Source organism: Aquarana catesbeiana, linkage group LG03, assembly GCF_042186555.1.
Source record: "Aquarana catesbeiana isolate 2022-GZ linkage group LG03, ASM4218655v1, whole genome shotgun sequence".
Taxonomy (NCBI): domain Eukaryota; kingdom Metazoa; phylum Chordata; class Amphibia; order Anura; family Ranidae; genus Aquarana; species Aquarana catesbeiana.
In genome coordinates, this window is record NC_133326.1 from 613,845,586 (window position 1) to 613,917,674 (window position 72,089).

At 42.8% G+C, this 72,089-nt stretch overlaps 2 protein-coding genes and 4 non-coding genes across 6 annotated transcripts in view; 3 read left to right on the forward strand and 3 right to left on the reverse strand.

Moving 5' to 3' along the window:
• Window positions 1-9,917: 9,917 nt before the first annotated feature.
• On the reverse strand, window positions 9,918-10,014 carry LOC141135778 (small nucleolar RNA U13). Its single transcript, XR_012243632.1, has one exon. It is a non-coding gene; the product is annotated as a small nucleolar RNA U13 (small nucleolar RNA).
• A 2,247-nt stretch (window positions 10,015-12,261) lies between these two features.
• Window positions 12,262-12,359, forward strand: LOC141135779 (small nucleolar RNA U13). The gene has a single exon (XR_012243633.1). It is a non-coding gene; the product is annotated as a small nucleolar RNA U13 (small nucleolar RNA).
• A 13,573-nt stretch (window positions 12,360-25,932) lies between these two features.
• LOC141135780 (small nucleolar RNA U13) lies at window positions 25,933-26,029 on the forward strand. Its single transcript, XR_012243634.1, has one exon. It is a non-coding gene; the product is annotated as a small nucleolar RNA U13 (small nucleolar RNA).
• Window positions 26,030-31,839: 5,810 nt separating this feature from the next.
• On the reverse strand, window positions 31,840-31,937 carry LOC141135777 (small nucleolar RNA U13). The gene has a single exon (XR_012243631.1). It is a non-coding gene; the product is annotated as a small nucleolar RNA U13 (small nucleolar RNA).
• Window positions 31,938-32,313: 376 nt separating this feature from the next.
• Window positions 32,314-60,240, forward strand: MAK16 (MAK16 homolog). Its single transcript, XM_073622251.1, is given in 10 exon segments — window positions 32,314-32,471; window positions 36,038-36,087; window positions 38,270-38,379; window positions 38,601-38,665; window positions 41,546-41,701; window positions 52,017-52,067; window positions 53,839-53,913; window positions 56,455-56,568; window positions 57,345-57,410; window positions 59,974-60,240. Coding segments are annotated over 10 exon segments (912 nt in total). The 5' UTR covers window positions 32,314-32,456; the 3' UTR covers window positions 60,184-60,240.
• Window positions 60,241-70,040: 9,800 nt separating this feature from the next.
• TTI2 (TELO2 interacting protein 2) overlaps window positions 70,041-72,089 on the reverse strand; it is a 17,475-nt gene continuing 15,426 nt past the window's right edge. Inside the window, exons 6-7 of the mRNA XM_073622252.1 lie at window positions 71,287-71,449; window positions 70,041-70,180 (exon numbers count right to left, since the gene is read on the reverse strand). Of these exons, the coding sequence (XP_073478353.1) occupies window positions 70,094-70,180; window positions 71,287-71,449 (250 nt within the window). The 3' untranslated portion in view covers window positions 70,041-70,093. The remainder of the gene's footprint in view (window positions 70,181-71,286; window positions 71,450-72,089) is intronic.

Here is a 72,089-nt window from a genome sequence, read left to right on the forward strand (position 1 = left end):
GTACATTTTTCAAGGATTAGACAGAGCTGTACCAGCAATGGGAAGGAACAAGCTAAAATGTTATGCGAAAGATTTAATGAAAAAAAATATATCATTTTAATCTGGTTACGGAAGCAACAAAGAAAGCAGGAAAACTGGCACACGAAGATTGCCAAAACAGAAACAAAATGTATCAAATGAAACAACAAAAACGGAGAGAACTACATTAGATTACTAACTAATGCACAACATTGACAAATTAGAACCATGCCAAACAAGTTTTTTTATATTTTAGAACAAGATCAATAACATCTAGTGCAGCCTTTTTTTTTTTTTTTTTTTCTTTCCCCTCAAAAATCTACAGGTATCAAGGAATCCCTACTAAAGTAATTATATCTACAGCTTATGGTATATTAGTGAGATCAGTAAGTTGTAGATACAATTACAAAAAGAGGAATTTCAAACTCAGACATCTTTTTTTTAACACCTCGCTCAACCCCCCTCAATAATAATTTAAAAAGATAGAAAATTATTAAACAAATGCATACAGTAAACATTGTAATGGACATTTATATTGGTGGTTAGTGGAGAAAAGCCCTTCTCATTTGTGGTCTTCGGTGGGATAGTACTTATCTTGCAAATGTGGTTGTGGAAAAGTGTAAAGGTTCCCCTTTACAATGGTAGTCAGTAGAATGTGTTTCCCTTTACATCGCTGGTTAGTAGGTGAAGTTACCCATTATATTTGTGGGCAGTAGAAGACATTACCCATTACATTGGTGGTCAGTAGGAGAGGTTTACCTTTACGTTAGTGGGAGAGATTATCTGTTACACTGGTGCACAGTAGAGCTTCCCCTTTACAATGGTGGTCAGTAGGCAAGGTTTCCCTTTTCGTTGGTGGTGAGTATGAGAGGTTGCCCATTATATTGGTAGAAAAAGTTCCTCCTTACAATGGTGGTCAGTAGAAGAGGCTGACCTTTACACTGGTGGTCAGTAGGAGATGTTCTCCTTTACAATTGTGGTCAGTACAGAAGTTGCCCCTTTACATCTTTACTTTGGTGGTCAGTAGGAGAGGTTCTCTTTTACAATGGTGGTCAGTAAAGGAGGTACCCATTTACATGCTTACTTTGGTGGTCAGTAGGAGAGGTCCCTCTTTATATAGGTGGTTATAAGAAGAGTTTACCGATTACATTGATTGTCAGTAGGGGAGGTTCCCCTTTACATTGATGGTCAGTAGAAGAGGTTATCCATTACAATGGTGGTCAGTAGGAGAGGTTTACCTTTACATTGGGAGTCAGTAAGGAAGGTTACCAATTACATTGGTGGTCAGTAGGAGACATTCACCTTTACATTGAGGGTCAGTAGAAGATATTTAACTTTACATTGGGAATCAGTAAAGGAGGTTACCCTTAACATTGATGGTCAGTAGGAGAGGTCACCCTTTACATTGATGGTCAGTAGGAGAGGTCACCCTTTACATTGATGGTCAGTAGGAGAGGTCACCCTTTACATTGATGGTCAGTAGAAGAGGTCACCCTTTACATTGATGGTCAGTAGAAGAGGCAGCCATTTACATTGGTGTTCAGAGTAACTCACCTCACCCTTCCACCACACCCTGGTTGAGAAAGACATCTCTAGAAAAGGAAATTATATTGCACCAAGTAAAATTAGGAATAAAGGTTAAATTCTATTAAAAAATGGAAAAGTAGGAAGTTACATGCTACATGATGCCCGCATATAGTTTTCAGCACCCCTGCTCTGCCTAAATCCCAGGCCCTTGATCAGGTAAAGCGTTAGAACTTCCTGATTGTTGAAGATTGCTTGACCCCTTCCACACATTTCTACTAGCTGGTAAAGCAGTCCATCACATTAATAGTCCAGCAGAAATGCATAAGGCACAGAGCGTTCAAAGAAACCAGGAGATGCCAGAGTTTTGCCCAGTCAGAGTGGCCTGCCCTGGAATAGCAGGGGAACTAAATACTATTTGTAGGCCTGCATTTTAGATAGGTTGACAGCTATTTTTGTTAATTTTAAAGAGTAAGTCCACTTTCATTGGGCAAAAAACAACCCCCTATGGAAGATCAATGTACATTAGGGGGATTTTAAAAAACTTTGTTGCAGATTCCTACCTGTTTCTGTTCTGAAGAAATAGCTGTTTGTTTCATAATGTTCTTTGCAGACTGAATGTGAATGGGAGAGACTGGTTCAATATAGTCACCTGGTGCATTCTCAGTGTTCCCATGGGAAAAGATGCATGGTCTGCATCCCTTTAGCTGTTGGGGAGTATCTCATCAAAACTGAAATGCCTCTTGCAGGGGAGTGTAAAAGTTGACATTTCTGATAACATTTCTGGGGGCATTATGACAACGCTGTAACAGAACACATCCAGGTTATCGTATTGCAGTGAATAATTTTACAGTGCTGCAGATTAAAAACAAAGGTACGTTATAATAACATTAAATTACAACATGACTTGTGTAGCAATTGTGTATGCTATATTATTTTTTTATTTGCTATATTTTTTCTCCCTTGAACGTGGACTTTAAGCAGTCTTTAGCTGTGACGCTATTGTCTAGTAAGTCTTGCTATTGCTATTGCAGTCAACAGACATGAGTCGGTTATGCTGTTTTTGGCCAAGTGTTAGAAATCTGTTAGGCCTGCTTTAATACTTTGCAAATTGTGTTTATATAAGGCCATATTTTATTCACTTAGGCATTAAAATAATTTGTGTCAATATTACTGACTGTATACTCTAAACTGAACAGGGGGCCCTCTAGCCTTCGCTTCTTCTGCAGTATTAAATTAAATTCCGTGTAAACTCTGTCAAACATTCAGCCTCATTCAGATTGTTTGTTTGGTTTATTATTTAATACTATTATAAAATGGCTTTTTAGCATTCTTTGTTGGTTTCCCCGGCTGCTGTGTTCTTTTTGCAATATTTAAGGTTATGTCATGTTCAGATTAATGCACCTCTTGAGCATTTTTCCTAATTCTCTCTACTCTCTATACTATATAATAAAATTATCACTACACGTTAGGTATTTTTATCAGAGCATAGGAATTGTACAATCAATCAGTTTTACATCCAGCAGTAAATATAATATGATGGGAATGTATTGTGCTGCCACCCAGTGGTGTAACTTTAGCCATAGCAGCTCATGAAGCTGCTATGGGGCTAGCAACAAGGGGTGCCCGTTCCATTGCGATAAAATAATAATACAAAAGATTACTCACATTCTAAAATTATTATACTACTACTATAATTACTATTAATACTAAAATTGCCTATCTGTTATCTGCAGCTTTGTCAGTCTGCCATTAAAGGTCATTTGGTTGGCCATTGGGCTGCCTATAGTCAGTCCAATAGACAACTGAGGGAGCATAACCAGCAGGCTGACAACCTCAGTTCTAATTGTGAAGAAGTAGCTTTGTGTTGTCAGCCTGCAACAGTAAAGCCTTGTACACACGATCGGATTTTACGCTGACAAAACCTCGGACTTTTGTCTGAAGGCGTGTGCCTGGATTTTGTCTTGCATACAAACGGCAAAGAATTGTCGGTCAACAAACACAAACGTAGTGATGTACTATGTGGTTTTGCAGCTTTTTAGCGCCACCCTTTGGGCTCCTTCTGCTAACTTCGTGTTAGTAGAAGTTTGGTGAGTGTTGATTCGCACTTTTCATTTCACGCTTTTCATTTAGCGCTTTTCAGTTCACGCTTTTCATTTTGTGCTTTTCAGTTTGTTTCTGAACGGCCGTTCATCAACCAGACATGTTGCAGAATCGGAGGAGATAACGTGTTATTTATTATTGGCCTTGGAGTTATTGCTTTGACCCAAGTCCAGTCCAGCAACAGGTGGAGGAGTTCTTGGACCAGAAATTGGTTGCTTTATTAATCATGACCAATTATGTCATATGCCTTTGCTGTGGGAGCTCCAGGAGAATAATCCGGATGATTTTCGGAATTATCTCCGGATGACGGAGCCCTGCTTTCACCAACTCTTGGCATTGCTGACCCCCTATATTAAGAAGCAGGACACATGCATGAGGCTTTTATTTTATTTTTTGGTTGAATAATAATGATTTGATTTGTTATATTTTCTATATTTTTGGATGCATAGAATGCACTTTTTGGTTAAGTTCTATTGGCAGGTAGCATGTCTAATTTTATATGTTTTTTTTTTTAATACACAATAAAAAAAAATGTGGAGCCAATACTTGGCTATGTGGTTTACTTCAAATGATAGTTTGGGAGTAGGCAGTTTCATTTAAAAAAATACTATGTAAATTTAACAAGGAACAACAACATAGTTATATCTTTGATCTTAAAAAGTAAGGGATAATGGTGTTGTGGTAACCCCCCCCCCCCAAAAAAAAAAAAAAACAAGCATAATAATATTATTCTTGATATCACTAGAAAATAAAAGCCTTTTAAAATATGTTTGGCAGAACTCCATCAGTATCACCAGCAAAGCAGCTTCATTATTATCCCATTAAAGAAGAAGAGAATTGTGTGCTGCATTTCGAAATTTCATAATTTGCCGCGTCACGAATGTCAATTCTCCATTACGAATGCTAGTTTACAAGACCGACCGCTTCTGGCTCCTCCTTGCTTCCGAGAATGTGTGTGTGTACTTTGGACTTTTGTCTAACGGACTAGTGTACACACGCTCGGAAAATGTGACAACAGACATTTGCCTGCGGAAAATTTTAAAACCAGCCATCCATTTGTCCGTGGAAAATCCGACAACAATTGTCCGATGGAGCGTGCAAACGGTCAGATTTTTCGCCAACAGCCTGTCATCACACAATTCCCATCGGAAAATCCAATCGTGTGTAAGAGGCTTTAGTCCTGGGTTACGAAACTTTGCACCAGATTCACAAATGATTTGGTTTACAAAACGTATACAGTGAGACATGATGCCAAACACAATGATAAAAAGATTTAGGGTTTAGATATACTTTAAGTGGTATCACTGGGTTCTCTACAGGGGGGCACTATATGCTGCCCAGCTATTATACCAGATCCCCAGTAGTTGTAAAGAGAGGTATATTATGTGTACCCAATTCTGAACTGAAGTAGACGTGCATTATTGACCATCTACTTTAGACCAATAATAATTGGTGTATAAATAGGGTTGGTTCCTGACTGGTATTTACCAGACTTACTGGTGAAAATAGGATTGGTGTGAATGTTATCAACAGAAAAGGAATAAGCATGAAGTATAAATAAGGGTGCATTATATCTCCTGAAACTAATAGGGGTCCCATAAAAATTATTCTGTGGGCTCCTGTGGTTTCCACATATTTCCCTACCATCATCCTACAAGACAAAGGATTGAGCTACAAGCCCATGTCCAAATGTCCATGCAGAAAGAATTATCATGTTGGGGGTTCTAATCATATTTGTAATACATCCAACCACACTGCGCAAACCTTGTATAACCGGTCTTTAGGGTTGGGTGCTTGGCTAAACGGTGACGCCATTCAGATCCAAACATAGTGAAAACACAGCACTCCAAGGGAACTTCCAAGATGGCTGGTTACTGAAGTCCCGTATCAGTAGATACAGCAATATCTCAAGGGGATGCAGACCCTTTTTGAAAAATACCAACCATTGCCACAGAAGATCTGAAGAGGACCCTATGTGTCACATGACTGGCCTGAAGACATTTAGATTAGGAAAGTATAAAAAATACAACCGGGGGCTGCTGGATCTGTTGGTTCAGTAATACCATTGTAATTATTTATGGAGACATTCTTAACCTTTCATTTTGGCGGTGCTGTCTTCTAATATTATTTTATTTTATATAACATTCAAAAGGTGTAATGAAGTGAAAAAACTACCCTCCTTTAGTTAGATCCTTAGTATTAAATTAGCTAATGTTATAGCAGATACACATTTCATTTTGCAATTTGTGCAATTTCTAACAGAAAAAAATAACCGAGCGCACACTGGTATCCTGAAACGTGTAGAACTTTTAATATAAATAACATTAAAAACAAACAAGTATTGTAAGTAATGTGCATGCAAATGATTCTAATCATGAACTCTGCATTCAGCGTTTATATATATATACTTCTTGGGAGTATTTTTTCAATAATATTTTTTGGAGTATGATTTTAATGTATTTATATTATTATATATCAAAAGATGCTAATCTATTGTGTGGTTGGGTTATTTTTAAAATGTTTTTACATTTGTGAGTAGGGTTGCACAGATACCTATATCAGTATCGGTGCTGATACAGAGTATTTGCAAGTGTACTCGTATTTGAGCCCATTCAAAATAAATTCAAACCGCACTACGAAGAATCGCATGCAATTTGAACAGGAATGCGGTGCAATTACTGTCTGAATCGCAGGAGGTTTCCGGCACCGCTCCTGTGTGAACCCAGGCTTGTCATACTGTCATAGGCTTGTCATAGTGACTTCAGCCTGGACTGACACAAGAGCAGTACGGGAAATTGCATGTGATTCAGACAGGAATTGCATTTCATTCCAGTTCAAATTGCATGCGATTCTTTGCAGTGTGGTTTGAGCCCATCCATTTTGTATGGGCTCAAATTGCACAACAGAGGTATCAGCACTCAGTATCGGTGACTACCTGACCAAAAGTATCGGTACTTGTACTTGCCGATTAAAAAAATGGTATTGGTGCAACCCTATTTGTGAGTATACAGAGAGAATATATACCTATATGAATTTTTTGTGTTTGATATAAAATATTTTTTATTGTAATTTTCTATGAATTTTGAATATCATGATTACAGGCTGTTGTGCGATTACGAGTTATAAGCCTTTTTACTTACTGTCCCATAGTTATCATAAATTGTCTTTTGAAATTTGCTGCCATCTAGTGGTTATATTTGTTTTAGCATTTCTTGTCATAGATCTTTTGAACACCCTACAGGATTTTGATGATACATTAAAGTGGATGTAAACCCGAAATTTTTTTTTTTTTTTTTTTTTTTTCATATCATACTGTAGAGTATAAGATTTCCTATCATTTGAGCCCAGTCTTGCCACACAGAGTTAATCCATCTCTGAGCAATCCTCTTTTATTGTTCAGTGAGAAAAATCTTGACAAACTGAGAAAAACTTTGTCAAACCCTCCCCCTTGCTGTGAGTGACAGGTGATTTACATATCTCGTGCACTAGCCTAAGACACAGGCATTATTTTTTAATTTCCTCCCCCACTCCTTTCTTCAGCAGCTCTGCAAGGATTGGCTGTTCCACACCTCAGAATGATTTGGCATTCTGAAGTCATGTGGTTACTTTCCTGTCTTTTCACTGGATGTTAGAGATCATAGCAGAAGTTCAGTGTAAGAAATACACAGGAGAAAATGCATATTGACAAGGGGAGTGTAGAGGTGGGCGGGGAGTCTACTGACATCACGACTCCACCCACCGAGCTCCAGACAACAGACCCACCCACAGAATCTGCAGTTTTTTGGGTCTCATAACAGACAGAGGGGAGACATTTGACAGGTAAAGATACATGCAGGAGGCATGTATATCCTTATAGATAACCCCTATGGCAGTAGATTAGAAAGGATGACATTGGGTTTACATCCACTCAAGAAAAATTAGGTCATAGCTGTGAATGGAACCTGTCACAAAGCAAAATACATGCATGAGTAGCTTCCAATCAGGGGCTATGTACTAATTCTAGGGATATGAAAATAGAAGTTGTTGAGAACTATTACACATCAGTGCCAAAGAGCTATTAAGTAGTATTGGATTGAGGTAATGGTAGCTTATCTTGTTTAATTGGTATAGGTTCCCTATAACTAGTTTTGGCCTTTAAAGCAGAGTTCCACCCAAAATTGGAAGTTCCGCTTTAAGCACTCCTTACCCCCTTACATGCCACATTTGGCATGTTGTTTTTTTTGGGGGGGGGGGGGAGCAGGAACCTAGTTTTGACAGATACCTGCTCCCCCTTCCGCTCGGATCACCTAGGCCATTCAAGTGGAAGTTCTCCTCTCCCACTCCCTCCCTCCCTGCAATCTTATGGGACACATCGCAGGTCCCAGAAGATTGCCCAACCAATAGGGAGGTTCTGCGCGACTCGCGCATGCACAGCGCACACCCGGCTCTGAAGCCATAAGCTGTCACAGCAGGTGCCCTCACTTGCAATGCCGGCACCTGGGAGAGACGAGGGAGAGAGCCGAGGGTTCGGGCCGCCGCATTGTTGGATCGTGGGACAGGTGAGTGTGTGTTTATTAAAAGTCAGCAGCTACACTTTTTGTAGCTGCTGACTTTTAATAAACACAAAAACGGCTGAAACTCCACTTTACCTGCAAAGAAGCAAAGGTGAATATATGAGACTCCATTCTCACTTGTGATTAGGGTGGCCGGCAGATTCTTGCAGCTGGAATCACATGCATGTGCAAACATCTGTGGCTGCTCAGCCTGTACAAAGCAATCATAGGCTGACAGGTGCAGCGGCTGTTCGGTCATGTTGTCACGTATCCGCACATCCAGCGTTTACCTGTGATCAGAGACAGATGAATCTGCCAAAACGTGGGACAACCCAACAACAGTAAAACAACTGATACATCACACTACTTCATAAAAATTGTAGTATTACCTGTCATATCTATGGTCAAAATGTAAAATCATATACTCCGTATATTCATATATTTCAGCATTGTATTACAATTATTTCTAGCCTACTCCTATTAATCAGAATGAAATGGTATTATTTATTTAGTATAATAATATTATTTAGTATTATATTATATTATTTGTATTGCTATTACAATTCTGTTGTTATATTATGAAAGTGCATGCTATGACCATAGATTTCTTTTAAATTCACACATAAATTAATAGGACACATGTTAACATAACCAAAGTTTATCTCATTATTATTGCGAAAAAAAACCCCTCGCTATGATTTAGCACAGATCCAGGAGTCCTCTACATTTTCTAAAGAAAATTTCAACTTTCTAGCAAAGTTGATACCATGTCTGTATCTACTGTCCTCCCTCTACTGTGCCTCCCTAAAATTATTGAGACTGCCTTTGCAGATAGAAAGGTAAAGAAGGTGGAATGGTGAACCATATAGCAGCTTTTAGTAGAGCTACCATTTTGGTTATTGAGACTCCCCATCACATTGCTGGACCAAATGGGAAAAACCTAAAATGGGATGGCTGGGCATCAAATTCCTCAATTAGGTTAACATTTGCATAAGGCTTTTTGTGCACTAGCAGCTCCTAAAGTTGAGTTTAGGAGCTTTTGGCGTTTTTTTGCCAGAGCTCCTAAACTCAACTTTATAAAAGCCTATGTGTCAATGTACCACACAGGCTTTTAGCAGAGTTTAGGAGCTGCTGCGGTTAGGTGAGATTCAACCTCCCTCTCCTGAACGCAGAAAAATCACGTTCAGGGCCAGCCATGGGAAAATGCAAAACAGTGCTGCGCTTTCCCACGGTAACTGATGACCAAGTGTACATGAAGCCCAAGAGTGCCTGGATTTGTGGATTCCTGGGACACGTTAGAGGACTACTGATGCTATTAGCAATTTAAAGCTTTACAATTGTGTTGTTAAATGTGCATTTGTTTTATTAGTTGAAAGTTGGTGGGCTTTGTGTATTACTTCTAGATCTGTAAAGTACTCTAGTGTGAAACTTTGACCCTGTGCAGGAGATTCCTGGAATAAAGACCACTCACTGCTGCTCTCTCTACTTGTGTAGGGTGACTGGTCTTGTCTCCGCCCCCTCCTGTACTTTTCTACAGAGAGCCTGTAGTGGGTAAAGCCTGCTGAATCCCTCCTGCACAAACTACATGTCATTATTACTTTACAACCTATTTGGTAAAACAGCAGAGTTACAATCATCAAAGTTTAATTGAAAGCTTTAGCACCTCAGCCTAGCATATAAATCAATCAACATATCCAATATGCTTTTAACTACTGCATTTAGTAAGTGATGTCTTCTCTAGGTCAGAAGGGTGATGTGCTTAGTCATAACAATTAGAGCTGCACATCTCACATAGCCATGTGACTACCCACTCATCACTCTCTAGAACCAGAAGGATCACAGATGGAAATCAGCATTCACAACCCACTTCCAAGGACCCCTGAATCAGAATAGGGAGACACAAAATCATATTCCCATATTGCATTGTGCTATAATAACCACTTAAGGACCAAGCCTATTTCTGATACTTGTTGCTTACAAGTTAAAATCTGTGTTTTTTGCTGGAAAATTACTTAGAACCCCCAAACATTATATATATTTTTTTAGCAAAAAATCTAGAGAATAAAATGGCGGTCATTGTAATATGTCACACAGTATTTGCGCAGCGGTCTTTCAAGTGCAAATTTTCGGGAAAAAATACACCACTGAATTCTAAAAAAAAAAACATTAAAGTTAGCCCAATTTTTTTGTATATTGTGAAAGATGATGTTACGCCGAGTTAATAGATACCTAACATGTTAAAGTTTAAAATTGCGCGCACTCGTGGAATGGCGACAAACTACGATACTTAAAAATCTCCATCAGTGATGCTTTAAAAAATGTTAACGGTTACAAGTTAAAAATTACAGAGGAAGTCTTTTGCTAGAATTATTGCTTTCGCTCTGACGATCGCTGCAATACCTCACATGTGTGATTTGAACACTGTTTACATTTGCGGACGTGACCTACGTATGCGTTTTCTGTGGTGTGCGAACACGCGGGGACAGGGTGCTTTAAAATATTTTTATTTTTCTTATTCATTGTTCCTTTAGGAAAAAAAATCTGATCACTTTTATTGCTGTCACAAGGAATATAAACATCCTTTGTGATAGTAATAAGCAGTGACAGGTACTCTTTAAGGAGGGATCGGGGATCGAGAAGACCCTCGATCACTCCTTTGCACTTAAAAGTATTCAAAAGTTCAAAATCTGCATTTTGGAATACTGACGTCGCTTCCAGGTTTTTACATCAGAGACCCGATCAAAGCCGATTCTGGTTTTGTTCGGGTTTCCAGCCATCCGGTGGAGCAGCAGAAGGCGGCGGGAGGAGGGGGGAACGTCCCCTCCCGCTACTGGTGATAACAGCTGAGCGGCTGCTGAGCCGCATTGGTTGTTATCATTAGAAAGACGACCCCCAGTTCTAAAAACCAGTAGCCTGCAGCAGGCATCACCCCGGTAAAACCACTTCCTCAAAGCGATGTACAGGTTTGTCATTTCGCGGGAAATGGTTAAATGATCTCCAAAATGTGAGGCTATTGGGAACCTTGTTGTGCCACAATGAAAAGCCCAGGAGATGTCTAGAACGAGGGATGCTGCAACTAGAGATGTGCAGATGGAAAAATTAGTTTTTTCGTTTCAGATTCATTTGTTAAGTTAATCATTTTGTTTTGTCATATTCGTTATGTTAGAATCAGTTGTTTCTGGAATTTATCTCATATATTAATTGTTTCGATTTTTCAGAAGTTATTTTGGAAGATTCGGATTCCTTCGTTATGTTATGAGTCGGAGATTCTGATGAACTTACCTCCATCCAAACACAATAAGTAGGGATCGTCTTATTTCACTTTTATACCTTACTGTAGCTATTTATTGCAATGTTTCCATTACATATGTATTATGTAGTGCAATTTGTATTATTCATTGCTACACTAACTAGAATAAAAACAAATGGATCTGAATCAATTTGGAATATTCGTTATGTCGATACGTTATTTTGGATGCTCCAAATAATAACAAAAGGCCCAAACTAATGGATCCTGTCATTCCAATGAATTTGTTAATTTTGTTATCATTTATTTCAGATTTGTTGAAATTCGTTGCTATTTAAATTCGGAGATTTGGATACATCCGAATCTTCAAATAATGAAAATTTTGTCTGAATTTAGATTCATAACAAAACAGATCGCACATTCTAGGGCAAAAGTAGAGCTGGTTTCCACAGAAACTAATTATGTTAATTGTCTTACTTGTTATGGGCCAAAACGTTACTTTTGCTCCAGTTTTGATCACTTAGAGACAGGCAACCTCTCTGCTTTCTCTTTGATTTTTTTTTATCGCTATCAGAATTTTTTCCTAAGTCAAGTTGAAGAGAAAGCAGAGAGGTTGCCTGTCTCTAATGTATCAAAACTGGAGCAAAAGTGAAGTTGAGGCCCATATCAAACAAAGCAAATTACATAATAAGTTTCTGTCAATCTACTCTATGTTTACTCCAGAATTGTTAGTGCCAATAATATAACACGGTATGATATGGGCATATGAATTTGTGTCTCCCTATCCTAATCTAGTGGTCATTGAAGCTGGGTTTTAGCTGAGGGTTTCTTTCTGTGATCCTTCTGGTTCTAGGAAATGATGAGTGGGTGGTCACATGGCTATGTGAGATGTGCATCCCCCAGTTGTTACGACTGAGCACATCACCCTTCTGACCTAGAAATACAAAGACTTCATTTATTTAATGTAATTATCTAATAGAAGATAAGTGTAGCAATTCTATGATGGCTAAAATGCATTTCTGTTAACATGAAAGTTTTTTTTTCCTTTTGATATCCGTAGATCTCTACAATATCATAGAAATGTATGAGTCCAGGGCATTCTGTTATTCAGATTTTGACTTCATTATGAAAGTTTGTGTTTGTCCATCTCAGCTTCTGTTTCTCTCTAATGGTCCAGCCATGTGATGGATTGTCTCAATAACCAATTGGGACCCACTGTGGATTGGATCGGGTTGGGTTGGATTGTTTGGGTGGGCAATCCAGGCATCAACTTCATCAGGATGTTCAAATTTGTATTGCAGAATATAGGGGACTGCTGAAACTGTCGGTTAATAGCAGGCATCTCTGAGTGCCTGCTATTATGTGTGAGTAACATTCCTGCCCTATTTACTTACTGTCTTCACTAGACAGGAAGACAGGGAAAATCTCCAACAACAACAGACAGAAAAGAGGAGGGGCAGGCTAGAACCCCTGTTGTTGTCTATGACCCACTGTAGATTTTTCCTGCTTTCTGGTGAAGCCATCATGACTGTGCCGACAATGACAAGGCCTTGTCATGTGGTCCTCGCACCCAGTTTTGCAGCTGGAATGTGGCAGAACTCCATTGGGGTTGCACACTGTGCATAGTGAATCCCTAAACCCTGCACTCTGTATGCAACACAACCCCTAAACTCTGTACACAACACACCCCTAAAACCTGCACTCTATACACAGCACACCTCTGAACAGAGCACCCCTGAACTCTGTACACAGCACACTCTAGAACCCTGCATTTTGTACATAATACACCCCTGAACTCTGTACACAGCACACTCCAAAACCCTGCACTCTGTACACAGCATATTGCTAAACCCTGCATTCTGTACACAGCACACTCCTAAATCATGCACTCTGTACACAGCACTCTCCTAAACCCTGCACTCTGTACACAGCACATTCCTAAACCTTGCAGTCTGTACACAGCACACCCCTACACTCTGCACACAGCACACCCTGCACTCTGTACACAGCAAACTCCTAAACCCTGCACTCTGTACACAGCACACCCCTGAACTCTGAACAGAGCAACTCTGTACACAGCACACTCCAGAACCCTGCATTTTGTACATAATACAACCCTGAACTCTATACACAGAACACTCCTAAACCCTGCACTCTGTACACAGCACACTCCTAAACCCTGCACTCTGTACACAGCACACTCCTAAACCTTGCACTCTGTACACAGCACATTCCTAAACCTTGCACTCTGTACACAGCATACCCCTACACTCTGCACACAGCACATCCTGCACTCTGTACACAGCACACTCCTAAACCCTGCACTCTGTACACAGCATACCCCTGAACTCTGTACACAACACACCCCTACACCCTGCACTTTGCACACAGCACACCCCTGAACTCTGTACACAAAACACCCTTAAACCCTGCACACCGTACACAGCACACCATTCACTCTGTACACAGCAAACTCCTAAACCCTGCACTCTGTACATAGCACACCCCTGAACTCTGAACAGAGCACCTCTGTACACAGCACACTCCAGAACCCTGCATTTTGTACATAATACAACCCTGAACTCTATACACAGAACACTCCTAAACCCTGCACTCTGTACACAGCACACTCCTAAACCTTGCACTCTGTACACAGCACATTCCTAAACCTTGCACTCTGTACACAGCATACCCCTACACTCTGCACACAGCACATCCTGCACTCTGTACACAGCACACTCCTAAACCCTGCACTCTGTACACAGCATACCCCTGAACTCTGTACACAACACACCCCTACACCCTGCACTCTGCACACAGCACACCCCTGAACTCTGTACACAACACACCCTTAAACCCTGCACTCTGTACACAGTACACCCCTGAGCTCTGTACACAATACATCCCTACACCCTGCACTCTGTACAAAGCACACCACTAAACTCTGTACCAGCACACCCCTAAACATTAACAATGAACTTCTCTTATCTGCTGCCTTTTAGTCGGTTTAGAGTATTCTGGGGCATTGTGACACTGCTGTATAATACACATCCAGGCTGTCTTATTGCATTAAATTTTACAGTGCTGCAGATTAAAAGCAAAGGTAATTTTTAACTTTACATTACAGCATGACTTGTGTATAAATTGTGCATGCTTTATTTATTTATTTTTTGCTTTTTTTTTTTTTTTCCACAGAAGTGGACTTTAAGCTATATTTAACTGTGACACTACTGTCTGGTAAGTCTTGCTATTGCATAATGGAACCTGCTAGCCACAACAAGCACACAGACAACAGTCATGGGTCGGTATGCAGTTTTTGGAAAAGTGTCAGAAATCTGTTAGGCCTGTTTTGATTTGATTGATATCAATATTACTGACTGTATACTCTAAACTGAGCCAGGGGGCCCTCTAGCCTTCGCTTCTTCTGCAGTGTTCAATTAAATTCTGTGTAAACACTGTCAAACATTCAGCCTCATTCAGATTGTTTGGTTTATTATTTAATACGATTATACAATGGCTTTGTTATGTATTTTGTTGGTTCTGTCGACTGCAGAGTTCTTTTTGCAATATTGAAGGCTATGTCATGTTTAAATTAATGCAGCTCTTGAGCATTTTTCCTAAGTAATTCTCTGTAAACTTAATACTATAGAATAAAACTATCCCTAAGCATTCTTATCAGAGTATAGGAATTGTACAAACAATCAGTTTTACATCCAGCAGTAAACATATCATGATGGGAATGTATTTTGCTGCCATCCAATTGTGTAACTATAGCCACTGCAAACCATTCAGTTGCTATGGGGCTAACGACAAAGGGGGCCCATTCTATTGCTATAAAAGGAATATGCATTAAAAAAATTACTGTATCTGCCATTGCCTATTAGCTACATTGTTGTCAGATAACAATGCAAGGTCCTTCATTTGGCCATTGGGCTGCCTATAGACAACTGATGAAGCATGAACAGCAGGTTGACAACCTCAGTTCAATTGTGAAGAATTAGCTTTGTTTTGTCAGCCTGCAACAGTAAGTCCTGATAATGAATGAATTCCCAGGTTAGACATTTTGCAACAGATTGGTTTAGAAAACTGTTTACAATGAGACATGATGCCAAACACAATGATAAACAGAATTAAAGGGGTTGTTTTTTCACCTTAATGCATCCATTACTTACCTGAGCCCTGGAACTTGACCCGGCGGAGACACGCTGTCTCTCTGCCCGGGTTCCTAATTGGATAGATTGATAGCAGCACAGCCATTGGCTCCAGCTGCTGTTAATCAAAGCCAATGACGCAAGCGTCGGGGGGGGTAGGGCGGAGTCATACATTCGGCCTCTATAGATGCTGAATGCTGGACTCGGGAGCGCACCTGCAAGGTAACCCGCTCGGGGAAGCGCTTCCTCTAGGGCGTTACCTGATGTGGGGAGGAGCCGCGAGAGCCACCGGGGACCCCAGAAGGCGAGGTTCAGGGCCACTCTGTGCAAAACGAGCTGCACAGTGGAGGTAAGTATGATATGTTTGTTTTTTTGCTTTTTTAAACAAACCCTTACAATTACTTTAAAAATAAAAATACACTAGCGCTCAGAAATGGTGAAGCAAAATACTATAAATAAATCAAAAAGTCATATGCTGAATTAATCCAGGTGTTCCATGGATAATATTAATTAAAAATATCAATTGCTGAAGCAGTCTGTAGTTCAAAGGAAGTCCATAAAAGTGAACAATATGTTGGAAAACACTGGATAAAGGAATTTTCTTGTAGGGCACAGTATCAGGCTATTCACAAAGGGCGGCTCTTCTCTGGAGTGAAGTCAGCTCAGATCGGGTAGGTCAGTGTGTGTCGGGTAGGTCAGTGTATGTATGTCAGGTTGGTCAGTGTGTGTGTCAGGTAGGTCAGTGTGTGTATGTCAGGTAGGTCAGTGCGTGTGTCAGGTAGGTCAGTGTGTGTGTATGTCAGGTAGGTCAGTGTATGTCAGGTAGGTAGGTCAGTTTAGTGGTCAGCATGTGAGCTTACCCCCCCGCCACACAACCACACAACCCCTCCGCCCAACCAAAAAAACCCAGCGCCACTAGAGGCCCCCCCCCCCGTGCCGGCCTTGGACTTCGGGCTGAAGCCCCTGGTCTTTTTTCCACCTAGCAACGCCCCTGGTGTAGATCCAGAAAACGCTCAGCTTCTGATAGACCCTTGGGTATAGACTCAATGACCCACACCCGAAGGGTGCAGCACACATTGCATTTCTTGCGTAGCATGTATCATACACGTTTCTCACCAAACTTTTCTGATGCGATTTGTTATGCATGTTACCTAGCATATTGTGCACACCATGCACAACTGTTGGGTTTGGTATGACTACGCGCACATGCATTTATTTCATTGTCTTCTAACTATCCACTTTCCCTTCCTTTCATTATATTTTGCTAGGAATTTACCATTACCATATTGAATTTCTTGCATTTAATAATTATTTTTTATCTATTATCATTATTTTTATTCAATTACATTTTTAAAAAAAAACTTCCATTCCTTTTATTTAGTAGCCCCTCCAGTTATATTTGTTATAGATTTATTTTAATTTTTTAAAATCATTTTTTTCTCCTTTGATATATGTTTTAACTAGATATAGTGATCATTATGATCATTATATTACCTTTTAAGCACAGTATACACCCATCACAGAACATATAAACCTTGATATCCCAAATACATTTTGTATGTCATATACACATATCTTCTTACACATATAGAGATCGCAACTTCCTGAGTATACATGAATGTTTGAGGTATACCCACCGCTGATTAATCAATCAGCTGCGAGCGTCTTCAGCCAGCAGAGGGCTCCCATAAATGGTTCCTTACTCTTTCCCTATCTTTACACTTGAAAAAGGAACACGCATGCGCCTTACGGACCTTGCGCACGCTCAGAAACACGTTGTGTTGTTTCCAGCTACTCACGTCACAGGCCGCTTCCTCGGTTTGCTACTCCGCTCCTCTGCAAGACAGGCCGTGTTCCGTCCTGGCTCTCTGCCGGATTGCGGCATAGGTTTGGGGCTTTCCTGGGAACCGGTGTTCGTCCCTCCACCTTCTTCTGAAATACATCATCCTACCCAGAACATCATTTTTTTTTGTTTATAGCGCAAAAAAATACAAAATGCAGAGGTGATTAAATACCACCAAAATAAATTTCTATCCATGGGAAAAAAGGGACAAAAAATTTACTTTGGTACAGCATTGCATGACTGCGCAATTGTCAGTTAAAGTAACGCAGTGGCGTATCGCAAACAATGGCCTGGTCATGAAACCCCCTTCCTGCCCAGGCCAATTTTCAGCTTTCAGCACTGTCACCCTTTGAATGACAATTGCACGGTCATGCTACACTGTACCCATATGACATTTTTATCATTTTTTCACACAAATGGAGCTTTCTTTTGGTGGTATTTAATCACTAATGGTTTTTTTATTTTTTGCTAAACAAAAAAAAAAAGATTGAAAATTTAGAAAAAGAAAATAATACTTTTTCATAGTTTGTAATAAAATTTTTCTCCTTTATTGATGTGCGCTGATGAGGCTGCACTGATGGGCACTGATAGGAGGCACTGATAAGGCGGCACTGATGGGCACTGATAGGTGGCGCTGATGACACTGATGAGGCAGCACTGATGAGGCTGCACTGATGGGGCGGCACTGATAGGTGGCATGGCAGGGCACTGATAGGTGGCACTGAAAGGCACTGATAGGCGACCCTGAAGGGCACTGATAGGTGGCACTGATAGGCACTGGTAGGTGACACTGGTAGGCAGCACTGATGGGCACTGATTGGCAGCACTGATGGGTACTGATAAGTGGTGGGCATTGATGGGTGGCACTGGTGGCCACTGGTTGGTGGCACTGGTGGGCATTGCTTAGCAGTGCTGATTTGCACTAGTAGGTGGCACTGCTTAGCAGCAGTGGGTCTGGAGTGTGCAGGACTGATGTCCCGTTTATTCCAGATAGTAATCTGCTCTGTTTGACTGACAACTAATCACATGGTAAGGGGTTGGGAGGGGTCCCTTACTTCGATCTGTGATCAGCCATGTCACATGGACTTGTTGATCACAGAGCGAGCCACGCACACCCTGCAGGGGGCGTGCAGGCATCACATGCACATGAGGATGTGCATGGACGCCCTCCCGGAAATTTAGGCCCGCGCTGTAGCCGTCTTTCGTCTATAACGCGGGCAGCAAGTGTTTATATAGTATCACTGGGTTCTCTACAAGGCTGCATTATAGGCTGCCTACAGTCAGGCCCATAAATATTGGGACATTGACACAATTCTAATATTTTTGGCTCTATACACCACCAGAATAGATTTGAAATGAAATGAACAAGATGTGCTTTAACTGCAGACTTTTAGCTTTAATTTGAGGGTATTTACATCCAAATCAGGTGAACGGTGTAGGAATTACAACAGTTTGTATATATGCCTCCCACTTTTTAAGGGACCAAAAGTAATGGGACAATTGGCTGCTCAGCTGTTCCATGGCCAGGTGTGTGTTATTCCCTCATTATCCCATTTACAAGGAGCAGTTAAAAGGTCCAGAGTTAATTTCAAGTGTGCTATTTGCATTTGGAATCTGTTGCTGTCAACTCTCAATATGAGATCTAAAGAGCTGTCGCTATCAGTAAAGCAAGCCATCATTAGGCTGAAAAAACAAAACAAACCCATCAGAGGGATAGCAAAAACATTAGGTGTGGCCAAATCAACTGTTTGGAACATCCTCAAAAAGAAAGAAAACACCGGTGAGCTCAGCAACACCAAAAGACCCAGAAGACCGCGGAAAATAACTGTGGTGGATGACCAAAGAATTATTTCCCTGGTGAAGAAAACACCCTTCACAACAGTTGGCCAGATCAAGAACACTCTCCAGTAGGTAGGTGTATGTGTGTCAAAGTCAACAATCAAGAGAAGACTTCACCAGAGTGAATACAGAGGGTTCACCACAAGATGTAAACCATTGGTGAGCCTCAAAAACAGGAAGGTCAAATTAGAGTTTGCCAAACAACATCTAAAAAAGCCTTCACAGGTCTGGAACAACATCCTATGGACAGATGAGACCAAGATCAACTTGTACCAGAGTGATGGGAAGAGAAGACTATGGAGAAGGAAAGGAACTGCTCATGATCAAAAGCATACCACCTCATTAGTGAAGAATGGTGGTGGTAGTGTCATGGCGTGGGCATGTATGGCTGCCAATGGAACTGGTTCTCTTGTATTTATTGATGATGTGACTGCGACAAAACCAGCAGGATGAATTCTGAAGTGTTTCAGGCAATATTATCTGCTCATATTCAGCAAAATGCTTCAGAACTCATTGGACGGCGCTTCACAGTGCAGATGGACAATGACCCGAAGCATACTGTGAAAGCAACCAAAGAGTTTTTTAAGGGAAAGAAGTGGAATGTTATGCAATGGCCAAGTCAATCACCTGACCTGAATCCGATTGAGCATGCATTTCACTTGCTGAAGACAAAACTGAAGGGAAAATGCCCCAAGAACAAGCAGGAACTGAAGACAGTTGCAGTAGAGGCCTGGCAGAGCATCACCAGGGATGAAACCCAGTGTCTGGTGATAACGATGTGTTCCAGACTTCAGGCTGTAATTGACTGCAAAGGATTTGCAACCAAGTATTAAAAAGTGAAAGTTTGATGGATGATTGTTAATCTGTCCCATTACTTTTGGTCCCTTAAAAAGTGGGAGGCACATATACAAACTGTTGTAATGCCTTCACCGTTTACCTGATTTGGATGTAAATATCCTCAAATTAAAGCTGAAAGTGTGCAGTTAAAGCACATCTTGTTTGTTTCATTTCAAATCCACTGTGGTGGTGTATAGAGCCAAAAAAGATTAGAACTGTGTCAATGTCCCAATATTTATGGACCTGACTATACCTATGTATGATCCCCAGCAGTTGTAAAGAGAGGTCTATTATATGCTACATAATTATGATCTGAACTTCTGAAAGTATTTAGGGGTGCATTATTGACCATCTATTTTAGACCAATAGTAATTTGTGTATATATAGGGTTGGTTGCTGACTGGTTAGACAAAAAAAAAAAATGAAAAACAGACTTTAACAGCTGCCACTGTAATCGCAATTGGGAAAAAGTACTCAAAGGTATAGATAAAAATATCTAAATTTATTTAGACAACATCATAAAAACATGTTAAAAGCGGTAAAGATTAAGTATAAATAACGTTACATTATATCTCCTGAAAATTGATAGGGGTCCCATCAAAATTATTCTGTAGGGTCCTGTGATTTCTAAATACTGCCCTACTATCATCCCACAAGAATAAAGATTGAGCTACAAGCCCATGAAAAAAAGTCCATGCAAAAAGGATTATCCTGTTAGGAGTTCTAACCATACTTGAAATCTATCAAACCACACTGCACAAACCTCATATTATCTCCTGTCCATAGAGGTGGGTACTCGGATAAGAGGTGCTAGCTTACAGATCCAAGCATTGAGAAAAGCCAGCACTCCAATAGACCTCCCAAGATGACTGTTACTGAAGTCCCATATCAAGGAGATGCAGACCCTTTCTGAAAAAGACCAACCATCACCACAGAAGACCTGAAGAGGACCCCATTTGTCACATGGCCGGACTGAAGACATTTAGATAAGGAAAGTATAAAAAATACTAGACTTGTGCACAACGGAAAATTTCGCTTAGTTTCAAGCCATTGTCATTTGTAAAATACATAATTTCATTCTGTTATATTCGTTATGTTACGTTAATTTGTTTCTGATAATTCGTTATTTCTGTAGAATGATGATATTCGTTATACCGAATCTCGAATCATGTCAAATTCATTCGTTATATGCGCTATAATTTCTTTCGTATTAGTTGAAATTCGATATTTATGTATGTATATATAATCATGATAATGATTTGTAGTTTGGAAGGTTGTTTGTTTATTGAATTTATTAACACACACAAAGACAATATCTCTTCTCCTCTGCTCAAATACAATACAACACCCTTCTCACTCAGTTCTCAGGAATGCACTTTGCCAGTAATCCAACCTCCAGCACAAAATGAATCAGCTGATTGGATTGTAGGATTTACTTTGAGTTGACCTTTTGTTTCATTAGATCTTTAACGAATTACCGAATCATGTCAAATTAATTCGTTATATCCGCTATAATTTCCTTTGTATTAGTTGAAATTCGTTATTCTTTTATTCGGACATTTGGATGCATCCGAATGTCCGAAAGATGCAAAATTCGTCCGAATTTCGATTTGTTATGAAACGAATTGCACATGTCTAAAAAATACACAGGGGGCGCGCGATCTATTGGTTCAGCAATACCATTGTAATTATTTATGATGCTAAAGACATACTTAGCCTATCCTTTTGGTAGTGCTGACTTCTAAATATTATTTTATTTTATATAACATTCAAAAGGTAAAAAAGAAGTGGGAAAAATCCTCTCCTTCAGTTTGATCATTATTATTAAATCAACTAATGTTAGAGAAGATACATATGTCATTCTGCAATTTGTACAATTTATAACAACAAAAAAATAACCCAGATTGCAATCTGAAGCTAATGACGCGTACACGCGGTCGGAATTTCGGCCCGCAAAAGACCGATGAGACTTTTTCGTCGGAAAATGCGACCGTGTATATGCTCCATCGGTCTTTTGCTGGTGGAATTCCAGCCAGCAAAAGATTGAGAGCATGCTCTCTGTTTTTCGGTCGGGAAAAGTTCCTATCCGAAAATGCGATCGTCTGTGGCAATTCCGACGCGCAAAATCCCTACGCATGATCGGGAAACAATTCGACGCATGCTCAGAAGCATTGAACATCATTTTCTCGGCTCATCGTAGTCTTGTACATCACTTGACGGTCGTAATTTCAGCGAACTTTTGCGTGACCGTGTGTATGCAAGGCAAACTAGAGCCGAATCCCTTCGGAAAAGCCGTCATTTCTTTTTCTGACGAGAAAACCGATCGTGTGTACGCGGCATTAGAGAACATTTAATATAAAAAAATAGATAAAAACAATCAAGTTTTGTAAGTAATGTGCATGCAAACGATTCTAATCATGAACTCTGCATACTGTATATATATACTTGGAAGTATATTTTTAATAGTATTTTTTGAAGTATGATTTTAATGTATTTATATTACTATATATCAAATTATACTACTACTACTATATATCAAAATACGCTAGTTTCATGTGCGGTTGGGTTATTTTTGAATGACAATTTTGTGGTCATACAACACTGTACCCAAATTACATTTTTATAACTTTTTTCCCACAAATAGAGCTTTCACTGCATGAATCTATCCATGGCCGCCACTGCCACACCCTAAAAGGGGCCGGGCGCCTGAATTACAGCGGCGAGGGGTAATTTATGAAGCACCTGATTAGAGCCATAGGCTTGGCGCTCGCAGTTCACCTAGGTGTGTTAGAAAAATTATTGAATATTCGCTTTCCTAACACTGAACCGTCTTTCCGCCAATCAGGTGCTCGGGTCTGTTACCCGTCACCTGATTGGCTGAAACGACAGATGCTGTGATTGGATGCCTATCAGGTGTCCAGTCATAGGAGAGGACGGGAAGAGAGGACAGGAGAAGACATCGAGGTAATGGAGGAGCATGGAGGACACCGCTCGCCGCCGTCACCCGCTGCCCTACAGAGAGAGGGTAAGTGCTGGGCAGATGGCAAGCGGGCAGAGGGCACAGTGGCAGCATTCGATGGGCACAGTGGCAGCATTCGATGGGCACAGTGGCAGCATTTGAACGCACAGTGGGAGCATTTGATGGCACAGTGGCAGCATTCGATGGGCACAGTGGCAGCATTCGATGGCACAGTGGGAGGATTTGATGGCACAGTGGCAGCATTTGATGGGCACAGTGGGAGCATTTGATGGGCACAGTGGGTGCATTTGATGGGCACAGTGGAAGCGTTTGATGGCACAGTAGCAGCATTTGATGGGCACAGTGGGAGCATTTGATGGGCACAGTGGCAGCATTTGATGGCACAGTGACAGTGTTTGATGGGCACAGTGGCAGAGTTTGATGCGCACAGTGGCAGCATTTGATGGGCACAGTGGCTGCATTTTTTGGGCACAGTGGCTGCGTTTGATGGCATAGTGGCTGCGTTTGATGGGCACAGTGTCTGTGTTTGATGGGCACAGTGTCTGTGTTTGATGGCACAGTGACGCTGCAATTGATGGGCACAGTGGCTGCGTTTAATGGGCACAGTGGCGGCAATTGATGGGCACAATGGCTGCATTTGATGGCACAGTGAGGCTGCAATTGATGTTTTTTTTTAAGAATTTTTAAGTTTGTTTGCGACCCTCCAAAATTTTTAAGCACCAGCCGCCACTGCAGTCTGTAGTGGGTGGAGCCTGCTGAATGTCTCCCACAGATATCCTTTCTGCACAACCTATGGGTTACTATCACTTTACAACACATTTGTTGAAACTGTGGAATTATAACCATTGATATTTAAAAGTTTTTTGTACCACTGTCTATAATAAAGAACCAAGATTATATCCAGTATCTTTATAACTACTGCATTTAGCAAGCAAAGTCTTATCTAGATCAGAAGGGTGATGTGCTCAGTTGTAACAATTAGAGCTGCACTTTTTTTTTTAAAAAGCCAGTGGAGTGGAAAACACACCCAAAAACTTCCACCCGGTGCCAAAAAAAGTGCACACACATAAAGAGTGAAACACAAAAACATGCAACGGGTGTTACCCTGATCCCCCCGGGGCGTACTTCACTTGGGCCTATCTGGCCGAAACCAACGAGACCTCCGTTCTCTGGAAGGACTGCCAAAACAGACCCACCCGAGTACTAGGGGGGACTCCCCCGAAAGGAGACCCCATGAGAGAGGGCGAAACTAAGACAAAAGGTCTATTATCCACCCCCTCCCAAGACTTTCAAAGTAGGCCCGAGGACCCACACCCTACTCATCACACAGTGACTAACGTGTATACACGTCAAACAAAAAAAATACAAAAAAGTGACAAATAAAAAGAAAGTGGGGAGAAGGAAGGAGTGAAAATGACCATTGTGTAATACAATGGCCGGCCCTCCGTCCAGGAATAAAAATTTCCCCTGGTCCTCGCCAAAAGGCTCAGCCCTAGAGGCAGGTGCGAAAAACATGTGTTGTGGTGAAGTGACTATGGTGCCATAAATCAAGTGCCGGAACACTGTGACTGTACGGCACCCCTGAACTGCTCCTTCAGGAACACATTCACCATTGGCTTTTCGTGCAACCCTGACCCCCAGACCGCAGCAGCCCCCACCACAGCCAAGAAGCCCTGAAGTTCTGGAAGCTTGGTGAGAGCCCTTTACCATCAGGCCTCACCATCGTTCTATCCCTCCTACCTAATTACATTCGGGAAGTACTAACTGCTCCCCCAGTGGGAAAGAGGAGCCAGTGTTGTCTCCCGAAAAACTGACTGGAGCAAGAGCTACCCCAATCTAGGCCAGAGGGCCGGGGGCCCAGTGGTTCTTCATCCCCATCAGAAGGCTTCCCTTTCAGCTACAAACCGTTCCAGGTTACCTTTACTCTAGCAGGTTTTGCATAGCAACTGCCATTCCTAAGATCACTTCACTGTAAATCAGGGATGGAAGCAAGCGCCACCTCCTGGAAACTGATAAGAACAGATCTTACACTTGCTCATAAACAAAAGGCTACAAAGCAATACAATTTGCTGTACATTTCACATAACCATGTGCTTGTCACTCATCATGCTCCAGAAACAGAAGGATCAAATATAGAAATAAGCAGCCACAACCCACTTCCAAGGACCCCTGAATCAGAATAGGGAGACACAAAATCATATTCCCATATTGCATTGTGCTATATTAAATGATATGCACAATCTAAAATGTGAGGCCATTAGGGATTGTTGTGCCATTGGTGAAGCACTGTCATAAGAGCTGCAATGAAGCCCAGGAGCTGTGTAGGGGAGGGAGGGGGGGGGGGGTGCTGCAACTTATCTATCTTGTGTGAATGGGGAAACCTAAATATACAAATGTAGAACAAACGTATTCTGTTAATTGCTTTGTTTAAGAGCCAAAATTTCACTTTTGCTCCAGTTTTTTTTATTGCTTTCAATTTTTTTTTTCCTTAGATCAAGTTGATGAGAAAGCAGAGAGATTGCCTGTCTCTAATATTTCAAAACTGGAGCAAAAGTGAAGTTGGGGCCCATATCAAGCAAAGCAAAATACGTAATAGGCTTCTGTCAACCAGCTCTATGTTTACTCCAGAATGGCTTGTTCCAGTGTTCACACACGAGATCGGGATAAGAAGGTTCAGAGAGAGGCTAGTCTGTAGAGCCATACGTCCATCAGAAATGATATCACCAAAAACCTCACATTTTTGTTTTCCTGATATCATTAAATTTAACACGGTATGATATGGGAATATGAATTTGTGTCTCCCTATACTAATCCCAGGGACATTGAAACTGGGCTTTAGCTGAGGGTTTCTTTCTGTGATCCTTCTGGTTCTAGAGAATGATGAGTGGGTAGTCATATGGTTATGTGACATGTGCGTCTCCAGTTGTTATGACTGAGCACATCACCCCTCTGGCCTAGAAATACAAAGATTTTATTTGTTAAATTCTGTAATTAGCAGCTTAGTGTAGTAATTGCTTTCTGTGCTGGTTAAAATGCATCTCTGTTAACATGGAGGTTTTTTTTTTTTTCTCTTTTGATATCAGTAGGTCTATAATCAATTCCAGCAATTTGTGGGTCCAGGACATTCTGTTATTCAGATTTTGACTTAATTGGGAAAGTTTGTGTTTGTCCACCTGATTTTCTGTTTCTCTCTATTGGTCCAGCCATGTGATGGACTCATGCAATAACCGATTTGGACTGTAGACTTGATCAGCTTGGCTTGGATAGGGTGGGCAGTCCAGGCACCAACTTCACTAGGACATTGAAATTTGTTCTGCAGAATATAGAGGATTGCTGAAATTGTGTCTGGGCACCTTGGAGTGCCTATTATGTGTAAGTAATATTCCTGCCCTATTTACTTACTGTCACAGTGACTATGTCTTCACTAGACACGAAGACAGGGAAAATCTTCAATAACAGACAGAAAAGGAGAGGGGAAGGCTAGAACCCCTGGTAACTTGCTCTTGTTGTTTTTGACCCATTGCAGATTTTTACTGCCTTCTGGTGAAGCCATCGTCACTGTGACTGCCGAGAATGACAAGAGCCAAGCTCCTGATGGCAGTAAAAAAAATAAAAATAAGGAGGGCTCCAAACACACACACACTCGGCAACTATGCAACAACAAAACCAACATTTTGGCTGAATTGAGATATTGAACCCATTTACATACATTTTATGATCATTTCCTATATTGTTTTCTTTGGTTAAATTGAAGAGGAAGTAGAGATGCTGAAAATTTTGAATTTACCCTTATGGGGTGTAATAGAGTGTTTGATACTGAAAAACCCACAAACAACTTAAAGTGTATGTACACACTAACAACTTCTCTTACTGTAGCTGTTGTCTTTTAGTCTGTTATATATACCTTTAAAAGCATTGTGTTATCTCAGAGAGCAATTAGCCATCCCAGTATCTACAGTATTCGCCATTACAGTATTTAGTGAAGATGGGAGGGTCTGAGGGTTTGGCAAGTGGGCAGGGCTGACACCATCCAGTCCACTAAAATGCTGCAAATTGTCAGCCAACAGCAAGAAATTGTAAGCATGGTGCATTCCTGGCACATTGACAGGCTATATTTTTGTATTTGGGGTTGCATTGATGGGCGCTGATGAGGCTGCATTTGATGGGCACTGGTAGGCTGCAATTGATGGGTGCCGGCGAGGCTGCATTGATGGGAGCTGGTAGGCTGCATTTTATGGGTGCTGGCGAAGCCGCATTGATGGGCGCTGGTGAGGCTGCATTTGATGGGTGCTGGCGAGGATGCATTGATGGGCACTGGTGAGGCTGCATTTGATGGGTGCTGGCAAGGCCGCATTGATGGGCGCTGGTGAGGCTGCATTTGATGGGTGCTGGCGAGGCCGCATTGATGGGCGCTGGTGAGGCTGCATTTGATGGGCACTGGTAGGCTGCATTTGATGGGTGCTGGCGAGGCTACATTGATGGGCGCTGGTGAGGCTGCATTTGATGGGCACTGGTAGGCTGCAATTGATGGGTGCCGGCGAGGCTGCATTGATGGGAGCTGGTAGGCTGCATTTTATGGGTGCTGGCGAGGCCGCATTGATGGGCGCTGGTGAGGCTGCATTTGATGGGTGCTGGCGAGGCTGCATTGATGGGCACTGGTGAAGCTGCATTTGATGGGTGCTGGCGAGGCCGCATTGATGGGCGCTGGTGAGGCTGCATTTGATGGGTGCTGGCGAGGCTGCATTGATGGGCGCTGGTGAGGCTGCATTTGATGGGCACTGGTAGGCTGCATTTGATGGGTGCTGGCGAGGCTGCATTGATGGGCGCTGATGAGGCTGCATTTGATGGGCACTGGTAGGCTGCAATTGATGGGCGCTGGCGAGGCTGCATTGATGGGAGCTGGTAGGCTGCATTTGATGGGTGCTGGCGAGGCTGCATTGATGGGCGCTGGTGAGGCTGCATTTGATGGGCACTGGTAGGCTGCAATTGATGGGCGCTGGCGAGGCTGCATTGATGGGAGCTGGTAGGCTGCATTTGATGGGTGCTGGCGAGGCCGCATTGATGGGCGCTGGTGAGGCTGCATTTGATGGGTGCTGGCGAGGCTGCATTGATGGGCACTGGTGAGGCTGCATTTGATGGGTGCTGGTGAGGCCGCATTGATGGGTGCTGGTGAGGCTGCATTTGATGGGTGCTGGTGAGGCCGCATTGATGGGCGCTGGTGAGGTTGCATTTGATGGGCACTTGTAGGCTGCATTTGATGGGTGCTGGCGAGGCTGCATTGATGGGCGCTGATGAGGCTGCATTTGATGGGCACTGGTAGGCTGCAATTGATGGGCGCTGGCGAGGCTGCATTGATGGGAGCTGGTGAGGCAGCATTTGATGGGCACTTGTAGACTGCATTTGATGGGTGCTGGCGAGGCTGCATTGATTGGCGCTGGTGAGGTTGCATTTGATGGGCACTTGTAGGCTGCATTTGATGGGTGCTGGCGAGGCTGCATTTGATGGGCACTGGTAGACTGCATTTGATGGGTGCTGGCGAGGCTGCATTGATTGGCGCTGGTGAGGCTGCATTTGATGGGTGCCGGCGAGGCTGCATTGATAGGCGCTGGTAGGCTGCATTTGATAGGCACTGGTAGGCTGCATTTGATGGGTGCTGGCGAGGCTGCATCGATTGGCGCTGGTAGGCTGCATTTGATGGGTGCTAGTGGGCTGCATTTAAAGGGCGCTTCATTAAAAAGGTGGGGTATACATGGGCAGGTCAAAGGAGGTGGAGTCAGGGAGACAGCAAAATGAGGTTTCACCTAGGCCCCTAAGGTGTCAAAAACCCTTGCACCAACCCTGATTACAAAGTGCGGGGGTGTACCAAGATGTCAGCAGTAGGGATGAGCCAAACACCCCCTTGTTCGGTTCGCACCAGAACATGCGAACAGGAAAAAAGTTTGCGCGAACACCGTTAAAGTCTATGGGACACGAACATGAATAATCAAAAGTGCTAATTTTAAGGGCTTATATGCAAGTTATTGTCATAAAAAGTGTTTGGGGACCCGGGTCCTGCCCCAGGGGACATGGATCAATGCAAAAAAAAGTTTTAAAAACTGACGTTTTTTCAGGAGCAGTGATTTTAATAATGCTTAAAGTCAAACAATAAAAGTGTAATATCCCTTTAAATTTCGTACCTGGGGGGTGTCTATAGTATGCCTGTAAAGGGGCGCATGTTTCCCGTGTTTAGAACAGTCTGACAGCAAAATGACATTTCGAAGGAAAAATTCCACTTAAAACTACCCGCGGCCATTGCATTGCCGACAATACACATAGAAGTTCATTGATAAAAACGGCATGGGTATTCAACACAGGGAAACCCCGAACCAAAATTTTTTAAAAAAATGACGTGGGAGTCCCCCTAAATTCCATACCAGGCCCTTCAGGTCTGGTGTGGATATTAAGGGGAACCCCGCGCCAAAAAAAAACGCCGTGGGGTCCCCCCAAAAATCCATACCAGACCCTTATCCGAGCACGCAACCTGGCAGGCCGCAGTAAAAGAGGGGGGGCGAGAGTGCGGCCCCCCCCTCCTGAACTGTACCAGGCCACATGCCCTCAACATTGGGAGGGTGCTTTGGGGTATCCCCCCAAAACACCTTGTCCCCATGTTGATGAGGACAAGGGCCTCATCCCCACAACCCTGGCCGGTGGTTGTGGGGGTCTGCGGGCGGGGGGCTTATCGGAATCTGGAAGCCCCCTTTAACAAGGGGACCCCCAGATCCCAGCCCCCCCCCTGTGTGAAATGGTAAGGGGGTACTTACCCCTACCATTTGACTAAAAAACTGTCAAAAATTACAAGAGACAGTTTTTGACAATTCCTTTATTTAAATGCTTCTTCTTTATTCTATCTTCCTTCATCTTCTTCTTCTTCTGGTTCTTCTTCTTCTTCTGGTTCTTCCTCCGGCGTTCTCGTCCAGCATCTCCTCCGCGGCATCTTCTATCTTCTTCTCCTTGGGCCGCTCCGCACCCATGGCATGGGGGGAGGCTCCCGCTCTTCTCTTCATCTTCTTCTTCATCCTCTTCTCTTCTTCCTTCTTCTCTTCTTCACAGCTCCCGCTGTGTGACGGAGTCTCCTCGTCTGACGGTTCTTAAATAACGGGGGGCGGGGCCACCTGGTGACCCCGCCTCCCTCTGACGCACGGTGACTTAACGGGACTTCCCTGTGACGTCACGGGGAATGCCACAGGGAAGTCCCGTCATGTCCCGTGCGTCAGAGGGGGCGGGGTCACCGGGTGGCCCCGCCCCCCGTTATTTAAGAACCGTCAGACGAGGAGACGCCGTCACACAGCGGGAGCCTCCCTCCATGCCAGCATGGGTGCGGAGCGGCCCGGAGAAGAAAATGAAGAAGAGAAGAAGAGAAGAGGATGAAGAAGAAGATGAAGAGAAGAGCGGGAGCCTCCCCCCATGCCATGGGTGCGGAGTGGCCCGAGGAGAAGAAGATAGAAGACGCTGCGGAGGAGATGCTGGACGAGAACGCCGGAGGAAGAACCAGAAGAGCCAGAAGAACCAGAAGAAGATGAAGGAAGATAGAAGAAAGAAGAAGCATTTAAATAAAGGAATTGTCAAAAACTGCCTCTTGTCATTTTTAACATTTTTGACAGTTTTTTAGTGAAATGGTAGGGGTAAGTACCCCCTTACCATTTCACACAGGGGGGGGCCGGGATCTGGGGGTTCCCTTGTTAAAGGGGGCTTCTAGATTCCGATAAGCCCCCCCCGCAGACCCCCACAACCACCGGCCAGGGTTGTGGGGATGAGGCCCTTGTCCTCATCAACATGGGGACAAGGTGTTTTGGGGGCTACCCCAAAGCACCCTCCCAATGTTGAGGGCATGTGGCCTGGTACGGTTCAGGAGGGGGGGGCACTCTCGTCCCCCCCTCTTTTCCTGCGGCCTGCCAGGTTGCGTGCTCGGATAAGGGTCTGGTATGGATTTTTGGGGGGACCCCACGCCGTTTTTTTTTTTTTTTTTTTTGCGTGGGGTTCCCCTTAAAATCCATACCAGACCTGAAGGGCCTGGTATGGAATTAAGGGGGACTCCCACGTCATTTTTTTTTTTTAATTTTGGTTCGGGGTTGAATTCCCATGCCGTTTTTATCAATGAACTTCTATGTGTATTGTCGGCAATGCAATAGCCGTGGGTAGTTTTAAATGGAATTTTTCCTTCGAAATGTCATCTTGCTGTCAGACTGTTCTAAACACGGGAAACATGCGCCCCTTTACAGGCATACTATAGACACCCCCCAGGTACGAAATTTAAAGGGATATTACACTTTCATTGTTTGACTTTAAGCATTATTAAAATCACTGCTCCTGAAAAAACGGCCGTTTTTAAAACTTTTTTTTGCTTTGATCCATGTCCCCTGGGGCAGGACCCAGGTCCCCAAACACTTTTTATGACAATAACTTGCATATAAGCCTTTAAAATTAGCACTTTTGATTTCTCCCATAGACTTTTAAAGGGTGTTCTGCGGCATTCGAATTTGCCGCGAACACCCCAAATTGTTCGCTGTTTGGCAAACTTGTGAACAGCCGATGTTCGAGACGAACTCGAAGCTCATCCCTAATCAGCAGCAGTATGCAGGAAGAATTTCTTGTGTGGTGCAAGTTTAGGAAACATTCATTTTACCTGCAATTCATATTATAGACTAAGCAATAAGCAAATTAAATACGTCACAATGAAAGAACTATTATGTATCTTCTTTTAGCCACACAGTACAGAGCTGGTCATGGATCAGAAGGGTAATGTGCCAAGTCGTAACAAGAAGGGACGGCACATCTCACACAACCGTGTGACTACCCACTCATCACACCTATGAACCAGAAGGATCGAACTGGTCATGTGACAGGCGATGTCCGATTATTAGACACACCTTTTCCTAGTTAGTGAGACTACATTCTCTACAAAACTAGTGATGATTTCTTGTTTGCTCACAACGCTATCTCTATTTCTACGCTCTATAATTATCGCAGAAAGTAGATTAAAATAAAACAATTGGCTTCTTATAAAACACACCAACGACACAAGTGTTAGAAGGTGATTTTTATGTATGCTAATACTATCACAGACACTAGCCAATCACAGGACGAATCGTTTGAAGCCCCACCCCGATCCGGTGTTCCGTCAAAAAGGGCCAACCGCGTGTACTGCGCATGCGCGGGCGCGACACTGAACACGAACGCTTGAGCCCACGTAGAACGTGGTTGGAAGTGTTTCTGATTGGCGGAAGTGAGGTTGCGAGATGCGGCTTCTCGCGAGATTCTGTCCTTGTAGATGGCTGCTTGCTGAGGCTGTACACACGTGTGATTGTGGCCCCGGATCCGAGGATTGTAGAGCGAGGCCGGCGGGATGCAGCATGATGATGTAAGCCGCAGGACCCGGGACCGGGGGGATTGGTGTCAGGCTCAGACATTGCTGTAGTATTAGGGAGATAAGGTGTTACTGTTGTGTACTCTTATAGTCTGATTGGTTCTGTCTGTACACTGGGGTTGGCTTGTGGGCTTTATACTGCTCTAACCACTTCAGTTCTGGAAGATTTACCCCCTAAATGACCAGGCCATTTTTTGCGATACGGCACTGCGTTGCTTTAACTGACAATTGCGCGGTCGTGCGACGTGGCTCCCAAACAAAATTGACGTCCTTTTTTCCCCCACAAATAGAGATTTCTTTTAGTGGTATTTGATCACCTCTGCGGTTTTTATCTTTTGCGCTATAAACAAAAAAAGAGCCACAATTTTGAAAAAAAACAAACAATACTTTTTACTTTCTGCCAAAAAACATACCCAATTAAAAACTCTAAATTCTTAACCACTTCCCGCCAGCCATCAAATGGCCTGGTCATGGCAGACGGCGGGGCGGTGCGGCTCTCGTTCTGGGGAGGACGTCATATGATGGCTTCCCAGAACGACCGCTCTTGTGCTCCCCCAGGGGGTGCTCAGTGCAGCGATCGTGTCCGTGCCATGTTACTAGAACACGGTGCGAACACGATCTGTATAAAGGGCCGTGGCTCTTTAACCATGTCATCGGCTGTGTCCAATCACAGCCAGGCACATGTAAACACTGAGATGCCGGTAATCAGTGCTCCTCGCCTCACACTGACAGAGTGTGAGGAGAGGAGAGCCGATCAGCGGCATCTCCTCACAGGGGACAGCTAGGGATGTAATCAGGGCACCGATCATCAGTGCCCTGATTACAATTAAGTGCCAGCAGTCTGTGCCCACCAGTGCCTAGCAATCTGTGCCCACCAGTGATGCCATTCAGTGCTGCCCACCAGTGCCACATATCGGTGCCCATAAGTGCTGCATATTCGTGCCTCCTCATCAGTGCCCATAAATGCCACCACATCAGTGCAGCCTATCAGTGATGCCTCATCAGCGCCCATCAGTGAAGGAGAAAAATTACTTATTTACAAAATTTACTGACAGAAACTAAGAAAACCTTTTTTTTTCTTTGAAAATTTTTGTTTTTTTTATTTTTTTAGGAAAAAAAAAAAACCCAGCAGTGATTAAATACCACCAAAAGAAAGCTCTATTTGTGTGAAGAAAATGATAAAAAAAATTTCACATAGTTATAGTGTAGCATGACCTCGCAATTGTCATTCAAAGTTTGACAGCGCTGAAAAATGGCCTAGGCAGGAAGGGGGTGTAAGTCCCTGGTACTGAGGTGGTTAATCCGTTTAGGGAGATATGTATTCTGCTACATATTTTTGATTTTTGACATTTTTCGCAATAAGCGTATATTGATTGGTTTGCACAAAAGCTATAGTGTCTACAAAATAGGGGGATAGATTTATGGCATTTTTATTATAATTTTTTTTTTTCTAGTAATGGTGGTTGATCAGCTATTTTTAGTTGGACCGCGACATTGCGGTGGACAAATCGGACACCTGACTGACACTTTTGACCATTTTTTGGGACCAGTGACATTATTACAGTGATCAGTGTGCAAAATATGTACTGACATTGTATAAGTGACTCTGGCAAGGAAGGGGTTAACATCATGGTGCTATCAAGGGGTTAAGTGTGTTCCCTGCACGTGTGTTCTAACTGTGTGGGGGGCGGTCTGACTGAGACAACACAGGGATCCGTCTTCCTGCATGACAGATCTCTATGCCTGCCCCTGTCTGAATGGAGATCTGTCTTGTTTACATTGGCAGATCCCTGTTCTGTCTCTGTGGGGAACAATCGTGGGTGGCCAGCACACATCAAATCCTACCGGACCCGCTGATTGGCTCCTTCGCTGGCCAGTCGGCGCGCGCACACAGGCTAGTGCACGGAACGATGTACCAGTACGTCGTTTAGTGCAGCCGAGCCACCTTGCTGCAGTATAACTGTGGTGGGCCGGTGGTTAAAGAGGAATTTGACAATGGAGAAGGGGTGATAGATTTGTGATTGAGTGTCCTGTACAATAAGTCCCATGTATACAGTGTGCTGGGGGAGATGATGGCTGTGATCAGGGACTTCTATCATTAGTCCAGGTTCCAGGACTGACTGCTCAGAGGAAGGATTATCACATGTCTGGATCTCAATGTTTTGTAATTAGGGAGCTTCGCATACTGTGTATAATACAAAGTACAGGGGTGTCACCCACCTAAAGGAACACTAAACTTTGGGTATTAAAAACAAAAAAAAAATCTTTAAAAGTATGTATTTTTGGGGGCACCTGACATGTTATGGTCTAACTGTACTATTTCTGTACAATCTACTTTATATTTACCAATATATTGTAATGCGATGACCTACCTAAACTATATAATCAATTTGTATCCAATCAGGAAGGCTTTTGCACTTCAAACCAAAAATGTAATATGTTGCAGTTTACCAATCTTTTTTTTTTTTCTGCAGTAGTGCAAAACTTAGAACAAAAAAACCCCGTAAGTGAACAAAAAACATGCATGTGAAACACACTAAAAAGAGCACTTAAAGGGGTTGTAAAGTCTCAAGGTTTTTCACCTTAATGCATTCTATGCATTAAGGTGAAAAGCACTTTTTGCTGCAACTCCCCTCCACCCAGAGCCCCCTTTATTACTTACCTGAGCCCGATCTGTTCCAGCGATGGGCATGAGCCCAGTGGCTTCAGCCACTGTCTCTCCCCTCATTGGACAGATTGATAGCAACAGGTGCCATTGGCTCCCGCTGCTGTCAATCAAAATCAGTGACATGGAAGCGGGGGGTGGGGCCCGCTGTCTGTGTCAATGGACGCAGCAGTGGGACTCAGGAGCACAACGGCATGGGTGCCCTCAGGGAAAGAGGGAAAGCGGCTCTCCATGGGGGCACCCCATGGAGGGGAGGGGCCTGGAGCGCCGCCGGGGGACCCCAGAAAAGGAGGATCGGGCCTGCTCTGTGCACAACCCTTGGACAGAGCAGGTAAGTATGGACATGTTTGTTATTTTTATGCAAAAAAAGGGGAACCTTTACAACCCCTTTTAAGGGTGTGCTTTAGTCCACCCCCAGAAGGAGTAGGACTTCTACCCTGACCCCCCGGGGTTTCCCGCATTCAATTTGCATAGCAGGAGAATGTGACTGGCTCTCTATGGAGCCGGTTCACATATCTCCGTTACGGCTGCGGAGCGCACTGCACAGGAACGCTGTGTGTCTTTGGCTCCGTTTCAGGGCCGAATTCAGGCAAAGATTTCGCCCTGATTCATCCATGAAATGGAGAACAGGGACGGACAGCTTTCCTGTGCGATCTGCGGCCAGTTCCAGTGTAAACTGAGCCTAAAAGAGGGACTTCACCATGGAAAAGGAACATAGCCACCCTGTACCAGGAAGAAACCCCACCAGGGAGATGAGCATCAATCTCCCATCACTGTGTAAATTGCAGCCTTGTGATTGGAGAGACTCTGAAAATATATGTGATCATCTGTTTTCCAATCATGCAACCTTCTATCTGTATGTGTCTCATGCTCATTATTTTCTTTTCTGCTTCAGGTTATCTGGGACATTGTGGGGAACAAACAGTTCTGCTCCTTCAAGATAAAGTAAGTACTGTAGGTCTTCCCCCAGGGGTCTGCAAACTTTCATTCACACCAGGACTGGGATGAGTTGAAGGTTAGCCTGGTGACCCATGCCACTCTGATATGTCACCACCGCCCATGTATTAGTATGTCGAACCTTGGCAGGATAATCCATAATCACAGATCTTTTCTGATATTAAATAGTATGACACACACACACTTGTCTAAGTGACATACTACTTCAACTGTTCAAAAAGAAATATAATATGACAGAGGGAACATATTTTTGTTATTTAACCACTTCAACCCCAGAAGATTTGCCCCCTTAATGACCAGGCCATTTTTTCCTATAGGGCACTGCATCGCTTTAACTGACAATTGCGTGGGCATGCGACACTACACCCAAACAATATTAACGTCCTTTTTTTCCCACAAATAGAGCTTTCTTTTGGTGGTATTTGATCACCTCTGCGGTTTTTATTTTTTGTGCTATAACCAAACATAGCAACAATTTTGGGGGAAAAAAAACTTTTTTTTTTTTTTTTTTTTTTTTTACTTTTTGCTATAATACATAGCCAAAAAAAAAAAAAATATATATATATATGTATTTATCAGGTTAGACCAATATTACGTATTTTTGGTAAAAAAGATCGCAATAGGCGTATATTGATTTGGTTTGCACAAAGGTTATAGCGTTTACAAAATAGGGGATAGATTTGTGGCATTTTTATTGTTTTTTTTTTTTTTTTTTTTTAGTAGTAATAGCAGCAATCTTTGATTATTATTTTTTTTAGCGGGACTGTGACATTGCAGCGGACAGATCGGACTTTTGACACTTTTTTTTTTTTTTTTTTTGGAACCATTGACATTTATACAGCGATCAGTGCTATAAATAGCCACTGATTACTGTGTAAATGTCACTGGCAGGAAAGGGGTTTACACTAGGGGGTAAACAAGGGGTTAAATGTGTGTTCCCTATATGTGTTCTAACTGTAGGGCGGATGGGCTTACTGGAACATGACAGAGATCACTGGAAACAGTAAATCCCTGTCATGTCACCTGTCAGAATGGGGAATCGCCTTGTTTACAAAGGCAGTTCCCTTGTCCTGCCTCTGTAACAGGCGATTGCCAGCAGACATTGAGTCCGCCCGACGCACCGGCAAACTCCAGTACAGCTACGGCGATTTGCGCAGGAGAGCTGACCTGCCGCGGTATAACGACGGCAGCTGGTCAGCAAGCAGTTAAAGTGAAACTCCATGAAAAAAATAAATCTTTCTTTCACCACTTGCCTACCAGGCACTTTTACCCCCCTCTTGCCCAGGCCAATTTTCAGCTTTCAGCACTGTCACACTTTGAATGACAATTGCGCAGTCATGCAGCACTGTACTCCTATGAAATTTGTATCATTTTTTGGAGACAAATAGAGCTTTCTTTTGGTCTTATTTAATCACCGCTGTTTGTTTAGCAAAAACTTTGGTAAAAAAAAAATGTTTTCTTCGTGTCTGTTAGGAAATTTTGCAAATACGTAATTTTTCTTATTTACTGATGGGCACTGATAGACTGCAATGATGAGGCTGCACTGATGACCAGTGAAAACAATGTCCAGACAGGCTTGTCGGTTAACAGCTCTCCTTTCCTCCCACGCCGTGTCTGTGCCCAAAAAACAGCCAGTATGTTTACATGTGATCAGCTGTGATTGGACACAGCTGATCACATGGTAGAGGGCCACTGTGATTGGCCCTTTACTCCAATCAGCTGGGTCCGAGAGACACAGCAGTCACAGAGCGCACCACCGGAGGCATGTGGAGGCGGGGCCATGGGAGGACGTCTATTGACTCCCTTCCAGAACTAGACGGCTGCACTGTAGCTGTCTTTCGGGTATAGTGCGGTCGGCAAGCGGCTAAGCATGTTCTGTAAAAATTAGTTAGCATTTATCATGATAATCCGTAGCCCTACAGGGAGAGCTGCACTCTGCAAAACCACTGGAGGCTTCCATAAGTATGGCTACCTATAGGAATAATTAGGGCCACAGCACAGTGCAGAGGTGCAGTTGTCCTTTAAGACCACTTATTCCACCTATCAGTTTCAGTGCAGCCATCTTTTTGGTCTTTTGTTTGCCCTAATCCTTAAAATGCAAGTAGAACAGTAACAAGATTGTGCATGAACAATTTACCATTGTTATTTGGTTCTAATTTGCTGCTTGCAGGACTAAGACTCAGAATTTCTGTCGGAATGAATTCAACATAACTGGTCAGTGTAACCGCTCCTCCTGTCCCCTCGCCAACAGCCAGTATGCCACCATTAAAGAAGAGAAAGGTAAGCATATGGATTACCCTGTGTGTGATTTTTATATATATATATATATATATATATATATTTACACACACACACACACACATATATATATATATATATATATATATATATATATATATATATATATATATATATATATATATATATATACACACCTCCTAACACCTCCTAGAGCAGCTATGTGATCTTATCAGTTCTCACCTGTTTCTCTTTATTGTTAGGTATCTGCTACTTGTACATGAAGACAATAGAAAGAGCGGCATTTCCAGCACGGATGTGGGAGAGGGTGAGTGCAGCTGCCTTCTGGTTTAAAGTGTAGGTCTTGAACAATAACAAAACATATGGTGTACATCGCTGCATGGTATGCAAATTGTACCTTTTCATAAATGATGAAAGTACATAAAATATCTGGTGATCCTGCCAGAAGTCCAGTAAGCTTTTAACATCCTGTAGGGACCTGACTAAACAGTTCCTCTTCTGAAGTAAACTAATAGTCAGTGCTGTCAGCCCTGTCTAGGTCTCCCTTGCTGGGCTGTGGGATTTCCTTATCTTCATAACAAGAGGGGGTGGTCTGTAATCCAGTAGATGATAACTCAGGCAGAGTTGACAACACTACTTGCGATATCCATGCAGCAAGAGGCAGTGTGCTGTCAGCTTACTTAAGAATACCCATTGATTCTGCCAGAAACCCAGCAAGCTTTTAACATCCTCACTAAAAAAAATCCTCTTCTGCAGTAAACTAATAATCAGTGTTGTCAGTCTTCTAGATCTCCTCTGCTGGCTACAGAACACCCCCCACCCCTTCACCCCTTATCTTCATAGCAAGAGTGGAAAGTGTTCTGTAATATAGCAGAGTATCTCATTAGTTAGTAACTTATTCAGGGCTGATAACACTGCTTGGGATATCAGTGCAGCAGAAGCAGTGAGGATTTTTTTTTATATTATGCCCTAGAGCTGCACGATTCTGACCAAAATGAGAATCGCAATTTTTTTTGCTTAGAATAAAAATCACGATTCTCGTGGCATAACATCATCTTTCACATTATACAAAAAATTGGGCTAACTTTACTGTTTAGTTTTTTTATTAATTAATTAAAGTGTATTTTTTCCCCAAAAAATGCATTTGAAAGACCGCTGCGCAAATACAGCGTGACTCAAAATATTGCAAGAACCACCATTTTATTCTCTAGGGTCTCTGCTGAAAAAAAAAATATATGATGTTTGGGGGTTCTAAGTTAAAATTCTAACAAAAAATACTGTTTTCAACTTGTAAGCAACAAATGTCAGAAAAAGGTTTAGTCTTTAAGCCTAGGTTCACACTATAGTGATGTGGGAACCAGTGCAATTACAGCGCTGGGTACTGCATCGTATCTCTCCCGCAGGCAGTTCACACTGCCCTCTGCGAACTACGGGTGTCAATACAATGTTAATGACACCCCCAAATTGGTTCACAGATTGCAGTGCGAACTGTGAACTCACACAGGAATCAGATCATATGGGCGAGAACACCCATGCGATCCGATTCCAGTGTAGGAAAAGAAAAAGCTCCTGTACTATTCCTGCAAATCCAATGCGAGTTCAGCCATACAACTGCATAGCTGAACTTGCGTTGCACAGACCGAGCAGTACTGGTGCAAATCACATGCGATGTCTGTGTTCCCAAGTGTGAACCCAATGTAAGTGGTTAAACTGACCTCATTTACAGGGCCAAAGTTCATTCCTTTGATCTAAAAGGACAAAATGTTACATATTGGATGTTTCTCTTTATCTCCGCCTACAAGATGTTGTGAGAAACTTGGCAGGGCCCCTGGTTTTTGTTTTTTTGACAGCTGTCAGCTGAGCAGAGAACTCTCTGCACCGAATCGTGATTTTGAGTCTTTAACGATTAATCATGCAGCTCTATTATGCCCAGATATCCACTGTAACACAACAACTTGGTGCAAGTCTGTACTGGTCCCTCTATTATAAGTTAGGAAGTTTGAAATATTCCAGCATTATCGCATGTAGAAACAGCATATCATCCTGTACCTGCAGCAGACTTTCAGAGAAAAGAGATGCTCCTTCAGGATTATTGGAGCTGAACCTGTAGAAATCATCATATCTGATGCCACTTTTCTTTACAATCCTATGTTCTGTTAGCTGCTGTTTGAAGCCAATATTAAGCAGAAATAAATTAGTAAAACTTCTTCAAAGCCATTAGTGGACAGGAATTGAACTTTGTGATGACAGAAATTATCCTCATTGTAAATTATACTTTTTTCTCTATTTTATTTTTTGTGTTTTTAATTAAAACAAAGTCACAAAATCTTATCCATGCGCCAGGCAATGAATGCTCTTTAATGGGTATGTGATGCCTTCTGTATTCTACATATAAATTGGAACATCAATTTAAAAAGAATTCATATCTTCATAATTTGTGAATTGTAATATTAACACCCATACAGACTTCCTTACACCAAGAATAGGAATATGTAGCTATACCAGGATGGTTTCACAACTTTTCACACCTCCAGTCCTGTTCTTGGACAATTGACATCTCTCTTGACACATTCCTTGGTAAACTCCAAAGACATGTTGGTAGGTTAATTGGATCCTGTCTAAATTGTCCCTAGTATATGAATGTGAGTTAGGGACCTTAGATTGTAAGCTCCTTGAGGGTAGGGACTGATGTGAATGTACAATGTATATGTAAAGCACTGCGTAAATTGACGGCGCTATATAAGTACCTGAAATAAATAAAATAATTGGATTAAGTGTCCTTTCTACCTGTTGATATAAATGCTGCGGTATTTTCCTGACATTCATTAGCACTCAAGATGTGGCTGGTATAAGCTACAAAATCTCTCCAACGTAACAGAATAAGTCTAACTAAATGTGAATAACAAATACTAACCAGACCAATATGTGGATAAATGAAAACCTTTATAGACATATAGTGGTCTTTTAACTGCTTTTGGTTTGGCATGTGTGTGAAGGTTCACAATGGGGAACATTTTGATCTGCATATCATTACTTCTCTATGGAAGCCTTTATTGTCTATACAGTATTATGAAGTGTGTAAAGGTCCTCTCCACTAAAAGCACACAAGTCTCTCAGCCTGGCATTCTCATACAATGGCCTACATGAAGTCTCTTTTGGTGTTCATAGAAACAAATTTTCATTGCAGGTACGACTGAGCAAGAACTATGAGCAGGCTCTGGAACAGATCGACGAGAACCTCATCTACTGGCCACGATTCATCAGACATAAGTGCAAGCAGAGATTTACCAAGATTACACAGTACCTGATCCGCATCCGCAAACTCACTCTCAAGAGGCAGTAAGTGAAACTTCAAGTTAGTAAATACAGTACGTGGGTGCTTGTCACAGCTGGGGATCAACATTCTATAGGACTGAAACAAATCATAAGCGGCACTGTTGTGTCTGCATGTGATGTTACTAATATTATACTTTTTAAAGAATATACAGTACAATAAAGGGGAGAGATATAACTCACAAGCATTATTTCACACGACGGACCATCCAAGTCCACTTCTGACACATCATTTTTGTGAAGAAAAGTGCAGTTAGGGGCAGGTGTTTTTAGATGGATTGGCTTCCTAAGTGGAAATCCTGCAATAGTTTTTTACTTTTTATTTGTATACAAAAATCTAGTTGATGTTTTTAACCACTTCAGCCCCGGAAGGATTTACCCCCTTCCTGACCAGAGCACTTTTTACAATTTGGCACTGCGTCGCTTTAACTGCTAATTGCGCGGTCATGCAATGCTGTAACCAAACGAAATTTGCGTCCTTTTCTTCCCACAAATAGAGCTTTCTTTTGATGGTATTTGATCACCTCTGCTGTTTTTATTTTTTGCGCTATAAACGGAAAAAGACCGAAAATTTTGAAAAAAAATGATATTTTCTACTTTTTGTTATAAAAAAAATCCAATAAACTCAATTTTAGTCATACATTTAGGCCAAAATGTATTCGGCCACATGTCTTTGGTAAAAAAAATGTCAATAAGCGTATATTTATTGATTTGCGCAAAAGTTATACCGTCTACAAACTAGGGTACATTTTCTGGAATTTACAGAGCTTTTAGTTTATGACTGCCTATGTCATTTCATGAGGTGCTAAAATGGCAGGGCAGTACAAAACCCCCCCAAATGACCCCATTTTGGAAAGTAGACACCCCAAGGAAATTGCTGAGAGGCATGTTGAACTCATTGAATATTTATTTTTTTTGTCCCAAGTGATTGAATAATGACAAAAAAATAAAAAATAAATAAAAAAAAAAAAAATTACAAAAAGTTGTCACTAAATGATATATTGCTCACACAAGCCATGGGCATATGTGGAATTGCACCCCAAAATACATTCAGCTGCTTCTCCTGAGTATGGGGATACCACATGTGTGGGACTTTTTGGGAGCCTAGCCGCGTATGGGGCCCCGAAAACCAAGCACCGCCTTCAGGATTTCAAAGGGCATAAATTTTTGATTTCACTCCTCACTACCTATCACAGTTTTGAAGGCCATAAAATGCCAAGATGGCACAAAACCCCCCCAAATGACCCCATTTTGGAAAGTAGACACCCCAAGCTATTTGCTGAGAGGCATGTTGAGTCCATGGAATAGTTTATTTTTTGACACAAGTTGCGGGAATGTGACAATTTTTTTTTTTTTTGCACAAAGTTGTCACTAAATGATATATTGCTCACACAGGCCATGGGCATATATGGAATTGCACCCCAAAATACATTTAGCTGCTTCTCCTGAGTATGGGGATACCACATGTGTGGGACTTTTTGGGAGCCTAGCCGCGTACGGGGCCCCGAAAACCAAGCACCGCCTTCAGGATTTCTAAGGGCATAAATTTTTGATTTCACTCCTCACTACCTATCACAGTTTTGAAGGCCATAAAATGCCAAGATGGCACAAAACCCCCCCAAATGACCCCATTTTGGAAAGTAGACACCCCAAGCTATTTGCTGAGAGGCATGTTGAGTCCATGGAATATTTTATTTTTTGACACAAGTTGCGGGAAAGTGACAATTTTTTTTTTTTTTTTGCACAAAGTTGTCACTAAATGATATATTGCTCAAACATGCCATGGGCATATGTGGAATTACACCCCAAAATACATTCTGCTGCTTCTCCTGAGTACGGGGATACCACATGTGTGGGACTTTTTGGGAGCCTAGCCGCGTACGGTGCCCCGAAAACCAAGCACCGCCTTCAGGATTTCTAAGGGCATAAATTTTTGATTTCACTCCTCACTACCTATCACAGTTTTGAAGGCCATAAAATGCCAAGATGGCACAAACCCCCCCCAAATGACCCCATTTTGGAAAGTAGACACCCCAAGCTATTTGCTGAGAGGCATGTTGAGTCCATGGAATATTTTATATTTTGACACAAGTTGCGGGAAAGTGACAATTTTTTTTTTTGCACAAAGTTGTCACTAAATGATATATTGCTCACACAGGCCATGGACATATGTGGAATTACACCCCAAAATACATTCTGCTGCTTCTCCTGAGTATGGGGATACCACATGAGTGGCACTTTTTGGGAGCCTAGCTTCATACGGGGCCCCGAAATCCAATCACCGCCTTCAGGATTTCTAAGGGCGTTAATTTTTGATTTCACTCCTCACTACCCATCACAGTTTCGAAGGCCATAAAATGCCAAGATAGCACAAAACCCCCCAAAATGACCCCATTTTGGAAAGTAGACACCCCAAGCTATTTGCTGAGAGGCATGGCGAGTATTTTGCAGCTCTCGTTTGTTTTTGAAAATGAAGAAAGACAAGAAAAACGTATTTTTTTTTTCTTTTTTCAATTTTCAAAAGTTTGTGACAAAAAGTGAGGTCTGCAAAATACTCACTATACCTCTCAGCAAATAGCTTTGGGTGTCTATTTTCCAAAATGGGGTCATTTGGGGGGGGGGTTTATGCCATCTGGGCATTCCATGGCCTCCGAAACTGTGATAGGCAGTGAAGAGTGAAATCAAAAATTTACGCCCTTAGAAAGCCTGAAGGCGGTGCTTGGTTTTCGGGGTCCCGTACGCGGCTAGGCTCCCAAAAAGTCTCACACATGGGGTATCCCCGTATTCAGGAGAAGCAACAGAATGTATTTTGGGGTGTAATTTCACATATTCCCATGGCATGTTTGAGCAATATATCATTTAGTGACAACTTTGTGCAAAAAAAAAAAAAAAAAAATTTGTCTTTTTCCCGCAACTTGTGTCACAATATAAAATATTCCATGGACTCGACATGCCTCTCAGCAAATAGCTTGGGGTGTCTACTTTCCAAAATGGGGTCATTTGGGGGGGTTTTGAACTGTCCTGGCATTTTATGCACAACATTTAGAAGCTTATGTCACACATCACCCACTCTTCTAACCACTTGAAGACAAAGCCCTTTCTGACACTTTTTGTTTACATGAAAAAATTATTTTTTTTTGCAAGAAAATTAATTTGAACCCCCAAACATTATATATTTTTTTAAAGCAAATGCCCTACAGATTAAAATGGTGGGTGTTTCATTTTTTTTTTTCACACAGTATTTGCGCAGCGATTTTTCAAACGCATTTTTTGGGGAAAAAACACACTTTTTAACATTTTAATGCACTAAAACACACTATATTGCCCAAATGTTTGATGAAATAAAAAAGATGATCTTAGGCCGAATACATGGATACCAAACATGACATGCTTTAAAATTGCGCACAAACGTGCAGTGGCGACAAACTAAATACATTTTTAAAAGTCTTTAAAAGCCTTTACAGGTTACCACTTTAGATTTACAGAGGAGGTCTACTGCTAAAATTACTGCCCTCGATCTGACCTTCGCGGTGATACCTCACATGCATGGTGCAATTGCTGTTTACATTTGACGCCAGACCGACGCTTGCGTTCGCCTTTGTGCGAGAGCAGGGGGGGACAGGGGTGCTTTTTTTTTTTTTTCCTTATTATTTTTTTGCTTTTTTATCTTATTTTTAAACTGTTCCTTTCATTTTTTTTTTTTTTTAATCATTTTTATTGTTATCTCAGGGAATGTAAATATCCCCTATGATAGCAATAGGTAGTGACAGGTACTCTTATTTGAAAAAATTGGGGTCTATTAGACCCTAGATCTCTCCTCTGCCCTCAAAGCATCTGACCACACCAAGATCGGTGTGATAAAATGCTTTCCCAATTTCCCAATGGCGCTGTTTACATCTGGCGAAATCTAAGTCATGAAATGCTCGTAGCTTCCGGTTTCTTAGGCCATAGAGATATTTGGAGCCATTCTGGTCTCTGATCAGCTCTATGGTCAGCTGGCTGAATCACCGGCTGCATTCTCAGGTTCCCTTGGGACAGGAGAGCCAGAGAAAAACATGGAAGACGGTGGGGGGGGGGGGGCATTCCCTCCCACTGCTTGTAAAAGCAGTCTAGAGGCTAATTAGCCGCTAGGATTGCTTTTACATGAAAGCCGACCGCTGGCTGAAAAGAATGATACCAAGATGATACCTAAACCTGCAGGCATCATTCTGGTATAACCACTCAAAGTCCAGCAACATACCAGTACATTGCTGGTCCTTGTTGGGCATACATTGTAAACTTTTTTTTCATGCAGCCTGTGGGTTGAACGAAAAAAAGATCTTGATCGGTGGGTATGCCCACCATTAGAATACCTCCCTTCATCCACCCACTTCTAATGATGGGCATACATGCACCGTTTTATATATGCCGAAGCATGGGGGCATCCTCCCGCAAAAGGCAGGAGCAAATCGCTCCTCCACCCACTGCTGCCCCCACGCTTCGGCATATATGCTGAAGTATGTAACTGTGGTGGTGAAATCACCTCCGACAGCGCTGGAGTCACGGCTTTATGTATCGTGGGAGCAAACGCTGTTGCTGTCAAGATAAATAAATCCGCGCTGCAACTGAATGGCGTACCTGCTAAGCAAATGATGGTTAACAAAAAACAAAGTAACATTACAGTATAACAGTAATACTTACCATACCTGCAAAGCAAATACAAAAAAAAAAACATAGTAAAAAATAAAACATTTAACGCAACCTGTGCCTACCTAAAATTATATATATGCCGAAGCATGGGGGCATCCTCCCACAAAAGGCAGGAGCAAATCGCTCCTCCACCCACTGCTGCCCCCACGCTTCGGCATATATGCTGAAGTATGTAACTGTGGTGGTGAAATCACCTCCGACAGCGCTGGAGTCACGGCTTTATGTATCGTGGGAGCAAACGCTGTTGCTGTCAAGATAAATAAATCCGCGCTGCAACTGAATGGCGTACCTGCTAAGCAAATGATGGTTAACAAAAAACAAAGTAACATTACAGTATAACAGTAATACTTACCATACCTGCAAAGCAAATACAAAAAAAAAAAAAAACATAGTAAAAAATAAAACATTTAACGCAACCTGTGCCTACCTAAAATATATATATGCCGAAGCATGGGGGCATCCTCCCACAAAAGGCAGGAGCAAATCGCTCCTCCACCCACTGCTGCCCCCACGCTTCGGCATATATGCTGAAGTATGTAACTGTGGTGGTGAAATCACCTCCGACAGCGCTGGAGTCACGGCTTTATGTATCGTGGGAGCAAACGCTGTTGCTGTCAAGATAAATAAATCCGCGCTGCAGCTGAATGGCGTACCTGAAAACAAAAAAATGGTTAAAACACATTAAACTATAACTATATACTACCTGAAAAGCAAACATGATAAAACATAACAATAAAACATTGCAGAATAGAATACAGTAAAAAAGAGAAGAACAATAGAGAGAAAATAGAGAGAGAGAGAACAATAAAAACGACAACTATTTTTGGTTTTTTTATTTTATATTTTTTTTGTGTATTTTTTTTTTTTTTACTTTTTTTTTTTTTTTACATTTTTTTTTTTTATAACTGTAACTTTTAAAACTGTAACGGTTCCAGGTTTGGGTCTCTCAAAATGCGATGGCATCTTGGGAGACCCTGTGAAAGTGTGTCCTAGTCTGTGCAGTGCTGTACCCTACGCTAAAACTCAACTAGTGTATGGTAGCGTTCAAAACATTCACCAATGCAAAGACCAGGATTGCCAGGACAGGAGGGACAATAATACCGGGTGTCACGCCTAAATCCGCGCTTGCTGCAGACACGACATTTTCTTTGGGGGGCTCGTTGGGTAGGGGTACTCTCGAGGACGTAAGGAAAATGCCTCTCATGCAGCCGGCCTACTGCATTTGGTTGGGGAAGGTGAGGTGGAGCACCGTCTGGAAACAGAAGGGCTCTGACGATCTCTTCCTGGAATTTAAGGAAGGATCCAGTCCGTCCTGAAGCTCTGTATAGCACATGAGCGTTCAGCAAAGCCAATTGAAATAAGTATACAGACACTTTTTTGTACCAGCATCTGGCCTTACGGGCAATTAGGTACGGCGCCAACAACTGGTCGTTGAGGTCCACCCCTCCCATATTTTGGTTATATTCGTGGACACAGAGGGGTTTCTCCACAACACCAGTCGCCGTAGTAATTTGGGTCGTCGTGTCTGCATGAAGGGAGGTAAGAACGAAAACATTCTTATTGTCCCTCCACTTCATAGCGAGCAAATTATTACACTGCAAGCAGGCTCTCTCCCCCAGCCTAAGACGGGAATCTACAAGCCGCTGAGGAAAGCCCCGGCGATTAGGTCGCACGGTGCCACATGCTCCAATTTGATGATCAAAAAGGTGACTAAAAAGTGGCACGCTCGTGTAATAATTGTCCACGTACAAGTGGTACCCCTTTCCGAATAAGGGTGACACCAAGTCCCACACTATCTTGCCAGCGCTTCCTATGTAGTCAGGGCAGTTGATCGGCTCTACGTGACTATCTTTGCCCTCGTAAACCATAAATCTACATGTATAGCCTGTGGCCCTGTCACAGAGCTTATACATCTTGACCCCGTATCTGGCACGCTTGCTGGGAAGGTACTGTTTGAATGACAAGCGGCCAGAAAATTTAATCAGGGACTCATCAACGCAGACAACTTGATGGGGGGTAAACAAGTCTGCAAAACGTTGGTTGAAGTGGTTTACGAGGGGCCGAATTTTGTAGAGCCGATCGTATCCAGGGTCTCCACGAGGACGACAGAGTTCATTGTCGTTGAAGTGCATGAACCGCAAAATCTGCTCGTATCGTGCCCTGGCCATGGAGGCAGAGAACACGGGCATATGGTGAATTGGGTCAGTGGACCAATATGACCGCAACTCACTCTTTTTGGTTATGCCCATGTTGAGGGAAAGGCCCAGAAAGACCTTAAATTCGGAGACCGTAATTGGTCTCCAATCTCTGGCAAGGGAGGACTGGGGAATAGTGGCGATGTGTTGACCAGCGTACAAATTGCTTTGGTCCACAATAGATCTATAGAGATCTTCGGTGAAAAACAGTGAATAAAAATCCAGTGGCGTAAAATCAACTGTTTCCACCTGAATTCCGGGTTGGCCAGTGAATGGGGGCAATACGGGTGCTGCAGAAGTGGTGGGTACCCAATTCGGATTGGCCAATGCAGCAGGAAGGGCACTATGGGCACGACGGGCCTGTCTTTGTCTTCTTGGTGGCAGCGGGACATTACTTGTGCTTGCCACCTCACCAGCTTGAACTGCACTTATGGGACTCGCCACGTCACCACGTGATACTGCAGTGCTGGATGTACGACCAGGGTGTACTAGGCCGCTGGTGCTTGCCAGTTCACCAGAAGGAGTAGCGGCACTAGTACTGCTCTGCTCCATACAAGGGACCTGCGGTTCTTGCACTTCAAGGACAGAAGAAGAAGTTCGGGGTCTGGTACGCCTGACCCTAGCAGGGACCACAACTCCGTCGTCAGAGCTATCTGTCATGGAGCCGCTGTCCTCTACAGGTTCGTATTCTGAGCCTGAATCTGACAGATGAGTGACTTCCTCTTCACTATCTGTCATACTCAGAAACGTGTAGGCCTCTTCACTAGTGTACCTTCGATTTGCCATTTTGGCCTCTAAATTTAGGGGTACACTAGTGAGACTCACAGGCAAAAAAGCTCCTGACTGTCAGCGACTGATTCAAAAAGCTACCAAAAAACTGTTAGCGATCGCAGGGATCAGGCCTGACTCTGCGAACGCTGCAGTTATGTGTGCTTAGTGTTTTGTGACAGTTATCGATTGATACTGCACTTGGGTGGGGTGGGCTGGGCTGGGCCGAGGAGCAAAACGCAGGTGCTAGCAGGTATCTGGGCTGATCCCGCTAACACTGCGTTTTTTTGGGGGACCCTAAACTGCTGGGGAGTATAGATCTGATCGGATCAGATATCGATCCGCTCAGATACTATAGCACTAAGGGAGGTGTATGCTGCGTGCGTGGGTGTTAGCGGTACTGGCGCTAACCTGACGCTGCCTGGGGCGACGCAGACCTAAGCTGACCCTAAAAACTTAAGTTATATCACCGCCGGGCAATTAGGGGGTTAAACCTTTATAAGGTAATAAACGGCGGGTGCCCTAAAACTATAATAAACTGTAATAAACTATAATAAACTACAAAAAACAAACCAACTAACCAGCGTCACCCGTAACAATTATATGGTGATCACTGGTGAAAGGGTTAACTAGGGGGCAATCAAGGGGTTAAAACCTTTAGAAGGTAGTATATGGGGGTCCCTGTCGCTATAAAACACTGACAGCGAACCTATATACTTACCTCCCTAACTAGCGTCACCTGTGTCACTAATACAGCGATCAGAAAAACGATCGCTTAGTGACACTGGCGACGGGGGGTGATCACGGGGTTAAAACTTTATTAGGGGGGGTTAGGGGGGTACCCTGGACCTAAGGGGGGTACCCTAGACCTAAAGGGGGCTAACCTAACTGCCCTAACACTTATAACTGACACAAACTGACACCAATGCAATAATCAGAAAAAAAAAAAAACCTGCTATTGGTGTCAGTATGTGTGGGGGTACAGGGGGGTGATCGGGGGGTGACTGGGGGGTGACAGGGGGGTGACAAGTGTGCCTGCGTGTTCTACTGAATGTGTAGTGTTGGTGCACTTACTTGGATGTCTTCTCTCCTCGGCGCCGGACGAAAAGACCGTCTTGAGGAGAGATGACATCACTTCCTCGGCTTCTGTTTACATTCACAGAAGCCGAGGAAGCACATCATTGGCCAGGAGCGATCGCGAGGGGGAGCCACGAATGAGTGGCCTCCCCCTCACCTCCGATCGACCCTGACCTCGATCCGACCGCCGCTGGCACCGGGGGGGGGTCCGATCGGACCCCCCACCCGCGGGCAGGCAAGGACGTACCTGTAAGTCCTTTTGCCTGCCCGTGCCATTCTGCCGACGTATATAGTCGTGCGGCGGTCGGCAAGTGGTTAAAGAATAAGTTCACCTTTCAAGAAAAAAATAAATAAATGCACATATTTGTGCAGGAAAAAAAATGAACATTTATTATTTTTGTTTGGAAAGCATTACAACTGTGATCAGTGGATTGGGGGTTCAATGCCAGGCTTCTGCAGACAAGCCCTGCAGCTTTCAGTCTTTACCTTCATACGAGCTGTCTGTTGAAAGCTGCTCATTAGCGTCAGTTGTAGTGGATGACAGTAGTTGTAGTTCATTCATTCACAGCACAGCTGTGCTGTTCTTGAATTGTGACAGAAGGTGCATGGAGAAGATCCCCTGCCTGCTGTCACACTGAGGGGGTGATCGGGGGAACTGGTGGCAGGAGCTTAAGCATGTTACATGTTGGACCCGAAATATGGGTGGAATATGTTTCAAAAGGTGAACTTACAGGCTGTAGCTTCACAGAGTGTAATCTGTGTGTATGCTGCAATTTACTTACCTCATTGTAATCGTGCTCAGGGAGCACCTTTAACACTCTGAAATGCTGTTGGTGCAACCATCAAAATGTAGTGTTTAAGTGGAATCAAATCGACATACTAAACTAAGAATTGGGAGTCCCCAAGAGCTTTTTGCCATGAGGTGCTAGTATGCAGCATATTAATACATTCTGCAAACTTACCTAGAAGTCTCTTCCAACACTGTAATGTAAGCTCTGCCCTCCATTGGCATAACTTCTATCTTCTGCTAGTGTTTTTCCAGGTCCATGAGTCTTTGGTGTCTTTATTGGCCAGGCCCAAATGATGTTACTCCAATGCTTGTGCACTGAAGATACTTTATCCCTGCTCAGAGTTGTGAACAAAGTGCTGATAGGCAGAGAGAAACCTCTATTACAGAAGAGATATACAGTCTCTCTTATATGAAAATCCTGCCTGTCAGAACATTTTACAAAAGCAATTTTAGTTCCACTTTCAGGATCTTGTAAATGTAGCCACTTGCAATGCACTGCGGACAATGCAAAGGTATTGACATTGCTCTCAAAATCTAATATTTTGGTGCCAAAATAAAGTCTGGTACACACTATTGGCTGGGTTGGATAAAAAAAAAAACTGTCAGCTCTGGTCAGAGCCCCCGTACCCACTATGCAAAGTAAGTACATTAACCACCCCCCGCTGAGCTGTTGTATTCTGACAGGGGGACGCCGGAGTCGGTCGGCAGGTTTTCCAGCATACACGTCCAACAGAAGCCAGCAGACATACATACAGCCGAATGTTGGAAATTGTTTGCTATAACGCTCTATTTTTTACTTACAGGAGGAAACTAGTCCGCTAAGCCGGAAAGTGGAAAGGAGAGAGAAAAGGAGAGAAGTAAGTTCATTATTGTAAATGTTTTATTTTACTACATATTGTAAAGTGTGATAGGAGGGTAGCTTTAAACAAGTGAAAAACGTAGTTCCCATGATGCAGTAGAAAAAAGTGTTACCTTGTTATATTTAAAATGGTTCTTCACCCCTAATGAAGACTTGTGCAGCATAATTCTACTCCTCCCCCCTCCCTGTTGCACAATTGCAGTTTTTTTTTTTTTGGGGGGGGGGGGTTGCAAAGATGTTGTTTTTGTGGGGGGGGGGGGGGGGGGGGGGGCGCCTGGAGCTACTTTCTCAATAAGGCCCAGATGACAAGGCCCTCAGCCAACCCAACCCCCTCTGGGATACATACACACACATCACATATCCCAGTTAGGTTCCTCTTTCCTTATTTAAAGACTCTGCATTTCTTTAGACTGGCATGGATCTGTTAACATTATTTGGATGTATTTTCACAAATACATCTGATTGTTTATTCCGACATGAGGGGTAACCTGAAAAAATAGTGCGATTGGACAGTTTTACTGATTTTGCTTCCACCAATATAGAACATAAAGACGCATTGTGAATCAGTATCTGAACCTGCAAAACATGATTCCCTTTTGTGGGGGAAAAAAAACAATTGTAACAACTGCAAAGGTTTTGCAGTTTGTCAGGAAAACTACACGTATTTTAATGAGTGCTTCCAACACTCTCAAGACTTGTTTACCACTTTTTGTTAACCCATTGACCCGTCATTCCATGGAATCCTGAAATTTTTTACATTGCTTGCATTTATTGGACCATGTATGGTCAACCTAAAGCAGAGTCATACATGGAATAGGCACACTGCTAATGATCAAAAATCTGAAGTACTGGCCTTTGCTGAAAAAACTGCTGCTCTGGGATCCCACAGTGGTTTATTACATGAACATATGCCTAGAAGTTTGATCACATGAGCTCCGTTGAAGTGGATGATCAGCTAATCAGACTTTGATCTTCACTTCAGCAGAGATCACATGACTAGTTGCCTAGGCACTGAACTGGTGTGACCGCTGTGGGATCCTGGATTAATGGTTGATGCAGCAAAGGTAAGAATGTCTGTCATTGTTAGCATTTATTAGTTTTAGGGACGTTGCTGAAAGGTCAGCTGAACTCCAGACAGATGTACGAAATACCTGTTATTACAGTTATGTGTTGATTAGGAAATTTTAAATTCATTTTTAAATGCAGCTTAAAGGAGTTGTAAAGTCTTGTGGTTTTTCACCTTAATGCATTCTATGCATTAAAGTGAAAAACCTTCTTTACTGCAGCTGCCCCCCAGAGTGCCCCCTTTTTACTTACCTGGACCCGATTGTTCCAGCGATGAGCACAGCAGCTCCAGCCGGCGTCTCCATCCTCATTGGATAGATTGATAGCAGCGGGAGCCATTGGCTCCTGCTGCTGTCAATCAAATCCAGTGACGCGGGGGGCCGAGTCCTGCTGTCTGTGTCAATGGACGCAGCAGCGGGACTAGGAAGCATCTCTGCATGAGTGCCCCCATGGAATACGGCTCTCCGTGGGGGCACTCGATGAAGAGGAGGAGCCAGGAGCGCCGCTGGGGGACTCCAGAAAAGGAGGATTGGGGCCCTTCTGTGTAAAACCCTTACATAGAGCAGGTAAATAAATATAACATGTTTGTTATTTAAAAAAAAACAAAAAAAACCCTTTTACAATCACTTTAAGTATGACAGTAATTTCATTAAATGTATGGATACCACTGTATATCTTTATGATACCCTTTTGTCTGATCACAGGAAAAAGCCCTGGTAGCTGCTCAGTTGGACAACGCTATAGAGAAAGAATTGCTTGAGCGTCTCAAACAAGGAGCGGTAAGTCATACTACTTGAAGGAACAACTGACTTTTTTGGGAAGTGACAAGTCATTGTTGTGTAGCGAGAGATCCACCATCTTATATACCAAGCAGTAAGAAATAAATGTCCTCAAGCTTTATTCATGAAAAGGTTCTATATCTTTAAGTAGTGATGACTTTTGGACAACTTCTGCTTAGCTTTGTCTGTGGTAACTGTGTTCAGTTATACAAGTGTTGAGAAAGGAAACAGTTGGCTGAGATTTGCATCTGGCTCACAAGATTCTGGGTGAGGATTAGAGTGCTGGAGAACACAGCCTGTGATAACCAATTTAGCCTCATTAAAATATATGTAAAGCCTCGCCTTGTAAATCAACCCATTCAGTTTAAAGAGGAGGTCCGCCCACCCCTGCAAAAATTAAAAGCCAGCAGCTACGCATACTGCAGCTGCTGACTTTTAATAATAGGACACGTACCTGTCCTGGAGTCCATCGATGTCGGGTGCTGCCGCCGGCATTGCTGGTAAGGGAACCCGGTAGTGAAGCATTATGGCTTCACGTTGGGTCCTTACCGCGCATGTACGAGGCACAGCTGCGCTCTCCTACTGGCCCGGAGGAGTAGGGAGCCGAGCTGCTGACGTCATTCGGCATGGCCTGGTCTCCCGGAAGTGGGGACAGGGGTACCTGTCAAAGACAAATGAGCGGACGTTCATCTTTAAAATATAAGTGAAAGGCAAAAGATAGGTGTTTAGTTATAACAAATAAATCAAAACAGTTTTTTTTTTTTCTCTTTTGAATACGCGATCACATTCCCTCTAATCTCAGCTGCATAAGAGCTGGGGGAGGAGAAACAACAGTACACTGAGCTTCCCAGTGAAAGGCTGTGCAGGGGGGGATCATTGGAAGAGAACAGGCTGAGTTCCCAGCATAGCTAGAGAACTGACCATGCTGTGTACCTCTTAGTGTGGTCAGTTTTTAATTGGAAGGCAGAGGAACTGGCAGGAACACCAGGAATTTTACACCAAGGAAGCAATAAAAAAAGAACAGGATAATTTCTCATACAAGTACATGGTACATTAGGCACATATCAGGAATATGCAGTGTTGGATTTACATATTCTTTAACCACTTCCCGCCCGGCCGTCATATGACATCCTTGATTTTGTGCTTGTAGATCTGAATGATGCCTGCAGTTACAGGCATCATTCAGATATTTTGGCTTTTTCAGCCGGCAATTCCCTACACCATAAGAACGATCATAGTGGCTTGATCATTCTTACGGGCGGCGACGCCGGAGCCTCTATGATCGTTCAGAGGCCGGGCGCGATGTTATGACGTCACGCCCGGCCTCTGTATTCAAACATACCCCAGCCTAGAGGTGAGATGTGAGGTCTTATTGACCCCATATCTCACTGTAAAGAGGCCTGATCATGCCATATTCCTATTACAAGGGATGTTTACATTCCTTGTAGTAGGAATAAAAGTGATCAAAAAAATTTATTTTTTTTAAAAAGTGTCAAACTAAAAAAAAAAGTAAAATTAACAATAAAAAAAAAAATTAAAAATGTAAAGCGCCCCTGTCCCCGTGTGCTCGCACGCAGAAGCGAACACATACGTAAGTCCCGCCCACATATGAAAACTGTGTTCAAACCACACATGTGAGGTATCGCCGTGAACGTTAGAGCGAGAGCAATAATTCTAGCCCTAGACCTCCTCTGTAACTCTAAATATTTAACCAGTAAAAATAATTTAAATCCTATGGGGATTTTTAAGTACCGAAGTTTGGCGCCATTCCACGAGCGTGTGCAGTTTTGAAGCATGACATGCTGGGTATCTATTTACTTGGCGTAACTTCATCTTTCACATTATGCAAAAAAATCGGGCTAACTTTACTGTTTTGGTTTTCTTTTTTTTTTTTAAAGCGCAAAACTGTTTTTTTTTTCCAAAAAAACCCCCCCACGTTCGAAAAATTGCACCGCAAATACTGTGCAACATAAAGTTGCAACGACCGCCATTATATTCTATGGGGTCTTTGCTAAAAGAAAATAAATATGTTTGGGGGTTCTATCTAATTTCCTAGCAAAAAAAAATTATGATATTTACATGTAGGAGAGAAATGTCAGAATTGGCCTGGGTGGCAAGTGGCTAATTAAACTATTGTACTGAGCCACTGAGCTCCCTCTAGTGCCTAATCTGCAAATTGGTATACTTATTACAATAAGAAAAAACGAGGAAGAGACAACTTGGAAGTGCCATTAAATTACTTTAGGTAAGTGACACTGCAGTAAGAATTCAAAGGGGCATATTTATGAAGCAGTGGATGTGACATTTACCAAACATTCACTGTAACCTAAAACACATGCACCAGGAAGATACACCTGCACTGAACGTTTGATAAAAGTCACATGTACTGCTTCATAAACATAGCATTAAAGTGTTTGTATATGTGTGTGTATGTATATGTGTATATATGTATATGTGTGTGTATATATACATTCATATGTTTTTGTAGATTGCCTGAGGAGTGATTCCTTGTCACCTGATGATTCTCTTCTTTTCCCACAGTATGGAGACATTTACAACTTCCCCATCCAAGCCTTTGACAAAGCTCTGGAGCAGCAGGACGCAGCAAGTGAATCTGAGTCCTCGGGAGAAGAAGAGGAGGAGGAGGAAGATGAAGTATGTAGCTATAAATAAAGCTAATATAAATGGCTTACTTCCACTTACGTCAGCCATACACAGTCATGTTACATGGATGTTGGTTGCACTTTATTGCGCACGTATGCTGGAGTACACTCCTTTTATTTCATTTGACCTGAGATGGAGAAAGTAACTAGAAGCACACCTATGCACATCTAAAACTCCTTGTAATGTGTAAAACAACTATTAAAAACACAAGAATATTATGTGCAGAAGCATGGATAGGCTTTTACAGTTAAATTCCCATTAAAGTTAAATTGGAAAGGAGACAGAGGATTTAATTGTGGAGTCGTACTTTCGGTCTTTTAATTGCTCCTCTGCACCAGCTACAAATCCAAGAAATAGGCAGCAGGTTACACATAAAAAGGATTGCATTGTCTATGCAGTCAGCTGTAGGGCTGCAAAGGTGAGGATGTGGGGGAGAAACACAAAACTGGCCCACTGTAACTACTACCTCTATACATGTCAGAGCTTTTACATTTGTACTCCCTACAGCCCTCTTAATAAAACTTGTGCCACATTTGATATTACTTTTAGTGAGGTCAGTTATTAACCACTTCCCGCCCAAAGACGTCATATGGCGTCTTTGATTTCAGTGGGAATATCTGAATGATGCCTGCAGTTACAAGTAACACAGGGAGGGACGCACTGCTAGACAGCCTTGTGTACAAGGTACCTAATTCTTCTGTGCAATTGGGTAACTTTCTTTAAATTCAGCTGTTCTGAAAGATTCTCATAGTATTTTTTTTTTTCAGGAGAGCGGTAAGAGAGAGTTTGTGGAAGATGAAGATGTGGAGGAAAGCGATATCAGTGATTTTGAAGTAAGTTTGAAAGTCTTCTTATTGGAGTGTACTGCACATTGGTTTTCTTCTTCCACTTGAAATGGAAACTATTCAGCGAGTTAGGTGATAAACCCCATGATGTGCTATTTGCTTAAAGCCGAGTTCCACCCAAAAGTGGAATGTCTGCTTAATTGACTCCTCTACCCCCCCCCCCCCCCCCTCCGGTGTTGCATTTGGCACCTGTCAGGGGGGGAGGGGGGGAACAAGTACCTATCTCCACTTCTGGGAGACGGCGCTGTCCCTCAGAAGTTCTGCCCTCCTTCCCCCAATTAGAAAGTGCAGCGTGCTTCACGCATGCGCAGTAGGGAACTTCGGCTTTACGGCCGGTATCCCTTACTACGAATGGCAGCAACCGAGAGCCGATCCGCAGATCGGATGGGGTGCCAACATTGCAGGCTCCCTGGACAGGTAAGTGTCCCAATATTAAAAGTCAGCAGCTGCAGTATTTGTAGCTGCTGACTTTTAATTTTTTTGCGGGGGGCCCGAAACTCCTCCTTTAAGCAGCATTGTCACCTTAAGATGGTGCAACAGAACACCTCATCCTCTCCCTAACATAGGAAGAGGGTGTTCTGTAGTCCTCAGATAGCTGAGAACAATTGTAACTGATAATGGTGCAACAGAAACGCAGCTCAGGAAGTTCTACACTCACTGGATTTATGGAAGGATCAACAGGTATTTTTCTTGTGGATGTATCACTGAAAGAATTTTGTTACATTGTTTGCATCAAAAGAGCGCAAATAAGAGAAGTTCACTGTTACGGTTTGCATATGCTTAAAACTAAAAGAATTTTATTGATGATTTGCTGCTGATTTCAGTAGTTGTTTTGCCCAGCCTCACTGCTGTACAGTTAACACTGAAGCTTGGTGAAATCTAACACTCCCATTAAAGTGGAAGTGGTTTTATCTGCCAGAAGATTTGCATTTCTTCAAGAAAGCACGGTGAAGTTGGTGATCGGACTTCTCTCTGCTACAGTTTAGCAATACAGCTAGGTCAACTCCCTCTCCCCAGGCTGTGAAGAAGCAGCAACAGACTGATGCACATACACTATATTACCAAAAGTATTGGGACGCCTGCCTTTACACGGACATGAATTTTAATGTCGGCTTCGTCCGTAGGGTTCAATATTGAGTTGGCCCATCCTTTGCAGCTATAACAGCTTCAACTCTTCTGGGAAGGCTGTCCACAAGGTTTAGGAGTGTGTCTATGGGAATGTTTGACCATCCTTCCAGAAGCGCATTTATGAGGTCAGGCACTAATGTTGGATGAGAAGGCCTGGCTCGCACTCTTCGCTCTAATTCATTCCAAAGGTGTTCTATCGGGTTGAGGTCAGGACTCTGTGCAGACCAGTCAAGTTCTTCCACCCCAAACTCGCTCATCCATGTCTTTATGGACCTTACTTTGTGCACTGGTCTAAATCATTTGGTGGAGGGGGAGATTATGGTGTGGGGTTGTTTTTCAGGGGTTGGGCTTGGCCCCTTAGTTCCAGTAAAGGGAGCTCTTAGGCCTCAGCATACCAAGACATTTTGGACAATTTTGTGCTCCCAACTTAGTGGGAACAGTTTGGGGATGGCCTCTTCCTGTTCCAACATGACTGCGCACCAGTGCACAAAGCAAGGTCCATAAAGACATGGAAGAGCAAGTTTGCGGTGGAAGAACTTGACTGGCCTGCACAGAGTCCTGATCTCAACCCGAAAGAACACCTTTGGGATGAATTAGAGCGGAGACTGCAAGCCAGGCCTTCTCGTCCACATCAGGGCCTGACCTCACAAATGTGCTTCTGGAAGAATGGTCAAACATTCCCATAGACACCCTCCTAAACCTTGTGGACAGCCTTCCCAGAAGAGTTGAAGCTGTTATAACTGCAAAGGATGGGCCAACTCAACTTTTAAACCCTACAGACTAAGACTGGGTTCACACTGAAGACGGATACAGTTGACAGTAGGGGTCCGGTGCGTCCCTGTTCTCTGTTTCAGGCCCGAATTTTTGCCTGAATTCGGACCTGAAACGGAGCCAAAGACGCACAGAACCCTTGTGCAATCCAATCTGCAGCCATCCTGGAGATGTGTGAACCAGCTCATTGAGAGCCAATCACGAACTCTTGTCATGCAAATTGGCAATTCATATAAGTGTGAACTCAGACCGGGGATGCCATTAAAGCTCATGTGTGCCTAAAGGCAGGCGTCCCAAAACTTTTGGTAATTTAGTGTGTATGTGTGTGTATCTTTCTCTCTCTCTCTCTCTCTCTCTCTCTCTCTCTCTCTCTCTCTCTCTCTCTCTCTCTCTCTCTCTCTCTCTCTCTCTCTCTCTCTCTCTCTCTCTCTCTCTCTCTCTCTCTCTCTCTCTCTATATATCTATATATATATAGATATATATATATATGGCTGGCTGCTGTCTGCCAGCAATAGATTGTCAGCAATCTGTAGACTGGGGGATGGGATACACTGCTTTAGAGAAAAAGTGTAGTTTCAAAGTATAGGAAAAAAAATGTACTATCTGCAAAGCTTCGAATTCCTGAATCTGATTTTTTTTTTTGTGTGAACAGGACATGGACAAATTAGATGAAAGCAGCGATGAGGAAAATGAATCTGGTGAAGAAGAGTCATCAGAGGAGGAGACTGAAAAGGCAAAGAATACAAAAGGAAAGTCAAAAGGCAAGGCTCCTGTGAAAGGTCCAGCACGAAAGAAGAGAGCTTATGTGGAAATAGAATATGAACAAGAGACTGAGCCACAGCACAAAGTTAAAACTACTTGACCAGGACTGTTTTAAGTTTTGAACTTTTTTTTTCTAAATAAACTCCTTACCCACATAGATATGTGTCCATATATCACCCTATAGACCATGCTGGACCCAAGGGTTGACGCACCATGGAATTATCGTGTGTCATTTTTTTTCCCATGAATTGTTGAGATGCTTTTGGCTTTTCTGTGCTCAGTTATTCCCATGTAGAGTGCCGTCAGAATGTTAGTGCAGGCACCAACAGCATCCCTGTTGCCACTGAAGGGCCAAAATCCAGGAAGCTCCAGTATGCTAACACTAGCAAGTCAAATCTTGGATCAGTCAGTAAGTCAGCCCATTATATTAACCCTTCCACGCCGACCAAACGCAAATTTGCGTTCATGGCTTAAGGGGTTAAACCGGGTTGATGCAGCCAAAAGCCACTCGGCTGTTATCCTAAAGGAGCATCCCCCCTTCCGCCATCCCACCGGGAGACCCGAGCCACCAGCCGGCGCATACGCCACCTAGGCTGAGACCCGAACAAAGCCGGAAAATCATGGAAGCAACGTCACTTCTGGTTTACTCAGCTGCCAGCAGCGCCAATTTAAAAAAAAATGACAGTATTCAGAATTGCAGATTTTGCCGATCTGAATGCTTTTAAGTGCAAATGAGGGATTTGGGGTCTTTTAGACCCCCGATCCCTCCTTAAAGAGTACCTGTTCAGCGGAGATCAATGGCGAGATTTCCCGCTGAGCCGGCAGACTCCACACGAGGCGGACTCCGCTTCCACGAATGAGGCCTTATGTATTACCTTGGGGGAGATGCAGACTAGAATACTGCAATCACTGAGCAGCAAATGATATCACCTGTGATGTATTTCAGTTATCTTGCAAACCTGGCCTGTTAGTGGGCCCTGAGGACAGGAGTTGCAAACCACTGCTCTAGGGTTTCTGCTAAAATATAAATATATAATATTTGCGGGTTCTATGTAATTTTGTAGCAAAAAATATGGATTTTAACTTATAAGCAACAAATGTCAGAAATAAGCATAGACATGAGTGTTTTAGTGCGCTGGAAAGTAACTTTTGAAAAGGGACACACGCAGGCCCTATGATGATCTTTACATAGAACTGACACTACTATAGAGGAGTTCTCTAGGAATGGTTTTTAAATGTCTACACTGCGAAAGGTTAAAAAGAAATCTGTTTCACTTATTTGTGTCTTTTTACCATCTAAAGCTGTCAATTATACGCTGTAATGACCTTTAGAGAATTGAAAGGCTTTGCTTCAGCCAAAATCTAATTGGGGGTCGGGGATTTGGAAAGAAATAAGCACTCTCAAAAACAAGTCAGCAGGTCTCAGGAGCTTAATAGGAGAAGCCATCTCGTCTATGATATTATATTTCTGATTAGAAATTGCAGCCTGCCCTCATGGTCCTCCATTGGTTTTCCTGGTTGTGTTTGTCATCAGATGGCCTCCCTCTAAATCAACCTGTCTACACCTTTCCCCTGTAGGTCCACCCTAGCCTCCACCTTCATATTGAAATACAGGCCCCAGCTATTAGGTATGGCGGAATACACTACTTTCCCAATGTGACAGCTTTGGTGATTTGAGCAGTGTTGTCACATGGGGTGGGGAAGACAGTCCTTGACCCTATTTAACTGGTTCAATACGGGGCATTTTCACCCCCTTCCTTCCCAGACCAATTTTTAGTTTTCAGCGCTGTCGCATTTTAAGCAACAATTGCGCAGTCGTGCGACGTTGTACCCAAACAAAATTGACGTCCTTTTTTACCCACAAATCTCTGCGGTTTTTATTTTTTGCGCTATAAACAAAAAAGAGCGACAATTTTGAAAAAAACACAATACTTTTTACTTTTTGCTATAATAAATATCCCAATTTTTAAATTGTATTGTATTCTACATATTTTTGGTAAAAAAAAAAAATCGCAATAAGCGTATATTGATTGGTTTGCGCAAAAGTTATGGCGGACACTTTTGACACATTTTTGGGACCATTCACATTTATACAGCGATCAATGCTATAAAATTGCATTGATTACTGTGTAAATGTGACAGGCAGTGAAGGGGTTAACCACTAGGGGGACACAAGGGGTTAAATGTGTTTCCTGGGGAATGCTTCTAACTGTAGGGGGCGGGGACATACAAGGGGAGGAGACTGATCAGTGTTCCGCTGTACTGGGAACACAGATCGCTCTCCTCTCACCTGACAGGACGTGGATCTGTGTGTTTACACACACAGATCCACAGTCCGGCCCGGTTAACGGGCAATCACGGGTGCCCGGCGGGCACACGCACCGGGTCCCGAGCAACGCGGCGGGCGCGCCCCCTAGATTGCTGGGAACCCGAGGCCGTCATATGACGTCCACCCAGGATGGGAGATCCCATCTGTGGACGTCTTATGTACATACGCGGGTAGGGAAGTGGTTAAAATCTAAAGCAGCTCTAAGCTTGAATAGTTCTATCTTTCTTCATTCTGGCAACTGAACGGATTGATGGAAGAGCAAAGATAGGTAATCATGTGCAATGTCCCAGACTGGAGGAATCGCAGCATCCTGCTAGAAAGAAGCCTAGCATGTCTGATGTCCATGGTGTGTTGTGGCCAGGCTATACAGTAGGTTTCGCTTTGCATTCCATTGGGGATTTGCAGTCTTAAAGTGATTCTAAACAATCAATTCAGTTTAAAATAGAAATGAAAGGCAAAACATTTGTGTATATTTAAAAAATACATTATAAATACTTTTTTCCATTTTTTTTTTTTTTTTTTTTACATAAGTGATCACATTTCCTCTGTTCTCAGCTGCAATGGAGCTGCAGCAGCAGCAGCACACTGATCTTCCAAGTGAAAGGCTGTTTCGGGAGGCGGGAGGAGTGTCAGGACAAGTCGGATCATTGGAGGAGAGCAGGCTGCGTTCCCAGCATAGCTAGAGAACTGACCACGCTGTGTCCTGCTTGGTGTGGTCAGTTTTTAATAGGAAAGCAGAGGGACTGGCAGGAACACCAGGGATTGCCCATAAAGGAAGCAATGCAAAGAGAACAGGAGACTCTCATACAAGTACATAGTACAGTAGGCACATATCAGGAATATGAAAAGTTGAACTCCAGGTATGATGTTTATTGCACACTTATAGTGGTCCAGCTAGGACCAATATAAGTATACGTATCTCATACCTGAGGGGCCACTGGGGAAGTTGGCTATCACTGTAAATAGAAGATCACAACTGTGTCCTGGCCCAAGCAGCATCCCCTCTGCACACAGTGACCACAAGGGGTTGCTCGCTCAGCACTTCCATTGTTCAAAGAATTACTTTTATTTATTTAAAGAGCACGAGGTATTCACAGATTGGATGAGGTGGAGAGAAAGTGGTGATGTCATTGTCTACACCTCATCCAATCAGAGAATGCCTTGTATTCTATGAAAAAAAAATAATACAAATGTTGTATTTGTCATAACTGCTATTTTTTTTCTCAAGAACTGAACATTTTTCCCCTGTCTGTTGATGGATGCAAAGTCTCCTTATTTCTGATTGCAAAAGTTTCTACATTTGTATTGTAGCACTAGAGATATCAGAAAGCTTGATTACCAACAACAGTCAACCAACACAGTAGGATGGGGGGGAAAACTGGAGCTTTGACAATAAAACCTGGAAGCTGATTGGTTTCTATGCAGAGCTGCACCAGATTTTGCACTCTCCATGTTTTGTAAATCTCCCCCACTGTGTTTCTCCTTAAAGCTGCTGACTTTAAATATAAGGACACTTACCTGTCCAGAGATCCAGCGATGGCCTCACCGGAGCCAATTTGTCTATCAGCTTCTGGTGCAGGCACTGGCATCTTAGGTAAGGAAAACGGGCAGTTAAGCCTTGCAGCTTCACTGCGCTTTTTGAATGGGTCTGCAGTCTTTTGGAACCTGTGATGTGTCCCAAAAGGCAGGGGGGAGGGCTGCAGCAATCTCAAGCAATGTCAAAAAAACAGGTACCCGCTCCCCCTCAAAAATGTGGAAGTGGATCTTCCCCTTTTAACTTAAGTTCTGCTTTAAATTACAGACTTCAAAATTATTGTAATGCTCTTAAGCCTGCTTTGTCCCAAGCTATAAATAATAATTACATTGCAAAAGAGGGAAGATGCTCTGCAATCTTTCTCTTAGAGTTTAGAATCTGTCCATGATCATCATTTACAACCCAACCACCTTTTCTCCTATATTTAGATTTCGGCATATCGGATTCCTTTCAAATGTGGCCTTGTAGACTGTACTCTAAAGGATAAATGATGGAGCTGCTGCCCCATGCCTTTGCATCATTGGATATATTTCTAACTGCACTAAAAGGGTAACGGAATGACTCCTCCTTGCCTCAGATACTACAAGTGTATCTGTAGTTGGGTCCCTTGATCGCTTTCTCCCTCAAAGCGGAGTTCCGTCCACCAGTGCCACTTTTTGTTGGGGGGGGGGGGGGGGGGTTTACCTAGTTTTGACAGGTTCCACCCTGCCTAGGTGGCCCCTTCCTCCCTGCAATCTGGACTAATCTCAAAAGATTGCCTGGCTGTTTAGGACACACAGGGCGACTCGCACATGTGCAGTGCACGCCCAGCTGTGAAGCCACAAGTTGTCATAGCCGGGTGCCCACACTAGTAATGCCGGTGCGGGGGAGAGAACCGAGGCTTCGGACGGCTGGATCGTGGGACAGGTGAGCATGTTTATTAAAAGTCAGCAGCTACACTTTTTGTAGCTGCTGACTTTTAATAAACATGGAAACGGCTGGAACTCTGCTTTAAAGTGATTGTAAACCCTCTTTTTTTTTAAAATAACAAACATATACTTACCTCCACTGTGCAGTTTGTTTTGCACAGTGTGGCCCCCGATCATCGTCTTCTGGGGTCTCCCCGGCGGCGCTCGTGGCTCCTCCTCGCATCTGTAAGCCCCTTGGGGGTTACCTTGTGTGCGCGCTCCCAAGTCCAGCATTTGATTGGACTCGGATTTGATTGACAGCAGCGGACGCCAATGGCTGCGCTGCTATCAATCTACCCAATCAAGAGCCGAGAACCCCAGGCAGAGAGGGAACGAATGGGCTCAGGTGAGTAAAACAGGGGGGGGGAGAGTTGGGGCGGTCACTGTTAGGATGCATTAAGGTGAAAAAACACAAGGGTTTAAGCTTTAAGCTTGCTGTCTACTTACATTATAGACAAACCGGAGTGATTGCCTGCTAGACCTCATCTCCTTCACTTTGTTCAGTCTCTTTAGTAACCCAACCCAAGCCTACACCTTAGGCTAGCCATACACGTGACAACTTTCAGACATTTTTAATCAACAAGAATAAAACACATGAACGAAAGTAGTTTCCTAAAAGACCAACAATCTACCACCTACAAGTTTGATCAACCCTCTTCTATGGAAGTTGTACCCCATACAGGACACAGCAGCCGTAATGGACACCCCCTGAAGCCCAGGGAGTGTGTTACAGACAGTTGGTGAGTTTTATGGGAGACTGGGACTCTACCGACAGGAAGTGTGCCTGCTCCAATGACCTTTAAAATAATAATTCAGAGACACGGTAGAGCATGAAAGGGGAGAAAAAAAAAAAAAAAAAAAAAACAGCGCTACATCATTTTCCATCAAGCACCAGAAGCAGATGGGAATAGAAACAGCTAATGCTGGAGTTCTTTAAGTGTAGCTGGTGTAAATACTGACCTGATTTCAGCCTTTTTTTCCCCACCATATACAGCAGCACTAAGACTGGAAGAAAGAGCAACATCATTAGGAGCCTATCAAGTGTCATTCAGTATTCCTGTGCTGACAGGAGGAGAGAGCAAAGAGATATCATCAGCGTGCTGTTGATCTTAAGCTGTCCAATCACAGAAAGCTTATAGAGAGGTCACCTATTCTGTGTTGCTTAAAGGATAAGTTCATCATTTGTAACATGTTACACCCATATTCAGGGTGTAACATATTACAAATCCACCATTCACCTCACCCCCCCCCCCCCCCCCCCAATGTCACAGGCAGCAGGGGATCTTCTCCTCCCCGCCCCCCCACTCTCGGTGAGAATCTTCAAAGAACGTGCCATTTATTCACCGAGTTCTGTGAACTAAAAGCTACAATCTTCAGCAGCCTCTGAGGCTGTCGGCTTGTAGTTCTCAATGAACTACCGCGGTGCTGTTGAGCGCTGTGGTAGTTCATCAATGTTTCCTGTTAATGTGTAACTGCTTGGCCGTACGATGTACAGCCAGCCATGCAGCTTACATATAGAGTCTGCAAAAGCCCTGCATAGGTGCAATGCTTTCCAAGCTGCCATAAAAAATAAAATAAATTAAAAATGCGCATTTTTTACCTGCAAAAAGGATGTGCATTTATTTTCTTTTTTTTAAAAAGGTGAACTTGTCCTTTAAAGTGGAACTTTAGTCAGAAAATTAAGTCTTGCTAGATCACTTCAGGCTGGCCCCTTTTGCATGCAGGTATAGTTAGGTATGACATTATAAATAAGCATCCATACAGTTTACAATCCAGTGATACCCTCCCCCTGCTCTGCACATGCTCAGCTGCTCTTTATTTATGGCACTGTGCCTAAAATGTAGAGGCCAATATGCTGACAGCTTAAAGATTTACTGCTGTTTAGGGGCTCCGTGCTTTAGCAAAATGGCAGCCTCCAGCCAGAAGAAACAGCAACAAGTCTGGAGGCAATTTACAACAGACACTAATTTTGGTAGCATAATTATTAAAAGTTAAGTTCACCTTTGCCAAAAAAAAAAAATGCACATTTTTTTTTTTGCAGGTACAAAAATATGCAGTTATTTTATTTTTTTTGTTAGGGACCTGTAAAACATTGCACCCACAATCAGCAGATCATGGGTGTAATGCCACGGTCCTGCAGACTTTCTGTGTATTTGTCTGCCCAGACCCGCTGTTACAGGCAGGCAGTTCACACTGTAACCCGCTGCAGATCGCACAGGAGCGCTGTGCATTCCTGTTCCCTGTTTCAGGGATGAGTCAGGGACAATTCTTTGCCTGAATTCGGCCCTGAAATGGAGCCAAAGACGCACAGCGTTTCTGTGCAGTGCGCTCCGCAGCCGCTATGTGAACCGGCTCCATAGGGAGACAGTCACATTCTCCTGCGCTAGCAAATTGGATGCAGAGAATCACGCATCTAATTTGCATAGGTGTGAACCCAGCCTTACAATGACCGGAAGCCCAATGAACCACCACAGAGCTTAAAGTGGTTGTAAACCCTAAAAGAAAAAAAAAAAAACCTGCAAGACAAAGGCATAATGAGCTAGTATGCATAGCATGCTAGCTCATTATGAATTACTTACCTGAGATCGAAGCTCCCGCAGCCAACATCACTCACGGTGGTTACTTCCAGGTATCGCGGCACCGGTGCTGTGATTGGCCGGAGCCGCGATGACGTCACTCCAGCGTGCATGTAACGGCACAGTCTAACTGAAGCAACGGGACGTACGTGCCCACTGCTTCAGTTTGCTTAAGTGCGCATGTGCTGATGACGTCGGCACATAGAAATACAGGAATATCTCTTAAACCGTGCAGGCTTAAGAGATATCCAGTGTAGCTACAGGTAAGCCTAATTATAGGCTTGCCTGTAGTAAAAAGTGGTTGTAAAAGGTTTACAACTACTTTAAAAACACTGTGGTAATTCATTGAGAACTATAAGCCAACATTCGCAAAGGATGTCTGACCTTATAGTTTTCCCATTCACAGAGCACTGCGACAGCTAGTGGTGGGGAGAAGATCACCCCCCCCCCCCCCAACATATTACAAAAGGTGAACTTATCCTTTAATGTATGTTGCTAAAATAACTTTTTTTTTTTTTTTATGAAGTGTTTATGGGTGAAGTTCCACTTTAACTGCAGAAGAGAAGTCTGCATTACAAATAGCAAGGAGCAAAAAGAAGGAAGACTTGTTATATCAGAAGAACAGGGGGAACCTTGTTATGGCAAACTGACCCTTTCTACCACCTTCAGTGCGGAATTTGCCCAGGTTAGGGATATTATTCATAAGTATTTGCCCATCCTGAATAATGATGATACAACCTGTGCAGACATTCTTAAACAAGGGTTTAAAATTTTAACGTAGTATCCTGAAAAACACCCATGATAGGTCAGTTATCTTTTTCAATCCTTGCAAACAAGTGCAGTCATTTGCGTGGCTGCACTTTAAAGGAAGTTTTAAATGTAGAGCCCATGACTGCCCGTGTTGTAGCCATATTAGGGGGGGGCAATGTTTTTCAGGCGACAACCACTCAGAAATAATTTGACATCTCATCTTTTTACAAAGCTGTAATACCAAATATGTGGTTTACCTGATTATGTGCGATCTGTGCAACCTACAAACATGTGTACAGTGTTCAGAAAAAAAAAAATACCAATGTAGCGAGACATTTCAGGGAATCCCATGCTGGTGATATCTCTGCTATGAAGGAACGTTCAGGTTATTGAAAAGATCATCACTCCCAAGAGAAGTGGGGATATATCTTCCGTATTGTATGCCACAGGGAGGTGGTCTGGATTTATTTTGCTCCAAACCCGCTTACCTCCGGCTTAAATTTTTAAATGGGATGTAAGCCATTTTTATAACCAAGAAGTAGTATGTATAATATGGTGTCTCCCCACTCTAACTTCCTGTTCATTTGGGCCCCCAGGAGCCCTTTGGCTATTCGCCTACATATACTTATCTGTACGTCAGGGGTTGTGATTAGGTACAGTAGGTTCAGGGAACTATTTAGCACATGGTTTTATTAGGTTATTTATCCCTGTACCTACTATATTCAGGTCTTCCACTGATATTTATCAGGGCACTTTTCACATGTCCCCACATAGTACATTTGTGCCCATTTCCTTTCTGTATTGTGCTGACGTTTGGTGGACACTGTGGGGGTTATTTACGAAAGGCAAATCCACTTTGCACTGCAAGTGCACTTGAAAGTGCAGTCGCTCTAAATCTAAGGGGTAGATCTGATATGAGTGGAAGCTCTGCTGATTTTATCATCCAATCATGTGCAAGCTAAAATGCTGTTTTTTATTTTCCTTGCATGTCCCCCTCAGCTCTACAGCGACTTTACTTGCAGTGCAAAGTGGATTTTCCTTTAGTAAATAACCCCCTATATATCACAGGCATCTTTGCGATTTGTTGTTATTGCTTTAGGAGACACATTTGTTTTGGTGCACTCCATATAAATATTTTTATTCACTATTGTATGTACTTTTTTTAAATGTGGTTACTTTGGCTTTATACACACACGTATTTGTAATGTCATTCAGAATGTTTTGCTTATCAAGATAAGGGGAGAGCTGATCACACCACCCTACACCTGTGAGGGTAAGAGGTTCGGTAGGTCAGTCTGCCTTTGGGTTTTGAAGAAGCACAATGTATGTGTGAAATGTTGGTGTACAGCTTGGTGTATTTTAGCAGTGTATCTACTGGTTAGCCTAGAGATCAAATTCACTGAGGGACACAGTTTATGTCCTTCTATCTGTTATTTCTCTTCTACTCTTGTTGTTCCTGTCCAGCTTTGTTATTTCACTGCTTGCTATAGACTGAAGATTCTTTGGCAAGTGCATAGGTATAACACACAGGGGAGAAGCAACTTTCTTATGTCCACCCTTCTATAGGCATGTTAAATACCCCAGATGCAATTCTGTGTTCCCAGTGAATGAAACAAAAAAAAAAAAAAAAAAAAAAAAAAGGGTACACTCATGATGTATGGTGATAGGAATACCTTAACATTCCTATGAAATGGTTGGGTCACTAGCGCATACCTCTATGATTCTAGAAAACAAGTCAGAATGCAATCCATTTCTAGAGACAGTAACCACAAATTTCATAGTTTCGATTTGGGGAAAAAAAAAAGTCAACTGACAGCAGGATAAAGAAATAATATATTTAAAAAATTGAATATTAGTCCAAGTTGTTTTTTTGGTTACTGGTGTGCGTCCTGTAGCACTCGGTTAATGTACTTCTTCATGTCATGATCTTTACAAATCGTGGCGATTCCTTCCAGGGCAATCTGCAGAAAATGGGAAAAAAAAAAAAAAAAAAAAAAACCACAATTATGAGCCACAATCCAGACAGTTTTACTATGGTTTTTCAAAGTAAACAGGAGTAGATGAAGTCAGCCCAGAAAAGATCTGAGAATTTTAAAATGGAAGTCCATGCAAAAATTAAAATCCGTTCATCTATAGCCACCAGCATTCTAACACTAACCTATATAACCCTGTAAAGAAAAAAAGCGAGTATACATACTTTTTTGAAGCCGATTCGATCCCACGCTGAGTTGTCAGCTGTGACTTAGCTGTGGAGGAGGGTGCAGAGGACACGGACGACAACAGAAGCCCCATAGTAAGTCTATGGGTGATGGTCACACATTCCCGTGGACAGCCTTCCCAGAAAAGCTTACGCTGTTATAGCTGCAAAGGATGGGCCAACTCAATATTGAACCCTACACCACACGTGCCCTTGTTTTTGGTAATCCCAAATTGTTGGGTGCCAGATGACTTTGTGCCAACACTGGATATACTCTTATTTACTATCACATTACAAGTTTCACGAGGCATTAAGGGAGAAAAAAAAAATCCCTAAGAGCAACACATTTTTTTTTTACTTGTATAAATAGGGAAAGCTAGAACCCCTAACAAATTTTTATTTCTCTCCCTGTGTCAGATTTGTCTTAATTTCCTATCAGGTGAAACTGTTTTCCCCATGACAGTAAGAGGAAATTATGCTAATGGTGTAAATGTCCATCCCAGGTTTCAAGCCTTTACCCGCTTTATCCCAAAAAAAAAAAAAAAAAAAATACAAAAAGTTGTGGCTGGATATAATCTATTGCTCAGAGATTTGCTTTTTTTTTAGCCAACTTTGAGGCTGGATTCACACACATGCAAAATTGAATGTGGGTTTCTCCGCATCGAAATCACATGACAGGCAAGTGTGACCGGCTCTCAATGGGGTCGGTTCACACATGTCCGGAGCGGCCGCGGTCCAGATTGAAAGGTTCAGGAACACACCAGACCCCAGGCACGAACCCGCAGCCCCACATATGTGAACCCGGCCTAAGACATTAGGCCGGGTTTCTCCGCATCCGATTTGCATGACAGGCAAGTGTGACCGGCTCACCTTGACTTGTCCTTTGGAACAGTACTCTAGAAGCATCAGACACTCTGTGGCACTGTGTAGTAAAGCTTCTCGAACCAGCTCAGAATGCTGACCTGGGTCAGCGGAAACCTCATACATCAGTTTCAGTAGTGCCTTCACTAGCAGTGGTAGTCTTGGTAGGATCCTAGGAAACAAAGAAGGGTGTGTTTATTAACATAAAAGCATAATAATGGACACCGTTTAGTTAAATCTAATATTGTGATAAAAACCATAGCTTGGTTATGCATTATGATATTGAAAAGGGACGTTCACTTTCTGGGAGGGATGGGGGAATTGAGGAGAGAAGACCAGAGCTCTGACTGTTACAAGACCCTGGAGTAAGGCAACAATGCCGCTCTTTTTAAGCCCCCCCTTGACTAAACCCCCTTTATATCGCTTCTTTTAATTTTTTTTTTTAGTATTTGTTGAGAATTCAAATAGAAAAAAACAGTACAAAATATGTAGGAAAGTAAAAAATAAACTAAAACATGAAATATCTCTATAATACAATTCTGTTGCCCACATTTAATTTTTTTATGCAGACCAGTGTTCATATTTAAGCTTCCTAAAGACAATAGATGGTGGAAATATTTTTAAATATCTCCTTTAAATATGAAGTTTGCACAGCAATAACCTGAATGTGCCCATGAAGGAGGGTGGAGGAGTGCTGTAGGTACAAGCTGGCTCAATAGAAGCAAGAGACAGGCAAAAAAAAAGCTCTCCCCCTCGAAACGTCAGTCAGAGTCATAGAAGGCCCTGCAAACATTTGAAGAAGATTCACTAGT